Source organism: Hibiscus syriacus, unplaced genomic scaffold (genome assembly GCF_006381635.1).
Source record: "Hibiscus syriacus cultivar Baekdansim isolate YM2019G1 unplaced genomic scaffold, ASM638163v2 tig00110114_pilon, whole genome shotgun sequence".
In the NCBI taxonomy this organism is placed as follows: domain Eukaryota; kingdom Viridiplantae; phylum Streptophyta; class Magnoliopsida; order Malvales; family Malvaceae; genus Hibiscus; species Hibiscus syriacus.
The window spans coordinates 1,083,540-1,155,628 of record NW_024062594.1 but is presented as its reverse complement, the minus strand read 5'-3'; the positions used below and the strand labels follow the sequence as shown (position 1 = coordinate 1,155,628).

The following is a 72,089-nucleotide window of genomic DNA, read 5'->3' as shown; positions in this document are numbered from 1 at the left end:
CGTATGATCAACTCATCATCAACTTGACAAACAGTAATGTCACCAGTTTAGTCTTTGATGACGTTGCAGCTGCTGTTCTACAAGAAGAAAATCGGCGCAAAAACAAGGAAGACAAACAAGTAAATCTGTAACAAGCAGAAACGTCGACAACGATGAGAGGGAGATCAACAGAACGTGGCCAAAGTAGCAGTCACAAACATGGTAGATCGAAGTCGAGAAACAAAAAGAATTAAAAGTGCTACAACTGTGGAAAGAATGATCACTTGAAGAAGGATTGTTGGAGTCTAAATAAAAACTCCAATCCACAAGTAATACCGCAAACACTTCAGATGATGGAGATGCTCTATGTTGTGAAGTGTCAACCACCGTGGAAGGCAGAAAATGATTTACAAATATATGGCTTATTGATTTGGGAGTGACATATCACATGACCTCAAGAAGAGAATGGTTTCATCATTATGAACCTGTCTCGGGATGATCTATGTATAGTTGCAATGATCATGCCTTAGAGATAATTGGTATGGGAACCATCAAATTGAAGATGTATGATGGAACAATTAAAGTTGTTCGAGATGTGCGGTACGTGAAAGGCCTGAAGAAAAATTTATTATCCTACGGATTGTTGGATAATAATGCAAGCAAGATTGAAACACGGAAAAGAATCATGAAGGTGTTCCGTGGAGCACTAGTGGTGATGAAAGGCGAAAAGATAGCAGCAAACTTGTACATGCTGAATGGAGAGACTTTGCTAGAAGCGGAAGCCTCTGTTGCCTCATGTAGTTCAGATTCTGCAATGCTATGGCATCAGAAACTTGGACAAATTCAGTACAAGGAATAAAAGTCCTTGTGGAGCAAAAGCTACTTCTAGGCTTAACAAAGGTATCACTTACTTTATGTGAGTATTGCATAACAAGTAAACAGAACCGGTTGAAATTCAACACATCAAATTCTAGAGGCAAAAGTGTTCTAGAATTGATTCACTCTGACGTATGGCAAGCACCAGTTACATCCCTAGGCGGAGCAAAATATTTTCTCTCATTTATTGATGACTACTCCAATAGATGTTTGGTGTACCCTATTAAGAAGAAGTCAGATGTGTTTTCAACTTTCAAAAACTTCAAAGCGCGGGTGGAACTTGATTCTAGAAATAAGATCAAGTGTTTCAGAACAGATAATGGAGGAAAATACACAAGTGAATAATTTGATGATTTTTACAAGAAAGAATGCATCAAAAGACAGTTCACAGTGGCGAACATTCCTCAACAAAATGGAGTGGCAGAGCGGATGAACAGAACCTTGTTAGAAAGAACAAGAGCAATGTTGAGGGATACAGGCCTAGAAAAATCATTCTGGGCAGAAGCAGTTAATATCGCCTGTTATTTGGTGAATCGAGCTCCATCAACTGTAATAGAGCTGAAGACACTAATGGAGATGTGGACTGGTAAACCAGCTGATTATTCAAACCTCCATGTATTTGGAAGTATTTTGTACGTGATGTACAACTCCCAAGAAATTTCAAAGTTGGATCCAAAATCTAAGAAATGCAAATTCTTGGGGTATGTTGATGGTGTAAAGGGGTATCGCTTGTGGGATCTCACTGTTCGCAAAGTGGTCATCAGCAGGGATGTTATCTTTATAGAAGATAAACTACAAAGAAAAGAAGACAATGATAGCGCTGAAAAATTAGAGACTACACAGATACATGTGGAAAAGGAGGTTGAACAAGGAGATTCTTCACAAGGAGATTCTTCTGAAGCAGAACCAGCACATGATGAACAAGAACCAGAGAGTTCTGAAGCTCCAATAATTCATCAATCAGATCATGTGAGAAGATGTCCCAATTGACACTCAGATTATGTTATAGAAAGAAATATTGCATACTGCCTTTTAACAGAGGACGGTGAGCCATCAACATACCAAGAGGCAATAAACAGCTCAGATGCTTCACTGTGGATGATGGCGATGCAATAAGAAATTGAAGCTCTTCTTAAAAATAATACATGGGACCTTGTGTCACTACCACAAAGAAGGAAGCCAATTGGTAACAAATGGGTCTTCAAAATCAAGTGAAATGGTGACGATCAAGTTGAGAGGTATCGTGCAAGACTGGTGGTCAAAGGATATGCTCAAAAAGAAGGTATTGATTTCAGTGAAATCTTTTCTCATGTGGTTCGACTAACAACAGTTCGAGTAGTCTTGGCAATGTGTGCTACATTGAATTTGCATCTAGAACAACTAGATGTTAAAACAGCTTTTCTTCATGGAAATCTTTAACAAGAAATTTATATACTCCAGCCTGAAGGTTTTGAAGAAGGCGAAAAGAAAAACTTGGTTTACAGTTTGAACAAATTTGTGTACGGTCTAAAGCAGGCGCCGAGGTGTTGGTATAAGAGATTTGATTCCTTCATTGTGTGCCTTGGATACAACAGACTTAATGCAGACCCTTGTGCTTATTTCAAGAGGTTTGGTGATAACGATTTTGTTATATTGTTGTTGTATGTGGGTGACATATTGGTTGCAGGACCCAACAAAGATCATATTGAAGAATTGAAGGCACAACTGGCTAGGGAATTTGAAAAGAAGGACTTGGGATCAGCAAACAAGATTCTAGGGATGCAAATTCACCGAGATAGAAGTAATAAGAAGATTTGGCTTTCACAAAAGAATTACTTGAAGAAAATCTTGTCATGATTCAACATGCAAGATTATAAGCCAATTTCTACTCCTCTTCCTATTAACTTCAAATTATCCTCCAGTATGAGTCCCAACAGTGAAGAAGAGAGGATGGAGATGTCTCGAGTACCGTATGCATCGGCAGTGAGAAGTTTAATGTTCGCTATGATATGCACAAGACCAGACATTGCACAAGCAGTGGGAGTGGTTAGTCGGTACATGGCGAATTCAGGCAAAGAGCATTGGAATACAATAAAGAGGATCCTAAGATACATCAAAGGGACCTCAAATGTTGCATTATATTACGGAGGATCAAACTTACTTATCAATGGGTATGTCGATTCTGACTATGCAAGAGATTTGGATAAAAGTAAATCTACTACAGGATATGTGTTCAAAGTTGCTGGTGGAGCTGTAAGCTGGGTTTAAAAATTGCAGTCAGTTGTGGCTACATCCACAACAGAGGCAGAATATGTAGCAGCTACACAAGCAGTAAAGAAGCAATTTGGTTGAAAATGCTATTGGAGGAGCTTGGGCACAATCAAGAGTATGTCTCTTTGTTTTGTAACAGTCAAAGCGCCTTGCATCTAGCAAGGAATCCAACATTTCATTCAAGAACAAAGCACATACGAGTTCAATACCATTTCATTCATGAAAAGGTGGAAGAAGTGACGGTAGATATGCAGAAGATTCATACCAAAGACAACATAGCATATTTCATGACGAAGGCAATCAATGCTGATAAATTTACTTGGTATCGATTCTCTTGTGGCCTGTCAGAGACGTAAGCAACATGATGATACAAGGTAGAAAGAATGGTGTGAAGATATTGTTCCAATCAAATCTTCAAGTGAGAGATTGTTGAAAAGAAGAAAAAAAACAAAACAACTTTTAGTGGGTGGGCTGGCAAAACTTTCGGTGCAGCATTTGTGGAAATTTGGAAAATGGTAAAATAACAATTTAGTCATTGTACGTTAGGGTATTTATAAGATTAGTCCTTAAGCTTCAACTATAAATACCCTAGCTCATTTAGCTTCAAATACATCCCAAATCATTCTAGCTTTCTCCTAATACTAGAGAATTTAGAGAGTTTCTTGAAAGTTGTTTTCTCCTTTTTATCAAGAGAAAATTATCATTGTTTTCTCCTTGGTAGATCGAGAGAAGTTGTAATTCATATTTTCTCATAGTGAAATTCTTCTACCTTTGCCCGTGGTTTTTACCCTATATTATTTAGGGGTTTTTCACGTAAAATTTGTGTCTTCTTTATCTTTATTTTTATTTTCTCAAATTATTAGTTACAATTTTGCTCTATCCGATAGCCGTCTTCCTCAACAATAAACGTTTCGTTAAACTCTTCTATTAGATTCATTTTGATCTAACAATTATTATTTAAAAATAATAATCTAAACTAATCAAAATAATAATAATCTAACAATCATTTCTCACGTATATATTTTACTCGTTCAAGTTTCTATTATTTACTGATTCAACTGTTTTGAAAGAGTAAACACTTTTTTATTTTTAATAATCTTTTATCGGCTGCATTATTTCTTAATATAAATATGTTTGAAGTGTATATATATATATATATATATTTAATAAATTTGGGATAAGTACATGTAGTATATGTTTAAAGATTTTTAACTGCTTGATAATAAAGGTTCATACCTCTGGCATATGCGATTCTGGAACCTAAGACCTCAAAAAATAACAACAAATTCCTTAACCACCAAAATCATTTGATTTGTGTGATTCGAATTACATTAAATATCCGAAAAACTATATTTATATTGTCGACACACTTTTGAAGTAGTGGCTAAATTTCTTCTTAAATTTATAATAATAATAAATAGACATGAGGATAGTAAAAATATATTTTATATGTATTAATAGTTTAAATTTCAAATAAAAAACACTAACAAAATAACCCTATTTTCTCAATTAATAATTCTCTAAATCTTTTAATTTAAAAATGTACATAATCCCATTTTGATTTCTTTCTTATCGTTTATTCTTTGAAACATTTATTTTTTATTATTTTATGACATTATTATTCATATGCATTTATGACACGATTTACTCTATCATTATGATAGTTTAACGTTTATTGTTTCATTCATCAACTTTTATGGCAAAGAACAAAAAATTAACTTAATTTCCAGCTTTAATGAACTTTCTTTTTAAGAAAGTAGTGTGCAATATTTTGTTTTCTTTTTAGGTAATCAAATAAAACATTAAATTAGCAAATCAATTCAACTTAAATTATATAAAATATTATCAAAAGATATTATCGTTTAATAACAACTAGGTTAATTGCATCATATATCTCTTAATTATGACCCTTATTTTAAATTGGTTTTTAAAGTTTTGAATATTTCAATTTCATCCTTAAACTAGGACTCTCATTCTAAATTAGTCCTTAAACTTTTGAATATTTCAGTAGACTCATTTTAAATTGGTCCCCAAACTTTTAAGTCTTCCAATTTCATCCACAAATTCATCCAAATATATAATTAGTGTCATTCATAATTTAACCTAAATTCTTTTTTAAAAGATATAATAATATAACATGGCTCAATGATTTTATTAACAATGAATGTGATTAGTACAAATGCATAGTTTGGGATGAAATCTAAATGTTCAAAAAGTTAGGGGACTAATTTAAAATGAAATTATAGTTTGAGGAGGAATTAAATATTTAAAATTTAAAGACTAATTTAAATATAATCATAATTTAAGGATAAATTAATTTTTAAATTTAAAATTAAAATCATAATTTGAGGGTGTAAACAAGGGTCGAGTCGAACTCGAGTAACACTAAACTCGATTCAAACTCAAAAACTTTATATATAAGTTCAACTCAACTTAAAAACTCACAAACCTAAAATTTTCAAACTCAACTCAAACTCGAAAGATAATATCAAAACTCGAACTCGAAAAGACTCAAACTCAAAAAATAATTCAATAGCTTAACTAAAGCCCAATTCAACTCGATTCAAACTTGATTCAAACTCGATTCAATCTCAAGTGCTCATCACGTGCTCCATAAATTAACCATTGAACTTGAGCTTTAATTTAGGATCACTTGTGGAGCATGCTTCTATCTTAAAGATGGGATATATGTTATGTGGGATATACTGCTAGAACTTCACCCTCTTCCCCGTGCTCTCACCCTCTTCAACACCCTGTTCATCGGAGACTGCTAACAAGCTTCATTGAAGCCTCCAACACAGCAACATCAACAATTCAACATCATCATCATCAAGATCAAGGGATACCACCATCAAGATCATCTGGAAAGACATACAGCACCTGTACTTGGCAAACATATTTCTTCTGAAACATATTTCACATGAACTTTTGCTTTTATCTGTTTTATTAGCAAACATTCAGTAATTCTTTATTTCTTGAGAAATTTCTGATCTAATGCAAGATATTTCCATCTGTTTTGAACTGTTAATATATCGTTTGTCATACTGTTTAACTTATCTTTAGGTCTTACTCGGCATTGGGGAGATAATTTCTTCCAGGTCCTGTCCTAAGGTATCAACCTATTGAACCATCAAAACATTTTTGATATAAAAACTGATTTGGCTCCTTCCACTATTAGGTACTTCTGTTGAATGGTTCTCATGATAGAGAGACAAGTGGCTTCTCTGCGTCTTCTTTTGTACGGCTATTACAGATGCTCTGAATCGTACATATGGAGATTCTCATAATTGTTTAAGAAACCTTGTGAGTGAATGAATTTAGTTACAGTTGATAATTATATCGAAAACATTTCCTTAATTAATGACCAAGTACAGGCATGGAGAAGACTCGAGTACGAGTACTCCCTTCAACCATAAAAGGAAAACAGAAGAAGGGTAATCTCATTACCGCAGTTCATTCTTTGTGCAGCCAAGTCAGTACATCAATACACTTTGGTGCCCAAAGGTGAAATCCCCATAGACATCCAAAGCTTGTCTTCCGAAGGAATCTTTGACGTGGTATGTTTGCCTACAACCATATCCTATTTTATCAAACCAATTTCTTACCATTTCTAATGGGACTGACTCAATGGTCATGCACTGAGTTAGTTCTATTAGTCAGTTTCTTATGAGGAGAACCAGTCCTAGAACTAGAAAAAACCCCTTCTATTTCCTGATTTCCCTGTGGAAGCTAGTCCACTATCTTCTACCTTTCTCCAAACCCCAATGTGGTGTCTCGTATCATATGTATTTATATTTGAAACTTTAGTACTAATGACTAAGGTACTCCTAACCAAACACTCGAACAATTCTGTCTTGGCATTTATTTTATCCACTAATTCTATAGTTTAAGACCTATAGTTATGCGTATTTTGTATTTAAGTTATGGTTTAATTCTAATTTTGTAAGTTAATTTACATTACGTGATTTAATCATCATCTAAAGTTAGTATATTTAGCTTAAATTAGTCCTCATTTAGATTATTTTAATTATCCCTGTTTAGGATTGTTTTCTTTAATTAGTTGTGTATATTTATTTGCATGTTGATGTTTATGTAAAGTATGCGATTGGTTTATTTAGACTCTAACAATTTTGCATAATTGTATGTTACCTTCATGTGCATAACTTAACCCCTATCACATAATCGGTTTAGATTTTAGAGTTTAATGTTTATATTTATAGTTTAAGGTTAGAGTTAAATTTACTATAAAATATTAATTAATCGATTTGGTACCTATTTATGAAATAAGTACAATTTAAGTTTATGATTTATGGTTTATAATTTAAGGTTTAAGATTTAAGATTTAGGTATTGTAATACATTAATTAGAATTTAACGTAGTTGTATTATAAATTTTTAATATTTTTAAAATTTTATAATTATCAATAGTATTTTTAATATATTTAATAATGTAATGGCGGTCGCTTTTCCGACATTGATTCCTCTCAACCTCTGCTCTCTTTTCCTTCTCTCTCTTGCCTTTCTCTTCTTCCCAGCCTTCACCTCAAAATATTGAAGTCTTCCACCCAACGCAAACGCCACCACCCAACCCCGCAGAAAGACCACAGGATTCGCAGCCGCCGTCGTCTTCGTCAACACTCATCGTCTTCAGGAACGACGACAACCGTACTATGCAAAGGCAGTAGCTGCGACCGCAGGTAGCATTATTGTTATCGCCGCAGTATTCTTCTTTTTCATCAGAAGATATGCTCTTGCTCCGCGCAAGAGGGAGAGTGGGGATAGTTCCCAGTCGAGAATGCCCCTAGATGAGTTCGGTAGAGTTAATGGCAATATAAAGGATTAATCGTGGATGAAAATGGCTTGGATGTTCTTTATTGGAGGCAGCTTCAAAACGTAGGTGCCATAAATGGGTTCCGGCTAGAAGTTTGCATGTTCCAAAGGATAAGAAGGCAGCGGCGCGATGGCGGTGGAATGGTTCGGAAAGGAAATCGAAGCATAAAGATTGAGCCAGCCAATGAATTTCCTTTGCTTCGTGGAAATCTTCAGCTTCCCAGAGATAAGTCCGGTAGGGGTAAAGTAGGGGAGTCTTCTGGAGACGTTGACGATAACCAGGTGAGATTGAAGCCATTGCACTGGGATAAGGTGGACAAGAAGAATGCTGATCATTCCATGGTGTGGGACAAAATCAATGGCGGATCTTTTACGTAAGTTTTTCATTTTTCAATTTCACCATTTCTCGAACTATTAAGCCGACTCTGTTCTTTTTCTGATCAAAAAATGCAATTGATTATTCGGGTGATGATGATCTTATGGAAGCTTTATTCGGATATGTGGCAAATAAGAAATCCCCTACTAATGAAAACAACACAAAGAGCACTAGCCCACCAGCACAGATCATGGTTCTCGATGCCGGAAAATCCCAGAACATTGCCGTTGTGCTTAAATGTCTTGCTCTATCTCGTAATGAACTGCTTGATGCCCTCAATGAAGGCCAAGGTCTCGAGGTTGATACTCTTGAAAAGCTCACGAGAATTGCCCCCACAGAAGAAGAACAGTCCCAAATCCTCGATTTCGACGGTGACCCGAGGAGACTTTCCGATGCCTAATCCTTTCTGTTCCACATTTTAAAAGCTCTTCCATCGGCCTTCACACGCCTTAATGCCATGCAGTTTAGATCAAACTATGACTTGGAAATTCTCCACATGAAGGAATCTTTACAAACTCTAGAGTTAGGGTACAAAGGAGCTTCGTTCTCAAAGACTGTTTATGAAACTCCTCGAAGCAATACTCAAGGCCGGCAATTGAATGAATGCCGGTACTGCCAGAGGCGATGCTCAAGCTTTTAACCTTACGTCGCTACTTAAGCTCTGCGACGTTAAAAGCACCGATGGAAAACTACTTTACTCCATTTCGTGGTCGAAAAGTAGTCCGGTCACAGGGAAAGAAATGCTTTATTAGCCGAAGTCATAGCCCGAGTCGCAGCAGCAATAGCATCACCGGCAATTTGACATCGAAAGTGGAAAGACAGACGGAATACATAACGCTCGGATTACCAGTGGTAGAAGGCCTCAGTGCCGAGTTTCACCAACGTGAAGAAAGCACCTCTATAGATTTCAACACTTTTTCAGATACATGCTCAGCTCTTGCTGCTGGTGTAGCAGAAACCAAGCACTTGTATTGCAGTGTATGGGCGATGGAAAAAGGGGATTCGTGCAAGAAATGAAAGGGTTTATCGACGATGCCGAAGCTGAAGTGATGGTTAAGTGAGGAGCAAAAGAGAGTGATGGAAATTGTAAGTAGAACTACAGAGTATTATCAAGCAGGGTCTTCGAAGGATCCTTTCCAAGTATTTGTCATCGTTAAGGACTTCCTCGGCATGGCCGACCAGGCGTGCCTAGAAACCAACTAAGGAGGAAGTCACCAACTACAAATAATGGACCACAATCACCAATTTCACAGGAATCAGGAACCAACATGAGGTTCCCCATGTTGCCATCAAATTTCATGTCAGACAAGTCGTGGAGCAGTTCTAGCCAATCGGATGAAGATTCATGACCGCAACAGACCTCCATGGTAAACATCAAGAATAGACACAAAATTATATGTTACATAGTGAAGAATAGACGAAAACATACCATCAATAAAAAATATAAAGAAAATTTTAAAATTTTCAGGGAAGTGATTGCCTCCACCACTCTCCTTTGGTCCATCCTAATATATAGCATACGCAATGTACATAAACAGCATACTAAAGACATTGATTCAGAACAAGTTTAGGACATTGTTTTAAATTTCTTCCATTTGTTTTGTAGTGAGTTTTGATTAAAAGTGGTAAAGAGTATTGAAGTCAGATTTTTCTGATTCAAACTTGTTCCATTAAGCACTGCATGGTAATTATCATGCATAAGCGAAACCGGCATCAGATAAACATGCAGGCTGCAGAATCATTATAAGCGAAATTCTAGTTTCATAAAGGCCGCAGGTTCGAAACCTACAATAGCATTAAAATTTTTGTATAAAATGGGTGCCTTTTTTTTCCTTTCCTTTTAATATTGTTTCGCTCAATGAATTCTTTAATTTGACTAAAATGATTATTCCATGAAAAGATAGGGAAATGTATATTATCACTTTCCCTTGCAGTCTTATCAAACAGGAGACCTTAACAGTTATTAGCCCAAAGCTTCAAGCAATAAACCATATTCATTAAATCCAAACCAAAGTGCTCTAATATAATAACAAAATGAATCAGATGACCAAGTGAAGGTTCAGGCAAGAATTAGATCACTGAGCAAGAAAACCAGAAGTTAGAACTAACTATGACTTTACTATGAAATTTCTATGGAATTATTTAGTTGATCCCACTTCAATTTGTTCAAATAGATCATTTCATGCTTCATTTTTTTTTTTTTGGGCGGGGGTTGGTGGAGTTTGATGCGTGACTGAGTAGTATTATATGATCATCTCATCATGACCGAGCTCTATATCTCATGTCTGTATTTCAGTGGAAGGATACCAAAGAAATACTTGCTCTGTGTCACTTATCAGCTCATTGATATTTGATGGTGACTTGTCACCTTGTTTATCTCTAGTCTCTTCTAGTTCGTGAGAAAAGGGTTGTTGAGTGTCAAAACTATGGTATCGTCATGATAGCAAGGTAACATAATATATATATGGTTGATGGGAATAAATTATTTTATATATTATTGAAGGTAACATAATATATATATGGTTGATGGGAATAAATTAATAAATAAATTTTATTGATTATTTACGATTTATTTTTTTATATGGGTGGAGGTGATTAATTGTGATTGATCGATGTTTAGATCATTTGTTTTCATAAGGAGATAAGGGGAAGATGAGTGAGAAATGGTTTCAGATCTTTTTTCTTGATGTTGATCGAGAGGTTTTATAAAAGTTTTTAGTGTCGGTATCAAACGTCGAGTCATAATGATTATTCGTAGGTTGATAGACATAATCAACTGCAATATATAGTTTTGGTATGTCATGTGTATTTATAATAGGTCGGGCCTTCCTAAAAGTTGTCAAACGTTTGAGATCCTACTTTTGAAGATGCATTTCCAAAGCTTGTAAAGTGTAGAAGTTCTGCTGAGGTATTATTATGCGGAGGAAATTCGGAAGAGCGTATATAAAAGAGAATTGGATTCTTGCCACTGGCATGAAGCTAGACATTAAATAGTTGCAACTTTCTTTAACAGAACTTGCAGGAATCTCAACAGTTGAACGAAAGTGTCCCATCTGTCATGCCTGAAACACAAACAGATTATATGTTTTTGTCTTTGACTCTGTCTTAAATGGACTTCTGCTCATAAAGAGAAGAATCCGTGACTTCAACTTCAGATTGTTTCAACATACTGTTTGGATGGTTGCATGTTGAGGTCCAAGGCAAAAATCTTATTCCTGGGTCGTTTATGGAAGTCAGAACCTGAAACAAGCTCGAGTTAATCTCAGCTGTTAACCGAGATTGTAAGTTTTACAGGCTGCACATTTCATAGTACTGGATCATATCACAAATGGGTTGTCACAGAAACTTGAAATTGATTCAATCTCAAATGTCAAGTAGGATTTGATACATCAATACACTCGGTGGTGTTCTTGTTGTCCACATTTAGATACACTACAATATACTTTTCTAGTACTATATGTACCAACTTGATGACAAGATGGACTCATTCAAAATAAACGGCATGTGACTCATCAACGACGATTTCTAATGTGACTCATAAACGGCATGGATCCTCAATTAAAACATGCTTTCAGATATACCCTTCCTTGCCTGGAAACGTAGTTAGCCTCCGAAGCTGATGTATCTCATGTTTCCGTCCTTTTCTCTTTTATATATAGAACATTCCTGATATTCCCTCCCTAGTTTCATGATGCCTGGTTTTTTGACCCGAGGAAGCTAGGTTACCGGTGGATGTCACTCTTGGAACCAATCTGTGAAATTACAGACAAGAAACATGTTAAGTTTCAGTACTTACTTATAGACCTGACTAAGCCAGGTTACCAGATACATGTCGCAGTCTGCACCACCGGACTGTCACCAATCCTAAAACAGTGGAGCAATAAAACGACAAGCATCACTCTCTACCAGAATTGACTATGATTTGTCCCTACTAGTTCCTCAACTTGAAAGTCAAGCATTATTGCAATCACAGCTTTGTTATTCTGATCAGGCCTGGCTGGTTTGCACCATATAGCTGCTGATTATCTTAAACGGACTTATGTAATAATTGGGGTTTGAACGACTCCATATTAGCTTAAAGTTACTGTCTAACTGTTTGATGGCAGTACACTTGTAGCAGTTCAACAGCTTTTCATCAGACAACAAAACCACTAAATCCGGGAAAAAAATAATTAAATAGCAAAATCATGAAAATTTCTGTTGGATCACAGCAATCAAACTACATGCAGTCGGAAGCAAGGAAACGGCAGAAGGAAATACCTTATCGAGAGGGCTTTTTGATGTTCTCTGTCCATGATAAAAACCTGGCAGGGGTGTAGCTTTAAAATTAAGGTTCTGCCTTAATTTTTTGATCTCTGCATCTCTGTTATCCTGTGTCAATTATATAGTGTTTAGCAATGGACATTGTCTAAATTAAGAAATCATTTTTCATTAAGTTTATCAAAGAATGATGACATTTTCTTTATCTTCGAAACCGACAACCAAACGGCCTGTCAGATTAATATCTCTATCTTATGTTTGATTCATTACAATTTACAAGACATCCTCAACAAAGAAAGTTAATGGTACCTTTGATTTTGACTGGAGATATCTTCTTGCTGCTTCCCTATCATTGGATTTTGTTTCCGGTTTCTTGGAGAACTGAAATAAAGGCTATGAAATGGTGAGATTCTAATTAAAGACGAATAATGTGCATGTTTTACGAAAGGAAAAGAAGGGAATCTTCATTGCTTACAGCCTTTTTTCTCGGCTCTTCATCACTTTTCAAGCCGGAATAAGATGGAGCAGCCTTAGCATTCTTTTTCTCCATGCTACTAACTACAAGAACTGTCACAAACCAGTTAATGCTGCTTATAACTATTAAAAGTAATATTTTAAGAATTATTCGCAGTTCCTCTGGAAGAATTCGAGAAACAGATGGTATGAATTTTAAATCCAGGCAAGTTCAGCGGACCTGCCAATTTAAGGCCATGAAGAACCTAAGTGTGCTTGAAGTATATATATTGAGTTTTCACATGCTCAATGATAGCTTTTTCATATTTTGACACTGTCATCAGTCATTACCCTAATACTATTAGTTTTAACAGAAGAACAAGATGTATGCAAAATCACCAATGCAAGCACGTATGCATTTATCGTTCTGAAATCTTTCAACTTAGAAGCTTACCCGCCATTCTCCTTTTGCGGAGTCGTAAAAGTGGGAACCCTTGATTCTCTACCCTTCACAGGCACCTGCAAGAAAAGTTGAAACAAAAGATCCATGAATGTGAGTTTAGCGTAAAAGAAATGTCAGGTAGATCTTAAGGATTAAAACTTTAAAAAGATAGCATTATACTGTTTTTGCTGCTGCAGATTGTTCCTGAGTGGAAGGTTTCAATTGATTATAATTACTCTGAAATGTCTTAAATGCTCGTTTGACAATGTCCTTATTGTTGGATATATGAACTGCAAAACTACACCGTTAGCACTGACTGAAATATAAAGTAATTAAGAAGAACAGATTCGTAAACCGTGTCGTGGTAAGAACCACTGCCTTAGAAACGAATTCGCCTCGATGTGTGTAATCGCTGCAGTAGGCGGACCGTCCCCCGAGGTTAACACGGTCGCTCCGAATTCCGTACACCCGAAACCGGAGTGGACTGCTGGTGGTATTGCACTTTTGATCGGAAAGCACTCAGAGAGAACTCACAGAGAGAACTTTAGAAAACACTTTGGTAAGTGAATTGTGAATGTTTTGGAGTGAGTTGAAGCTGAATATAGCTCTCTATTTATAGGCTAGAAATAGGGTTAAAGTCGTCCATAAAATTTCAGGATTAACCTCTTATTGTAACAGCTGAAATGACTAGATGAACCTGACTCAGAAATAGTCCAGGTTCATTGTATCATTATTCAGCTGTTATAACTCCCGAAATTATATCATGTAACCCCTGGAATTAAATCAAATAACTCCTGATATTAACAGCTTGTCTCCTCTGTACATCTTAACGATATCGGTGTACGGTAATCGCTGCAGTAGGCGGACTCTCGTCCTCGAATCATTCCTCTCCTTATTCACTGCTCTGATCTACACAATCAAACACAACAAATTCACTCGAGTCAAGTTTTCCCAATATATAAATCAATTTAAAAAAAAAACATCGTGATGATGATGATGAACTCACCTTATGAGATTTTGCAGATTGATCCAATTTAAAGTTTTTATCTTTGATCTCGGGAGTTCTTTCGACGACATTTTCCGATCTCTGCGATAACTCCATAACATCTGGAGACTCCTTTGAAGGAGTTTCCATTTCTTTTTTCACTAAAAAGGCTTCTTCAAGAGCAGTTTCTTCTGCTTTGTTAAACTCAGGATTTTCCACTGTTTTCTCTTCATTCTCTACCATGCTATTTATTCTCTGTTTCAATTCCTCAAACCATGAATCTTGACACTTTGTCGCAGTTTCAGGCTCCTGATCCAGCTCATCTCCTTCATTAACCTCACTTAACAAGTTAATTTCTTGCTTATCTCTTTCATGGCCGTTAGATTTACGAACAGGACCTCCTTCATCGTGCTTCTCTTGAGTCAGTAGCTCAGCTTTCCTAGCAGCAATCTTCTTGTAATGCTCTTCAAAGTAAGCCTTTTTCTGGGCAACTGATCCGGGAGTAGCACATTTCTCAACCTCTTCCAAGTACTTGTTTGGGGAGAAAGTCGACCATTTCTCCCAAGAAAGCGAATCATTCTCAAATCTACCAAACGACACCGACACTTCAAGAGCAGGATTTGAAGAACCCATTGCATTTATCTAATCACATCACACTTTAAAAACACAAAATTGAGAACATTTTCTGAAGAAAGAAACAGAATGAAAAAGGAATTTTAAGCAATTATGAAGCAAAATTAAATTCAAAAACAATAATGGAAGAAGGTGAATTAAAAAACAAAGGGGCCAACAACCAATTTCTTTTTTTTTTCCCAGATCAAAAGGACAAAGTGAAGTACCTTAAAATTCTTTACTTGAAACGATTAAATTCCCTACACCGCCATGAAAACTTCAAGCATACAAAGGCCAAAGCGAACACATCGAGCTTGGATCACTAAAAATACCCAAAGAGAATCTTTGAAGAAATTGAAAAACCAAAAATGACACTTAAAAGAAACGATTAATGGAAGGCATGTGGTCGCGTCTGTGTATAATTTAAGCTCCCACACACACTTTCTACTATTATCACATTTACCTTTTCATATTAAAAAAGTAGAAAACTTTGTTTCTAGTACTTGAGGGAAGTCCCAAAGCAAAAAGAAAACAAAAAGAACCCAAAGATGGTTGGCGTTTTTATCGAAATATCCCCTCAGAACCAATAATTATCTGTCGGGTATCCTATTTCAAAATATATTCGATTTAGTATCCTTTCAATACGGTGGTAATAAAGCGCGGATTGTTATCCGCGTCTTCGCGAGGTTCTGATACATCATGATCCGCATCTTCCATTATGCACGTTAAATTATTGGTACTCCATTATTACTCGAGCCTAAAAACTTAGCTTTTAAACGCTCCTCTCCCCTATAAATAACAAACTCTCTGAATGCAAACATCTTCGGACCAAAATTACTTGTTTATTCTTACTTCTATTAAATCATTCTATCAAGCTAAGTAGATTTTATTATTATTTTTAGAAGATAATTTTTTTTTATTATATTATATTTATTTTATATTTAATTATTTGAGCAATATGAAATTGGAAAGCGAAATCATACCTCGAGACATTTTACCAATACAGTAATAATATGAAATTGTGTTATTTAAATTATTGTGAATTTTTTTTAATTTTTTTAGATTAATTTATACTTTAATTCATATACTATTTATTTAATTCGGCGTATTTCAGCTATTATTTTTGCAGATAAAAGACTCTCAATCTTTCAAACTCTCAAAATGACGCGTATTTCACCTATTGTTTACTATCATAGAGAATTTCGGGAAGATAAAAACGACGGCGTCTTCGCATCAAATCATTTTGTCAGAATATCCTTCAAGAGAAACGTCACTCTTGAGGAGCTGATCACTAAAATTTCAAGGAAGGTTTATGTTGGAAGTGCTAGAAGACTGTCCTCACTTCAGTACAAATTTCCATCCGCAGTATTTCTATTAAATTATACAACATTCGAACTCTTTCGAACTCTCCAACGATGACGATGTTGCTATGATGGTTGATTCTCAAAATCAATATTCATACGCCGATACACAGATGTATGCGACATTTGTTGAAGTACATGCGGTTCGTGGTATGTCATTATGCTCCCACTATGAGCTGGCTCAACAAGTTGGTCAAGTTGATAGCCCAACTCAAGTAATGTGTAATGAATTTAACTCGTTAATTAAAAATTCACATTATGGTGTCATCCCATCAAGTTCAATGGGGAGACATTCATCAGCAACTTGTTACAATCTGTACCCATGTGGCTCCACAAACATCATATGGTAACATCGCTTCTAGTTTAAGGGGAATGCATTCATCTGCCAATTTATTGACCTGAATTTATAGATGCCCTCGACACAGCAATCTGTGCAGTACCCATTTGACACGATGCCTTCAAGTTCTAGGGGAGGCATTCAAATGCGAGCTTCTTCGACCTTAATGTTGAGATGTATTCAAGTTCAAAGAGAATGCATTCAACTAACAGCTTGTTCAACCTAAATGTCAGCATCATGGAGGAATTCTCATCTTCACCAGAAGAACCTCTTCGTGAGCCAGGTGCAGATGGTACTGAGATTGGACTATTCGTTCAGCCAGAATCATCGCAGTTCAACATGGACTCTGATGATGATGATGTAGATGAAGTTCCCACAAATACGATACACACAGAACCTCCAACACATGTATGAATCTGACTATAGTGCAATGTACAGTCTCTCTCCAGCCTCGGCTAAATACAACCAGGCACAAGTAGGTATCTCTAACTTAACGTTACGAACGAATGGATCCAATATACGTATTTCTCTTAATTTAATAAATAATATACAAATTAAAATATAAACTAATACTAAAAAATTAAATAAATAAAAATTCACAATAATTAAAAGAGGTCGGAAATAGTACTATATCGATAATATTTAGGGAGAGGGTGTATGACAGGTAATTATTGGGTCTAAGGGTGATATTTTGATAAAAACGCTTGATAATAGGAAGATTAAGAGAATTTGATATTTGAGTGTGGTTTGATGATTGTGTTGAGTGTGGTATTTATAGAAAGCGTGGATGGGGGAGACGAGTGATAATCAATGTGAGAGACGGAGAATGATATGTACATTCCATACGTGTTAGAATCCCGCGAAGGTGCATATGGCGATCCACGCCTTCCCCTTATATGACGTCAGCTCGGAAAGAACCCCACGAAGACGCGGATAACGATCTGCGCTTTATTGCTACTGTGTCAAAAATGTGCTAGATCGATAATATTTAAAGAGATAATACCTGACAGGTAATTATTGGGTCTAAGGGTGATATTTTGGTAAAAATGTCAAGATGGTTTAGCTTTGGAGCTTGTAAATAGCATATTATCATGAATAATCACTCATCGGTGGAGATATGAGTCATATGACAGTTTGGCAAAATAATGGGGGAAATTCAGCCAAAATCTAGGATAAAAGAGTGTGATGATGAGATGAATATGGGTAAAGAAAAGGGTCCACCACAGAAAGTAGTGAAGTAAAGACTAACGAAGAGAATAGACCAACCACTTGCTTTGCTGAATTAAATATCACAAAAGCCCAAAGTCTGCCTTCAAGGAGAGTTGTGGTTGTGGTGGTGGTGGTGGAATGTGGACCCTTGATATTTCAGTTTTGTTTAACTCAGATGATTTATGTCATCGTCCTGGATCTGCTACATTATCGATAAAATTGTTAAAAGATGGAACATGATCACGAGACTTCATTTTCATATTTGTTTTATAAGTTGTATCTTTGCAATATATTTTTAGAAAATATGTAATACCATGTTTATTATGGGATTTTATTTAGGGTAAACTACATAAATAGTCATCAAACTTTTAGGATGCTTACATTTTGGTCACCCAACTATTAAAACTTGCAATACAGTCGTTAAACTTTTAGTTCGTTTACAGCACCTATTCGTTTTTCAGTAAGGTCTTCTTCTTCTTCTTGACGAGAAAACTAAAGAGGGAGCGCCATGAGTTCGAAGGGAAAGTCGGCGACATTAACGTCTCCACCAAGATAGTGGCGAAAACGGAGTGAGATGGTTCCAAAAGTATAGGAAGAGGAAAACAGGTTCAAGAGAGCCTAATTATGCCACGGGGAAAGTTCAAGTGAGTGTTGTGGCTGGACAAGAGAGAGGTGCATCAATGGAGTCCAAGGCTACTAAACATGGGAAGAGTGCAGGGCATGGACAAGAGAGAGGAGCTTCAATGGAGTCTATTGGTAAACACGAGAGCGATAAAGAGAGAAGTCGTAGCACGGAAACTGCTGGCGAATGAAGGAATATCGGTAAGGAATGTGATAAAGAATCGGCCACCGCAGTGGTCAACACGGCGGCAGATTACACCAAAGAGAAGGGTCAACAAGCAAGGGAAACTGCTCGTCAAAGCGCTCAGTATGCGACGGAGAAGGGTGGACAAGTGACAGACACTGTTCGTCGAGCTTCGCAGTACTGCGGAGAAAGGTGGACAAGCGAAGGATATGATCGTCGAAGGTTCGAAAAAGACCAAAGACACCACGGTCGAAACCCTATAGAGTGTAAGTAGGACTACGATAGACTACACAACACCGAAAACGGAACAGGCGAAAGAGTACGCAATGCAAACGGCAGTTAAAGCGAAAGATTTTGTTGTTGATGTTACTAAAAACGTCAAGTTATATCGGAGAAAAAACGGTTGTTGTAAAGGATGTGACCGTAGAGAAAGGTAAGGAGGCGGCTGAATTGGCAGAAAGAGGTTGTGGATGCGAAGGAGCTCCCGTAGCTGGCTGGAGCGCGACGAATTATACCACCGATAAAGTGGTGGAAGGACAAAGGCAACGACGAGGGGTGGGGGAGCGGCGAAGTATGCCAGTCAGAAATAGAAGGAGCTTGCTGCCACATCGTTAAGGGCAGCCAAGGACGCTGCTTCAGCTGCTGGTGAGATTGTGAAATAGTATACTACTAGGAAAAAATAGGAAGCGGCGAAGGAATTAGAAGCCAAGAGATCGTGGTGCTCCCTTCGAGCTCATGTTGCTCCCTGTTTAACAACAAGAGGAAGAATAAGAAGAAGAAGGTTTAATGGGAGCTAATGTCTCACGTCAAATAAAATTAACGGGAGTTAACGTCGAGGACCTTATTGAAAATGAATTAAGTTTAGTAATTATATTGCAATTTTTAGAAATTAGGTTACCAAAATACAAGCACCCTAAGAGTACAGTGACTATTTTTATAGTTTACCCTTTTATTTACCAAAGTATTATGCTCTTAAGGTTGATGTGAATATGAACTCATTGATTGTTTTTTGTAGTTAAAAGAAATGTTGTTATTTTTTAATATTTTAAATTTGAATAGTTAAATCTCCAGGATTTATCTGCATTATTAATAATATATCGTTTAAAATTCAATAGTATCATGTATATAATTTACCTACATTATGTACTATATGCCAATAACATGATATGAATATTAAATTACATAAACACAATATAAGTAGTATAATTAAAAATGTGACGTTTGTAATGTAGTTTATTAATTTTTGAAAAGTTTTATAAATTCAGTGAAATTTAGACATGATTTTGACATTAAAATAACACACGAATTGTCGCTGTTGTGCTGGCCGTAGGGGCTTTAGTGCAAGTCGTCTCTAACTTGCCTTGTTTCTTCTATAATGCCTCTTAAGCTATTCAATTCCACTTCCACATGGAATTACAACATCACTGGCCGAAAATCCACTATATCTATACATTTCCATCTGCTTGTTCAGATTTACACCTCAGAATCCAAAAATCCAACTTTTAACATAACAAAGTTTAAGTAGCCTTAAGGTCACCATGAAATTCTCTTTTTTGTTTCTTCAAATATTCCTCGGCCTAACTCTCTTAATGAGACTTGTTAAACCTGACCCTGATCCGATTCAAGACTACTGCATTGCGGACACAAAGTCTCCTTTGTACCTCAATGGTGCACCCTGTCTCTACCCGACTCTAGCCCTTTCCTCCCACTTCACAACATCGGCTCTAGCCAAACCCGGTGACACTAAGGCGAGCAAATTCGGCTTAAGTGTCACACTCACTACCCTCGCAAATTTGCCCGGGATTAACACCATGGGCATAACCATGGCCCGTGTCGACATAGCTGGTAACGGGCTCGTTCCCACCCACGAGCCTCTGAAGTCACCATTTGTCTCCAGGGTGTAATCCTCGTTGGCTTTGTGGATACCTCTAACCGTCTCTTCACTCAGCGGCTCGAGCCCGGCGACACGTTTGTTTTTCCGAGGGGATTGATCCATTTTCTTTACAACACGGAATCGAGAAAGCCCGCACTGGCTGTGTCTGGGCTGAGTAGTCAAAACCCAGGCGCACAAATAGCTTCGAGAGCGGCTTTCGTGTCGAGTCCGCCCATTCCTGATGTGATTTTGGAAAAGTCTTTTCAAATCAGCTACCAGGATGTCGCCAATTTACGTAGAAACCTTGGCGGCTAATTTATGTTTTTTTTTCATTTTTATTTTATTTTTTTTCGAAATTGGGCCGTTGCATATTATTATTTAATTATTGCCTTTGATGAGATGATGTAGGAAAACTGGGTAGTTCGAAGGCTTCATTTGCATAAAATAGACCTACCAACGGTCGTATAATTGTATATTAAAAGTGTTTGTGTTCTTTCTTTCTTCCTTTTTTTGAAATAATTGTTTGTGATAGAGAGAGTTGACAAACAAATTTATGAGAATATAAACAAATTCATGTGTCCTTGTTCATCTGTATTCTAAAATATTCTGGAAGACTATAATTTCGAGTTTTGCATGTGGGAATTGAGTTTCCAACAGTTAAGCAACATGTGATGATTTGGCATTTGGCAATTAGAAAACTACTAGGCTTTTCTTTCACCATGATTCTTTTATTTTAATAAGGTTATACCGAATTATAATCAGATCAATTTGATTAAATTACTATATATATTATATTTGAGTTATACAAAAGTTTATCTTATACATATTACGATAATAAGATCGGTTGTTAACGTACCATCATTCATGTATTTATTTTTATGTTTGTATCTTTATTTATCTGAATTATTCGATTAATTTTTTAAATTATGTCTCTCTATAATCTTATTTTTCTATTATCTGGTGATTAATTTATATTTGTTTATTGCTTTTTATTAAATATTCTCGTATTCGTGAATTCAAAAAACCACGAGAGTATAAAATATAACTTATTAATTATAGGTTAAAAAAGTTTGCAATCAATTTTAACCGAAAAAACTTAACAAATGTGTAAGTTTTAGAGTAAATTGAGTAATATTTTTAAAAAATATTATATTATTTATAATAAACCCTATAAATTACATAATTATTCTAATTGCAATCTAAAAAGTTATTATCAATAAACTCATAAAACATTATCGATTATAACAAAAATTATTATTAATTCTATAACCTTTTAGAATAGAGAGTGTAAATTTTTAAGTTAAAATCAGTAACAATATAACATTATTGATTGTAACTAAAATTATTATTAATTGTATAATTTTTTTTAAAAAAATAACATTTTATATTAAAACCCGTATATTAACAAAAATATGTTTTTGCAGTGTTGTGGCATCTTCTCAGCCTTTTCTCTAATTCATTTTCAATTTTAGCTTGCCTTGTAATATAATCATAAGACATTCAATTACTATTATCATTCTTTAAAAGATCAACCACCAAACATCATCAAACCAGAAAAATTGGAATCAAAGAAACAATGAGCAACTAAACATTATTCCTCTCCCAATAGTGTTCTTTTTCCAATTACATACCCAACCAAAATTGTTCCACTAATCATGGAACCCTTATCTGATGATGAATGAAAGGTCAAATGCAGAGAACAAACTCATAAACCAGAAAAGAATTCAGTTTGTATACAGCTGAGCTTTCTATCAAAAGAATCAGTCAAACGTTTCTGTGACAATTAAAAAAAACAAAGAAATGAAGAGAATCATAACAAATAACTAGAAAATCCCAAGAATATCGTAGGGCTTCCAAAGATGATCTTTGATTAAACTACACTTGTAGAGATCGTAGGGCTTCCAAAGATGATCGAGCGGACATGGGTTTCCGGCATCGAGTCGAACCCAGGGCTTCCCCTTTCCACTCCAATGCAACAGACTCACAGGACCGGTATGCAACGACCGACAAGAGCCTCTTACATTGTCGCCACCGAGCCCATGTTGGTTCCATCTATGATCGATGTCTTCCACATTCCCCGCAAATACGAGCAGAAACGGAGGCAACGAACCCAACTCGTAAATCCTTCGTTTCCTCTGTATTTCCATCCAATTCTCTATTCTTTTCCTGTAATTCCCTTCTCTCCACCGGACCAAATCCATTACCATAACACCCGTGTTGAAATAACACGGCTTCCTCGAATGGAATACCCGGGAAATAACCGGGTCGGACCAGAACGCGTCGGTGAAATACTTTGTGAAGTTGGCATGGCAATACTCGGGTGCGCCGATCACGCGTGAGTTTGTCAGGGTCGTATTCCAGAGTTTGTGAATGTCGTCGACGACGACCAAGTCTGAGTCGAGATAAATGACTCGGTCAACGCAGAGATCTAGGATGTCTCCGAGGTAGTTTCGGGCGTAGTTGAGTGGGTTTTCAAGGGCTTGACGGATTGAAGAAGAGATTAAGTTGAGTACCGTGTCTTCCCTGAAGATGTAGATTTTGAAGTTGAGTGAAGGGAACGTGGACCGGACGACTTTGCTCAAGACCCTTGGACTCGCCGGGTCGAACTCGGCGGCAATGAAGTGAAAGAAGACGTTTTCCGGGCACGAAGAGTGGCGGAGGATGGAGTGGACGGCAGCGACCGAGCCACGCAAGTATTCCGAGTCTAATGCCATCGCCACGTGGACCAAATCCGGGTCGCAAGACGAAACCACTTCCTTGTTGACAGAAACCGGACATTCCACTCCGTTGCGGTATTCCGGTGCCTCCGAGAACCCTGACTCATCTCCCCCGCCGATGATCCGAATCCCGACAGAAAACGTCGCCGTTAGCAAGAAATGAAGAAGTAAAACGGCGGCGACATTGAAAACGGAACGCATTGTCGTTTAAAATAAAAAATAAAATATGAAAAAGACAAGACAGATGTGTTCTGTTTCAGTAGTAGCTTTCGCTTTTGAGTTCCTCTGACAAAGCAATTTCAGATGATTGGCATTGCGGTGAAAGGGAAACGAGAAAGAAAGTGATGCTCGTAAAGATTAAGCGACAGAGCTTTCAAGTTTCAAGACTTAAAGTTAATCAACGCGGTTTTCGCTGGTCATTAATTTGGGTTTCATTCAAAGCCAAACGCGGTTTATTGATGAAAGGAAAGGAAAGAAAAGGAAGGAAAATAAAGGAAAGAGCCCAAAAGAGGGGAGTGTGTTTGGGGGCTGAGAAAATTTGCTGGTTCTTTCCTGTTTTTTCCTTATGGGAATAACAGATGAACAGGGGACAGAGGGAAAGGGGAGCTTTGGGTTGTCGTTTTAAATGACAACAATAACTGTTGATTTAAGGAAGGAGTTAATAGGATCCGATCATCATATGAGATTTGTTTTTTATTTTTTGTTTGGGTTGAATCCGATTATACAGGTCTGAATTACAAGTTACATTATCTACTCTAACAGGTATTTATTTCAAATAATATTTGATAAACGAATGAAATACATGAAGCTTTTTTTTTAATTTTAATTGTGAAGTTAAATAAGTATCAGATAATAACTACAAAAGTATACGTGAAAGTAAGATGAAAAGGTTTAGGTTAAATTATCTAGTGAGTTCTTGTAACATATGTTAGACTACGTTAATCTTTTTATAAAAGTAATAATAATAATTTAAATTTATTAAACGAGTTCAATAGTAGGAGAAAGTATTATTATCTTTAGATGATTTTTTTATTAAGTTAAAGGTAATTACAAAGTAATATATATTCTAAATATTCTTAATAATTTGACAATGAACGTTTAATCACCTTTGTAGTTACTAGTGCTCGAACTCATGACTCCTAAAAACAATAACAATTTTTTATCCACTAAGGTAAATTAGTTATAATTTTATAGGTTATAAATTCATATACATTTAATTTTGATGTAAAGTGATAAAATTTATACTAAGTAATTGTTTTATTAATATAAAAATAATACAATATTAAGTTTCCTTACAAATTCAAAAATATTGATTAAATTTTAATAACCCTAATTAAAATAATATACATATAAATATTTTATTATCATTTTGATATATGAAGATTTTTTTTCTAATTTAACTCCTATTTTTTTAATCGTTTACTTTATCTCATTTTTCTATTATAGGAAAATTTATGTGATATTCTAAAAATATGTCAATAACATATTATGAGATACTCTACGAATATATTATATTACATGTTATGTGATATTTTAAAAATATGTCATGTGACACATAATATATATTAAAATAAAATAATTAATTTCTTTTATTAAGTTAAAAAATGATTATAAAATAGTATTTATTCTTAGTACTCTCAATCATTTGACAATGAACATTTAATTACTCTTGCAATCGCTGATACTCAAACCCGTGACTTCTAAAAACAATAATGATTTCTTTAACTATTGAGATAAGTAGTTCATGCATAAAATTATTAACTTTTCATTTAGTGTGATACACTATTAATATATAAAATAAAATTAATTGTATATCATTATCATATTAATATTTACAACTTAAAAAATAAAGTATAATAATTACAACTCTCACGTTTTATCAGAGGCAGATGCAAGAAGTCATTAGAAGACTAAATGCATCTCTATAAATTTGAATAAATTATCAAATTTAATGAATTTGTTAAAGGTAAGAAAAAAATAAAAAAATTACATAATCATTTTATTAAAAATAAATTTTAAATTTTAAACTCTTATTTTTTTTATATTCGTGGATTCGTCATTTCATCCTATTACCATCTTAATTATGATATAATTAAGGCCATGTTCGTAAGGTAATCCACTTGTTCAGTCTTCCAATATACATGTATACTGATACCTGGATTTTGTTTTGAGAATCGATTTAATATTTATTTTTTTATTTAAATATATAATTAAAACTAATTTATTGATTCAAATTGATAGAATATTTTTTATATTTTAATCTAAATCGATACTTATAGTAAATAATTTGTTTGAATCATTAAGTTAAATTATAAGTACTCACTTGAATAGAAAAGTTAAGTTCATATACCTGATTAGATAAAAAAAAAAGAGTTAAATATGGATTTACCCTATATATAAGTCATTGTTTGGCTTGGGCGGCACAGCAGAGCCTGGGGCTCCCCACTAATAGCGTGACAGCTACGCGTACAAAGCATCCAGCTGGTTTATGCCTAATTTCATCGTGTCGTGGCTGGCATTCCCCATGCCCATGTGATCGCACGTGCTCCCTCTCCTATTTTTTCTTCATTTGCCTATTATTATTTCTGAATCCTTCAATTTTTTTATTTATCATAAACAATGCCTTCTTTCTTGTCTTCTCATTGGACTACAACCAATTTCCAAAAATCAAACAAAAATTGATGTAATTATCAATACATGTGCCACAAAATTTTATCTAAATTAGATCATTATGTATATGTATTAGTATTTACCCTACTAATCATTTAATATGAATATGTAGAATTCTATTATAAAGAGAATCATATAAATTCAATTTGTTTCGTTTCATAATATTAAATTTTCTTTTGACAAAACATAACATTATAATTTAAACCATTAAACTTATATAATTAGATATATCTATCGTATTAATTCATAATTTTATCTTTATTAATTTTAATGACTAAATTTTTAGGTCTATGTATTTAATCACTAGGCCATCACTTTAATTTCGTTTTGATTACTCAAATATTAACAAAACTGTTGACATAATACTTATTTTCATAAGTGAAATTAGTCAACAAAATTTATCTATTAATAATTTGGAATAGTTAATAGAAGGGTAAAGAGAAATGTTATTAAAATTGTAATGATTAGTGTGCTATATAAAATGGAAATGTGAAGGTATCCAGAGATTCCCAAGGCAACTTGTAAATAAAATAAAGGTGGGGTTTATTTCATCGAAGACCTCGTGAACCAAGAAAATTAACTACAAGTTGCAATTTCCAACCACAATTTTAATTCCCTACTTGCTTAATACAAACACAAAATCACAGCAATTTCTATGAGAAGTTACCGAATAAACAAGGGGGATTTTGCACTGCCAGTGGGGGAGAGAGAACACGTAAATGTAGGCTCAAATCTTATGCCCTGACATGTTTATGTTAACACAGAACAATGGAGACAAACTTAAAGTCATTTTTAAAAGTTAATCCAAGTTAGGGAGATGGTGTTTATTTAATTGCACGTGTGGGTCAGGTCAGGTTAAAAAAAGAAAACAAGGGTTTGGTTGCAGATCAATATAAAGAATGTTAAAAGAATTAAGGGATTAATAAAGAAATTTATAGGAAGATGGGGGAGTTGGTGTACTTTTATATATATATATATTAGTACTTAAACTTTGTTTCAAGGTTTAATTTAATATTTGAATATGATTTTAAGGTTTAATTTGATATCTAAACTATTTTTTTATCCAATTAGATACATTAACTTAAATTTTAAGTTCAAATTGATGCCTGAATTTAATTTTATGATTCAAATAAATTTCTTATCATAAGTATTGATTCGAACCGAAATATAAAATTTCAATACTAATTTGAACCAGTAAATCAAATTCAAGTACTTAACTGAAAAAAAAAACCTTTAAATATCAAATTTACTACTAATATACAATGATCGAGCTACACTATAAGTAGGGATGGCAAACGGGCGGGTCGGATGCAGATGCCCCCTCCCCTATCCCCATACCTAACTAATATTTTCAAATCCACCACCCGCCCACACCCATGACGGGTAAAAATTTTTAAATCCACACCCGCCCACGCGGGTACATTCTCAAATCCATCCCCACACCCACTACTCAACTGGAGATGTACCCGGCTAGACTCGCCTGACAGCAACCTTAAGTTATACATAAGCAACAAACATAAAACAAACACGTCCATTAAGAAGCATAATAAAATAAACCAATGATTATATGAGTTAAGTGTTAACATAGATCTTAAAGTACATAAAACACCATAATAAAAGACATAATTAAAGTCTAGAAACATAAATGACAAACAAATAATATTTTTGTTCTTTGGCACGACATTCTTAAATTTCAGGCAATACTCGTGACATGTTGGGAAATAAACTGATTACAAGTAATTTCCCTATAACCATATTAGTGAGAATGCGAAATAAAAGCGGAAAAATAATACCCGAAATTGATAACGAAGTTCAGCCAATTTGCTTACGTCTCCGGACTGCTGCAGATCTTTTACTAAGAGAGAAAATTTACAGGTGTTTACAAAACACTCACTACTCACAAGAAAACTCTCTATTATTGGGAGAAAGAAATTATTTTTTGGAATAGTTTTGAAGCTAAATGAGCTAGGGTATTTATAGTTGAAACTTAAGGACTTAACCATGTAAATACCCTAAAGTCTAGTGACTCATTATGATTATCCCATTACAATATTTCAACAAACATCTACCAAACTCTGAAAAACAATTTTTCAAAGAATCATTTACCAAACTTTGAAAACCATTTTCAAATAAACATTTACCAAACTTTGAACTTTTAATTTGGTGCATTGCTTGAATTTCAACAATCTCCCACTTGAAGACTGATTTTAATCTGTCTTCACACCTCGATCAATGCAGCAACATTTTTGGTCTTGTTACTCCAGCATGCCAACTGAAGTTGAACACAACTTCAGTTTGTCCGTAGTCACCGTCTTTGTCAACATGTCTGCCGGATTTTGAGCTCCACTAATCTTTTCAAGTTTCAAAATCCCATATTCCAGAAGAGACCGGATAAAATGATACAGTAATTGTATGTGCTTCGTCCTGGAATGAAAAGACGGATTCTTTGCTAGATGGATAGCACTTTGACTGTCGCAATACAAGACATTGTTTTCTTGTCTCTTGCCTAACTCTTCCAAGAAACTTTGGAGCCAAACCATCTCCTTACTGGCTTCCGTAACAGCGACATATTCTGCTTCAGTTGTGGAGAGAGCAACTATCTTCTGTAGTTGAGAAACCCAACTCACTGCAGTATCTCCTAGAGTATAGACATACCCTGTAGTGCTCCTTCTGATGTTAACATTTCCGGCTAAGTCAACATCTACATAGCCTATCAGTATCGTATCTCCACCTTTGAAACAAAGTGTTTTGTTTGTGGTACCCCGTAGATATATGAGGATCCATTTGACTGCTTCCCAGTGTACCTTGCCTAGATTATTCATGTACCTGCTAACAGCTCCCACTGCTTGAGCAATATTTGGTCTGGTACAAACCATGACATACATTAGACTTCCAATTGTTGAGGCATACGGCACCTTCACCATGTGTGCACGTTCTTCCTCCGTCTTTGGTGACTGTTCTTTGGAGAGTCTAAAATGAACACCTAAAGGTGTACTTACTGGTTTAACATCTTGCATGTTGAACCTGGAGAGTACTTTGTTGATGTACTCAGCCTGTGATAACATCAAAGTCCCCGACTTTGTGTCTCTCTTAATCTTCATCCCAAGAATCTACTTTGCAGCGCCCAGATCCTTCATAGCAAACTGCTTCGACAATTTTTGCTTCAAGTTTATAATCTCTTGCATGTATGAGCCTGCAACGAGCATGTCATCAACGTACAACAATAAAATAATGAAGCTATTGTCGAACCTCTTGATGTAGCAACAATGATCTATTTGGCATCTGGTAAAACCACTGCTACTCATGAAACTATCGAACTTCTTTTACCATTGTCTAGGAGCTTGTTTTAAACCATACAAGCTCTTCTTCAACCTGCATACCAGGTTTTTCTTGCCTGCCTCTATGAAGCCTTCTGGCTGCCTCATATAGATTTCTTCCTCCAAATCACCATGAAGGAAAGTTGTCTTTACATCTAACTGCTCAAGATGTAAATTCTCTGCAGCTACAATTTTCAACACCAGTCTTATTGTGGACAATTTTACGACTGGAGAGAAAATTTCATTGTAGTCAATACCTTCTTTTTGCTGAAAACCTTTGACAACCAATTTTGCTTTATAGCGTTTGCTCCCATCATGCTCTTCTTTGATCTTGTAAATCCACTTGTTGTGGAGCGTTTTCTTACCTGGTGGTAATTCAGCTAATTCCCACGTCTAATTTGACATAAGCGAGTCCATATCATCTTTCATGGAAGACTCCCACTTGACTGAATCCTCCACTTGCATTGCTTCATCATAGCACTCTGGTTCACCATTGTCAGTCAGCAACAAGTAGTGCAAAGAAGGAGAATACCGTTGGGTTGGTTTAGGAATTCTGGAGGAGCGTCTTAGTTCCGGTGTGCCTGGTTCTTCTTGAACTGCTTCAGGACTGATCTGAACATCATTTCCAGAAATCTCCTCGAACTCAGCAAATTTCTTTGTTTCAGCTTCGATGTTTGAGCTACTTGATTCTATGGTTGATCTATCTTTGTACATCACATTCTCATTGAAAATGACATCTCTGCTTCTGATAATCTTTCGATTTTCGTAGTCCCAAAATCGGTAATCGAACTCATCACCACCATAACCAACAAAGACACATTTGTTGGACTTGGCATCAAGTTTACTTCTTTCAGCAGAGTTTATGTGTACATAAGAAATACAACCAAACACTCTTAAGTGTGAAATGTTTATTTCTTTCTTGCTCCAAACTTCCTCTGGTATTCTGCCATCCAAAGGAACCGAGGGCCCAAGGTTGATCAAGTAAGCTGCAGTGTTGATAGCTTCACCCCATAGAAGTTTGGGCAATCCGGCATGTATCCTCATGCTTCTGGCACGTTCATTCAGAGTTATGTTCATGCGCTCTGCTACGTCATTCTGCTGCGGTGTCATGGGAACTGTTGTCTCCATCTTGATCCCATTGTTTGTGCAGAAATCTCTGAATCTACGATTTATGTACTCTCCTCCATTGTCAGACCTCAACCGCTTGACTTTCAGACAAATCTCATTTTCCACCATGGCCTTCCATTTTCTGAAGGTATCAAAGACTTCTGATTTATTCTTCATAAAATAAACCCACACATTCCTTGTAGAATCATCGATGAAGGTGACATAATATAGCGAGCCTGCAAGAGATGGAACTGGAGATGGTCCCCATACATCAGTATGAACCAACTCTAACTTTTTAGCCTTGGGTGTCTTACCAATCTTTGCAAAGCTGACTTTCTTTTGTTTTCCAAAGATGCAATCCTCGCATAGTCCGACATCTACATTCTTTAGATCCGGCAGCTTCCCTTTTGACAAAAGTGTCTTCATCACTTTCTCACTCATGTGACCAAGCCTTTGGTGTCATAGGTTTAATTTTCTATTAGCATCTGCGGCTGTAATGACATTCTCTAAATTTGAGGTTACATAGAGAGTACCAGTTTTCTTACCACGAGCAATGATGAGTGCTCCTTTGGTAATCTTCCATTCACAGCCTGAAAAGGTTGTGCTATATCCTTCTCCATCAAGCTGTCAAACAAAAATCAGATTTCTTTTGAGGCTAGGAATATGTCTCACTCCTTTCAGCGTCCAGGTGGTCCGGTTTGGCAACTTTAGTCGGATGTCTCCTTTTCCGACGATCTTCAAGGTTTCATCATCAGCTAGATGAACCTTCCCAAAATCACCACTGACATAATTTTCCATGATTTCTCGGCATGGGGTGGAGTGGAAAGATGCCCCTGAATCCAAGATCCATGATTTAATCGGACTGTTGACGCTTAGAATCATGGCATCACCTGTCTCCTCTGTCACGTTGGCAGATTCCTGTGCGCCGATATTTTTCTTCAGTGCTCGGCAATCTCTTTTAAAATGACCCTTCTTGCCGCAATTATAACAGGTAAAATCTTTCTTTCCCGTTCTTGATTTTCCCGTTCTGGATTTCGATCTGCCTCGGTTTGAATTTCTTTCTAAAGGTCTCCCTCTAGACTCCGTGTGCAAGGCTGAGGAGGTTGATGCTTCACCCGATTCTCTTCGTCGAATTTCTTCACCCGATTCTCTTCGTCGAATTTCTTCACTCAATACCAGATCCAGAACATCGTCGAATTTTAATTTACTATTTTCCAACGAGCTGCTGACTGCTGTAACAGTAGCATTCCAACTGTCTGGTAGAGATGATAAGAGAATTAAAGCTCGAACTTCATCATCAAATTCAATTTCCACGGAACTCAAATGAGTTGTGATTGTGTTGAGTTCATTTAGGTGTTGTGCCATTGATGCCCCTTCCGTCATCCACAAATTGAATAATCGCCTCATCAAGTGCACTTTGTTTGAGGCTGATGGCTTCTCATACATACTGGAGAGAGAGGCCATAAGACCCGCCGTGGTCTTTTTCTTTGCTATGTTGAAAGCAACATTGCGAGATAACGTCAGTCGGATAACTCCGAGGGCTTGTCTGTAGAGAAGAGCTCAGTCTTCATTCTTCATGCCCTCTGGTTGCTTTCCTAAGAGAGGTTGATATAGATTTTTCTGGTACAAAAAATCTTCAATCGGCATCTTCCAAAAGCCAAAGTCCGCACCATCGAACTTTTCAATTTTCACCTTCCCTTTGTCTGCAGCCATCGCTCCCACTCGAATCTGGTTTCGTTTGGATCGTTTCTGACAATTCTTGCGAACCACCGTGTATTAGAACACCTCCGTCGACAAGCTTGTATCGCCGACAAAATTTTTTACTATTCACGAAATTCTTTATTCACATGAATAGTAATGAATAGTAACCTCACAAAAAATTGACAAAATTCACAACCAAAAGCTCTGATGTCAGTTGTTGGGAAATAAACCGAGTACAAGTAATTTCCCTATAACCAGATTAATGAGAATGCGAAATAAAAGCGGAAAAATAATACCGAAATTGATAACGGAGTTCAGCCAATTTGCTTACGTCTCCGGACTGCTACAGATCTTTTACTAAAAGAGAAAATTTACAGGTGTTTACAAAACACTCACTACTCACAAGAAAGCTCTCTAGTATTGGGAGAAAGAAATGATTTTTTGGGATAGTTTTGAAGCTAAATGAGCTAGGGTATTTATAGTTGAAACTTAAGGACTTAATCATGTAAATACCCTAAAGTCTAGTGATTAATTATGATTATCCCATTACAATATTTCAACAAACATCTACCAAACTTTGAAAAACCATTTTTCAAAGAAACATTTACCAAACTTTGAACAATTTTCAAATAAACATTTACCAAACTTTGAAAACCATTTTTTCAAAGTTGGTTGTCAAACTTTGAACTTTTAATTTGGTGCATTGCTTGAATTTCAACATGACATCTGTTACTCCAGTATTACAATCATCATTCTCTATTTCCTCTAATTGAGAGTGCTCCAATTTAAATTCACTAATACATACATATATATTAGAAGGCAAAACTAATATAAGTTAGTAACTAAACTTTAATAAGATAATTAAGCACAATTTTAAGATTTATAAATTAGTCTCTAAAATTATACCTAAATTCATAATGGTCCAAAATTTAATGGGTATTTAGTGGATGTGGGGTGGGTAAGGTCTCAAACTCATCACCCGCCCATTACCCGCGACGAGTACCACTTTCTAAATCCACACCCGCCCACTACCCATTAAAGTTATACATATCCCCGCCCCAATTGGAGCGGATACGGTACGAAATTCACGGAATTGTACCCATTTACCATCTCTAACTATAATTGGGAGGGATTCTAGCTCCTTTATCCTTGATTTATATAACAAATTTATTAACTAATTATTAATTACCCTCAACTTTTTAAATAAATTATATTTTACCACTGACCTGGTATTTTAGCTACGTCACTGCTTATAGTGATAAAAAGTAGAAATTATAATATTGAATTGTGGGAGAGTGATGGAATATGAAAACCAGAGCGACTGGAACTGACTTCATTACTACCGACAGAGGTGGTAAGAAAATTAGAAAATGGTTGTTGTGATGGGCGTTGGTTGGCTACTCCAAATATTATTCTCCTTTTATGCTCCCACCACTCGGTCACTGGGGGATGGGGTATCTAACTCCAAACATTTTCATTCTACGACACTTTTATTAGGGAAAAAGAACAAATATGCCAAAAATATAAACAAGTGTTCCGATAATCATTCACATCATAATCTAAGTTGGCAAAAGCACAAACCAATGATCACCAGATGGATTATACTCTCCGTAGAATGGTCCAAATGTCACAGGCATGATATGGTATGGGATGTCATCACCATTCACCAAGGAAAAACATAGAATTTTATGAATTTATAAAATTTTAAAAGGCGAAAATAAATTATCATTATAAAATATAAATGCTAGCATTTAAGTTCTTCTGCATGTACTATGCAAATCAGCAACCAATTTAAATAATAGGAATGTTAGACCATGGGCTTGAAGCTAAACCCACAATTTCTACACAGCTAAAATGGAGCAAATTTGCCCCATAATCAAAGTATTCCATTCGGATACAACAAAATGAATCTGTAGCTGGGGTCAGCTTCCTTTGCTTCTTTATTCATCTTTCTTCCAAGATTTATTTTGATGGGAAAAAACTCAAAAAGAATGACGATGTTCCCCTCAAATTTATGCAAGTGTAGCTCTTACATCTTTCCTATCTGCTCCAAATGACTGCAGTTAAATAAGAACAAATAAAATTCTGTTAGAATAACCGACGAACAGGAAACAACGGTTGCCATGGTTATAACTTGGAATGGGCCAGCAACCAATTTGGATCAACAAGATAATTTCAAACTCCATACAACATTATATATAGAGGCAGAATACACATATACAATAGAATTGGGTCCCATTTGCCATCGAGTCCAGTGAAGTTTCCTCATCTATATCCAAGTGTAGCTTGGTTAAGAAATGAGAGTTTCCCTTAACCTTTTGAATTTGCTTAAAACCAGACTGCCAGCAAGAGTGAATCCCCTCATCCATTATAAAAGCTTCAAATATTGTTTGTGGATCACATTTAGCATGCTTGAGATGGTCATAAGATTCTAGAAAACTCAAGATGATTAATGGTTGCAAAGATTTGTGTAGGGATTGACACGCTTAAGATTTCAGTATCTGAACATTGTTTTCATATGATCGAAAATTTTAGACGACGACAACCACACCTATTCCACTATTCCTATGTATTAACCTCTCAATGTTTGAGCATGAGGCCAAAATAGAATTCCCTTTCAGGCACAACACAAAAGAATTTTAAGTCATGGTTCCTACCTATGGTCTTCAACTTTATTTTCAGCATCTAGGATCATCATGATGGATATTAAACAAAATCATGAAGACTGAAATTGAAAGGGATCAACATAACATTTTCCCCATGGACATAGAAGCCTACTAGCTTTCATTCGGTAATATCTTGCACATTTTTCATGGAAATCTTGGTACGAAATAAATGGGCTAACAATTAGACTAGTTTGGATTAACTAATTTTTCAAAGTAGATTCATGATGATATGTTTAAGCAAAGCTCTACATTTAAAGGATACCATTCTTATCTGATAGCAATGTTACTTCAAAAAGAAAAGGACAAAGGAGCTCATTCATTAATGAAAATCCACAACTTACCTAATAGGACGAAATAAGGAACATATGCAAATATAGGAAGTAAAAAAGAAAAGAACATGTATTATGTTTCATACCTCAACACCCAAACCTTTAGCGTACACATCAGTGAAGAGTTCAGAGGATTCAGGCACTGGATTTTCCTGGAATCAAAGAAAGGAGAAAGAACCAATGTTGGAAACATTCCTTCCACATACACTGACAATTTAAAATTTCTAAATAATATTATAATAAAAAATACATACATATAAACTTAAATACAATCATTTAAAATCAGAATCACAAAATCAAAATGAAGGCAACAAAAATTGTCTTACCTTAGCTTGCGCAACTGCATCGTCTACCTCTTTTCTTACTTCCTTCTCAATGTCCTGAAAAATTTCCCCATTGTTTTAATGTCTATCACCACAAAAGTCTTAACAAAATTTCATTACTGATAGTTTCATAGATGAACTTAAGTTAAAAATACCTTCAACTCTTTCTCAGTAGCTAGGTCATGCGACAATATTAGCTTCCTAATTCTTTCAATTGGATCACGCTCCTAGAAACATCGCATCTAGAATGTCAGTTTTGGATTCACTTGATTAAAATACATCAAATAATGAAATTTAACAAACAAATCCCTGGAAAAGTAATGTGGTTGAACATCAACCTGTCTAACACCAGAAATCTCATCACGGGTTCGATAGGTGCTTCCAGGATCAGACATGGAATGACCGTGATACCTATAAGTGTCCATTTCAAGAATCTGCATATAAGCAGCATGAATAAACGTAAGGATCAGACATTTTTTGTCAAATGTGGAAAAATTAATATATAAAAGGTGGAAAGCAAAAGAACACAGTGAAAAACTTAATAATTAAGAGGCGCATGAATAAACTTACAATTGGTCCATTCTTCAAGGCATGTTCTTTGGCAAATGTGCAAGCTTGCTTCACAGCAAGAGCATCCATTCCATCCACCTCAAGATATGACGCATATGAAAAATATAATTAAAGAAAGGAACAGACATTTTTTGTCAAAAATAATTGCTTCTTAAGCTGAACAAAAGGTTTTGGCTATAAAGATGAACTATAAAGTATTCTTTTTGCATTAGAACCTTACACCTTAGAAAAAAGCAAACGTAATTATTTAAGAACCAACGGTATAAGAAGTAAAAAGCCCTTGAGATTCTGCTTTTTTAAAACTTCAGCCAAACATTTAGGTTCTAATGTAAAAGGATAATCGAACAAATCAACAATATAAACCAGCACAAGAAGCTTCTCGCATAGCTCAAAATCACAACTATCACAGCTTTCCGCAATTGACTAATCACTATAATGACATATAAATTATAATGGTCGTAGTTACTTTAAAACCACATGCATCTAAATTCTCAATTACTTAATAATCAAAATAACATTACTAAATAACCAGAAAATCATATCTCAGCAAACCAACTCTCACCTTCAAACCAGGAGCATAATCTCCGCGTTTGTAGTAAGCAGGACTCTTCGCGGCTCGCCACTCTGCCGTCCCCATACCATCTGTTACATCAAATAAACAAATAAATAAAATTCACGAACTGCTGATACTTATAAAACAATAAAATTTCATTCCAATTCAAGCTGCTCACAATGATTATTCTCGCAGACCAAAATTGCAGGCAGATCCCAAAGTGCAGAGATATTCAAAGCCTCAAACAATTGCCCTTGATTAGCGGCCCCATCACCGTACAAAGCAAAGGTCACGGCTTCGTCTTTACAATACTTTTGAGCAAACGCCAAACCACATCCTAACGGAACCTGGGCTCCGACGATTCCGTGGCCGCCATAAAAATTTGAATCCTTCTTGTAAAAATGCATCGAACCTCCTTTGCCCCTAGAACACCCAGCCTGGCGTCCCATCAGTTCCGCGAAAACTTCCAGCAGGGTCCCACCGCGACCGACGAAGGTGCAATGGTCACGATAGGAGGTAATGATGCAATCCTTTTTAGTTAAGGCAGCCTCCATGCCGACGGCGACTGCTTCTTGGCCGTCGTACAAGTGGCAAAAACCGCGGATGAGTTTGGCCTTGTAGAGTGAATCAGCAGCGATCTCCATCCGACGCATCAGCGCCATGTCCCGGAAGAAGGTGAGAAGCTCATTTGCATTGGTCTGGACGGTGCGTGAGGGAGCTTCGCACTGGTGAGCGGTGAAAGGAACAGAGGTCTCCACGGTTATAGGAGTGGTGGCCGTCGAGATCGGACGTTGGAGGGGGATGGCCGACGAGAGGGTTTTCAGAAGATTGGCGGAGCGTGAAGAAGACAAATGGGCGAGCTGCGATAGAGCCATGTCGACCGTTGGATTGTGGGACGGAGGTCGGTCGGATCTGAATAGAGAGCGAAGGAGTTTGGCCGTTTGGATTGGTAGAACTATTTAAAGGGGAAGATTTTGTTTTTAAATGTATTTTCTATGTTGGTATTGGAGGAATTTTCAAGTCACGCTGGTGGGTGTGTGATTGGTGTATTTTGAATTTGTTTCTAAATGTGTAATTATGTTTGAGAAACTTTTCTCTTTTATAACAAGTCATTATCTATTTTAAGTACCAGAGTAACTTTATTCGGATTATAGTTGTAATATAATGAAAATTAGGGTATTTAGTACCTAAACTTTCATTTCTTTCAAAAGCATACCTAATATTTAGTTTATGTTTCATTTTAGTATCCACCATTAAAAACTTAACGGACGATGGACCACCGTATCCTCCAAGTTACTATGGACGGACGGAGGACCGATCTAAACGGTGGACCACGAGAGAATGACAAGTCGACCAACATAGTTCAATTCTAGACCCATCAGACGATGGACCATGAAGGTTGGAGGATGAAGAAATCGAAGAATCTATCGTCGATTCGGGGAGATTGAGACGTTTTCCAAAGAAACAGAAGCCGAAATCGCGTTTGGAGGTCGAAAAGGTACGAGTTGAAAAATTTGGGCTTCATCGACCGACCACTGTAGACGCGACGATCGACAAGCCCGTCCGTGAAGTTTTTAACGACGGTGGTAGTAAAATGAAACAAAAGCTAAACATTAGCTATAGTTTTAAAAAATGAAATTTTAAGTGTTAAAATTGATAATTTAGGTACTAAACGCATTGCTTGCCCTTGAAATTAATTAATTTTATATGTACACTTGTTTCAATTAAAAGATTACATATCATATAATTTAATAAAATCTAGTGGTTAAGAAATAGAATGAGAGTTATAATTTATAATGATTTAGATGATATGTAAAGTAGAGATTGATAACGATTTTGTGATTTATCTCTAAAGTAAAAATTCACTAATTGATTCATGTTTATTTTCTCAAATCCCCTCTTTCGATAGAAAAGAAAAAATATTTATATTTTAACACATGATATCGTGTGTGACATAATAATGTCAAAAAGGAACAGTCTTCTCTTAATATACCTTTGTATAGGTCACGATGGGTTAACTCTTTTAACATATTAGTTGTCTCTTAAAAATATAACTAACATTTTTAGGTCTGTTCCTATGATTATCCAAGTGTTGTAGTTGCTCAGTTATAACCCTTAGGCCAAGGAGAAATACAACACTCTTGTCCTCCTTTAGTCGATGTCGTATTTGTACAATAATGTGATCTACAATGTTTACCATTTAGTTAAGTTAAAAAGTTAATTCATTAAATGAACTTAATAATAAAATAGAGTATTATTTTCTCTTGAGGTTATGGATTCGAATAATTGTGTTTGCAGTGTGTATGTATTGTCAATGATTAAAAAAAATTATGAATAAATATTATCTTATAATCACCTAAAATTATTCAAAAAATAATTAAGTTAAAGTATGAAATGAATATTAAACTCAGGGATTGTTTGGGTTGATGACGAATAGGCTGATATAAATGGGATATATAGGGCACAAGGTTGTTGTGGTGTGCTTTCAAATCTTGTTGATCTGTTCTCTCTCAATTAGTTTGACAAAAATCATAAGAAAACTCCAGAGGTAACTTGGTTTTATTAAATTTATTAAATTAATACAAAATTTCTTTTTTAGCACTTATTTTCAGATCATTTACTGAGAAAAAAAAATGAAAATCACACATTATCACAACGAAAACGAATAGATCATTTTGCTGAATACAAAATGTACGAGGATAATTTTATTATTTTTCAGTAGAGGGATCAAAATATTATCAATTGTACGGTACATAGATCATTATCGTACTTCTACTAGGGAGTAAAAACGCCATTAAAAGTATGCAAATATTATAAATATTTGGGTAAGTTATACGTTTAGTACCTAAACTATCAATTTTATTTCGTTTTAGTACCTAAAACTTTATTTGTCTTAAAATCATACTTAACATTTACTTTTTATTTCATTTTAGTATCCCGCGATTAAAAACTTAACAGGACTACTACACATTAAAGTGTCATGTTATATCAGTCCTGCAAAGTTTTTAATAACAATGTACCAAAACGAAACAAAACAAAAAGTATATATTATGTATGATTTTGAAAAATTAAAAATTTAGATACTAAAACAAAACAAAATTAATAGTTTAATTATTAAATATGTAATTTATCATAAATATTTTATATAAACCAGACTCAATAAACTTGTACTCTGAATTCGACCAAACATAACCAAACCAAAAAAGTAGATATAGATATCTTATCTGGCCTTGCAGACTTTATAACAAAGTCCCTGAACTATATATATATGATTTCCATAATAGACATGTACAAATAGTACAAGGATCTAAATATTTTTTCAAAATATCCTTTAGGGTCCTTTTACAAAAAATATAATTTTTAAAAAATCCAAGTCAATCATCACTATCTCATATCTCCTTTTATACGTACAAATTTATAATTTTACAAATTATAAAATAAACCCATTATAAAATAAAATTTAGTTTACTTTTCAAGAATTTCCGTATTCACAAAACCAAAAACAAAAAAACCAAAATCAAAGATAAGTTTGAACGGTTCAAAGTATTTGTCAAAAGCAGACGGGGGCAGCTTCAACTAAAGGATAGAGCAGGATTTTACTCTAGGGATTAATGGGTGAATATCTGAATAAACATGTTTAATAAAATTATAGAAAATCATTTTTTTAATCCTACTCATTACTTATTTCTACATAATTTTCACAGAAAAAAAACATATGAAAATACCACAAGTGAAGAATTCGAGGATTCAGATATTCGATCATATGCGAATAAATAAAGCTAAATATTATTATCCAAAAGCAGAACCTAATTAAGAGAGAAATAATATGGATGAATGGATAATAAACATGTGTGTCATGTAATACGCCCGAAAGAAATATATCATATTACCTCTTATGTACAGTAGACGACCGTGGCTCAAATACCACCACCAACTTACACAGATTTAACTTACAGTTCTTAGAGCTCCCTCAAAATCTATTTCTTTATTTGGCTGCTCATATAATGATACTACATTGAACCATGATTTCATTCAGAGAAAACAAAAGTTTCCACTTGCTCGTCACTGTCAACTCTTGTACCCGGTCCCTAACGCCTGTGTTTGTATGTGATTAATGCATGACCCGACAGACAAACACAGAAATCTTATGAAAATGTCCGAGGATGTTTCATTTTTGTTTTTGAAAAAAAAAATTATTTAAATTGGAATCTAAGAAACTGAATTTAACTCATACGGGCAATTGCTTTGTGTTTCATTATTGTCCTTTAATTCTGAGCAAACAGAACAGCAAACGGATTCAGACGTACCATATCTACTTATGCTAGCGAAGTATATGCCAGGAGCAATCTTTGATATCGTTGCTGCCTTCGTAGTCTAATTGAATTACCGTTTGAAACCGTTGCTCGGTTATGGCACTGGTTGTTCTGATTGGAGGCTGGTTGTCGTCTAACTCGGAACAAAATATCTTCCGTATCCAAAACATAAGAGACCTATCAGGTATCAATTCTAGTCATTTAACTTATCATATACATCAATTTACAAGAAAATACAACCTTGTGGGAAAAGAAAAGTAAATTCCACCAATATGAGAAGGAATATGTAATTAGATATACCTTGGAAGAATTGCAAGCAATCTTGCACTCCAAACCATTAACTATTTTAAGTCCTTCAGTCGCCCAACATGTTGAAGATAGATCATCACCACCCGCACATTTGCGTATATTCCTGCAAACATCATACTTATATATCATGATAACTTCACAAAGTAAATGCCGACAACCACGTCTATAGTCCTTAATCAATATACCTCTTCAAGAAAATCCCGGGTTTCTCTTTTTCCTCGGGAACAACTGAGAGAAAGTCATTGTGCAAATATGCTGCAAAATTAGGGTCCATGGAAACAGCCGTCACTTCAGGCTTATCATGTCCATAGTCCATAAGCTGGATGGAAAGACAAGTTGGCCTCGATGACTGCAAACAAAAAAAATGCAGTGCATGTGAGAGTCCTATATTATAGTTCAAATATACCATCCAGAAGAAAAAGAGAAAAGGTAAGTCTTACACATTCAATGCGATATATATTCTCATCATGAAGGAGAACACGAACATTTTCATGATAAACAACATCAAATCTTCTAGATTTTCTTAAATTCTCATATGCATACAGTTGAAGGAGTTTATTGTCCATTTCATCACTTGCAATGGCTTGAAGCTGAGACAAGCACCACGAAGATGGCAGAGATAGGGTCAGGAACACATAGGGAAAGAAAGGGGGAAGTTAGGGGGGAAAAACAGCATTACCTGTTTGACAATTTTAAATATCAGCTTATCCAGCGTGAATAGAACGTATGACTGAGTGCCGATGATAGCTCGACAATCATCTTCAAATTTTGTATTATCAGAAGAGCCATCGAGTAAATTGTAAAGTGCACTCATGAACCTGTATCATAAAAGAGTTTAAATGAAAACAAGTACTGACAACTTTTTTAACATTTGCCTGCACCAACATAAGTTGAACTATATTACCTGGCATAGAGATCTGTAGGACTTGGATCACTAGAAGCCCTCCATTTCCTATCAGCAGATGATGAATTAACCTTTGCTGATTGTATTCTCTCATACAATGTCTGTTAAAATTGTAAAAGGGTTACAGAGTTGATGAACAAACTATACAAGAAATATCCATTAGGATAAGCTAAAATAATAGCAATTCAACAAAATGCTACGTACTTGGTGGAGCCTAAAAAGCACATAAAATGAGTCATTTCCATAAAAAACTCGTGAATCCTTCTTGTTCTCGTGTAATGCTAAAGGGACATGCTTTGCAAGGGGCTTTACATTCAGTAGGAAACGTTCAGAAAATGGTAACAATGTTCCATCTCCTTCCACGTCATGGGCATCAGCCGTCCCTTCAGCTTCACCTTCACTCTCTACTTTATTATCATGTTCATCATGGTCTCCATCGTCCTCCTGCTCCTCCCTCGATTCACCTTCGCCAGAATCACTTCCAAAAACCTCACCATTCTCGGAAGCATTCTCACTATCCTCTGATGTCCTATGACCACTTTCATCGCCTTCGTCATCAACATCATTTTCTCCTCCGGCATCTCTACGGCACACTTCTTCCTCACCATGTCTCTGGTATTGTCTGTTTACTGCACCATCCTTATCCTTTATGGCAGTCTCCAAACCAGCTTCCACATAATCGGTGAAATTGTCTTCCTCAAAATCCCCATTCGGGGATAATTCACCTTCTTCCCTTTCAACTTTAAGTTGTCCAACAGATTCTTTGTTATACCTGTGACTTTTAGTCCCTTCTGTCATCATCCCATTTCCAGATAAGATTGGCCTAGAACAACCACCACCCTGCAGTATATGTAAATTTCAGCACAAAGCAAATTTCAAAACCTAAAAATTTCTTCTCACTTATGACTTAAGCCAAACTAGGCAGTCACAGAATATATGTAAGCTAATCCTTTACTTTTATACACATCTTCTGTAAACACTAATAAACAATTATAAAAAGATACGATCAAAAAGTCATTTGGCAGACACTTCATTAAAACCCAAAAACGAGTAGCAGAATCATTAGGCATACATCTAAAATGATAAACCATATAGATCGATCATCGAAAAAGATTATCAACCACTGGGGACATTGTAAAAAGCAACACTGAAGCAAAGGGATTAGTTCCTTATCTAAGGGACGAATAAACTGAACCAAATGAGTATTGCCCATACCTCTGATGAAGGTAAATTTTCATTACTTGACTTTAACTCAAGTCCACCCTCAACTGCAGCATTACCAAGTCTGGAAGGAGTAGCAATAAGACCTTGCAAAAAAAAATATCTCAGCATTCTAGTTAGCATTCTAGGGAAATTGAAAATTCAATTGCACAACTAGCTTGACATAAAAAATGAATAGCTTTAGAGGCAAAGGAAAACCTGAAGTATTCTCTAGGATTGTTCTTCCATTGCTTTGATCCACTCTCGCAATAACAGATATATTTGAAGCAACCAACCGCTCACTGGAACTAGCTTGTTTACTGACCCCTGCTACTTCACCGCCGTTAGAGGGACTAATCTGCATTCTATCTTGTTGAGGAGCATCATACGAAGAAACATTTTTATGACCAGCACTGTCTATATCAGCAGAACCTTCATGCTTGATGTTGTTATCCCCATTCGGCAACCAAGACCTACAAGAACTGGATTGCTCTGGTGGAATACTTTCATCATCATGTCTATAAGGATTTAAATGTTTGGAATTCATGGCAACACCACCACCACCACCACCAGGGCTCCCTTCACTCTCACCAACACTAGCACTACCACTTTTGACAATGTTGTTCTTAGCCTTCACAACATCTTCAGTTTCCTCTGCTCCCTGAGGTCGGGAAGGAACACCAAGTATGGGTTCCAAGAAGGTAGTCCATATTTTAATTACTTTATCCAATTGCTCAGTTGAACACATTTCTCCACAGGAATATTTGATGAGCTGATAAAGATCTTCATGAATTTCAGGATCAGGGTACTCAAACTTCAAATTGGCAATAATAGGCCGTCGGTTTCCAGCAGCAATAGAAAGAATCACATCATCCTCTTTGCGCTTCTTCTCACTGATTTCTTTGATCTCAGCCAACAGAGCTGTACCGAATGTGAAAAGGGACAATGAAAACAGATAATATTCAAGATAAATGTTATACAATTATTCACTTAAAAGAATAAGTCCTACAATAATTCAAGGAGTAAAAAATATAAACCAATTTTCAATTAGTAAATTTCCAGTATAATAGTATTTTAGAATTGCGAACTTTGTCCTAAATAAGTGAAACACTTTGAAAAAAGAAAATTCAGAAAGAGATGATGTCCATCAGTTCCAAAATAAAAGCAATCAAACATGAAAGTTACTCCACAAAGCATTAAGAACAATAGGAAACATGAAATCACTAACAAAGAAAGTTTTCAAGACCAGCTTCCATTCATATGCTGGTCCAAGGTTCTCAGTATTACTTCATGGTAAATTAAAAGATAAAAACTATGCATAAAAATATATGATATATATAGCATAACATGATCCTCCCAAAGACCAATATATTTAACTATCAAGCTCTGTATCCTTTTTTCTCTAATTAAAAGGCAAAAGCTGAAGATACCTTTGGTGCTCAAGTTCTTCGAGTCCTGCTGTTTAAAATAGAAGCTACGGTGGTCCAGCGATTTATGATAATTTTTTGCATAAATTTCAGCCCAAACTTTATTAAAATCAGAACGACATCTAGCCCACTCTTCTTGTTTCTGCTTCAAGCGAGTTAAGATAACAGGCAAAGCAAGATGGGCATTCTTCCTTAAAACATCCATCACATCAAGTCCATGGTCACCATATAAACGTTCAATGCACCTAAGATTCAAAGCTGCAGTGACAGTCATAAGAGAATAGCCATCAGGAAAAATAGGAAAGGGTGTGCTATACAATGCATGTGTAGATATTTTATTCATAGTCTATAACCTGATAAGTGCTCCTCGATGCGAATTGGACTATCTATTTTGATGTTATTACTGTTAATCTTTTCTAATAGTTCTTCTACTCGCTTGATTGCTGCATTCACGGACTCTAACAACATATCCAGTTCAAACCTGACAACATAATGTAAAGGTATTAGAAATTCACAAATTAACTTCAAGGGAATATATTAAGATTATGTTTCAAGAGATTAATAGCGCCAAAATGGAATACAAAGAAAGGCTCACAGTCGCACACAAGTTAGTTTCAAACACTTAACAAAGGTTGTGAAGTTGTGTGCATACACCATGGACTACATGAAGGGCAAATTTACAACAAAAGCTTAGGTGATGCCGAGGAACAAATGCAAAAGCCCAAATATAGCTAAAGTGAAATAAAAACACCCATGTGGGCAAAACAAGGGGAAAATGCAAACAACAGCTGAGGAAGGTCCAACCTGTCATCTTCACAGCGAAATAGGCTTTCTTCATACTGGTTTTTGCGCATGTGTTTGAAAGAGTAGTCCTCACTCCCAGATGTGACAGAAACCCAGTGATCATTGAGAACTCCAGAACCTACCTCTGTTCTCTGGCTTGCAGAAGGTATTGGGTACTGCAAGGCATTAGACAATTGAAGTAATAATAGACCCAACGTTTCGTCCCGATCAAAATAACAAAATTGAGTATGAAGCAGAAACTGCATACATTCTTTGGAAGAAGCCGATAGCTAGGAGTGCACCGTTCACAATTAGAGAGATCAAGTTCATTAATGGGCTTTCCAAAGTATTTATCCTTGCTGGAAAATAAAGAGACCCTGTGACCAGCTTCTTTATTGCAGAAGGAACTTTTGTCAAGTCTATCCCTTTCTCTGGTTTCACGGTCTCTTATTTTGACCACATTATCCTTATCCCTATCACGATCTCTATCCCTTTCTTCTGTCTTAACTGATCTAGGTACCTGCCCTTCGTTCCGCAAGTACTCTGCAAGCATAACAACTTGCTAAGAATATTTTGGAACTCAACCAAAAGAAGAGGCCAGTTCAGTTCAACTATATGCTCCACTAGTTTTGCTTAACATGAATACAACCAATGTTAAGAGTTAAGACTGTAACAGTCTTTGCTCTGCTTCAAATAAACTATGAGGAACTCTTAACTAAAGTTGACAAGTGGGTAACAGATAGTTGTACTTACTTTCACTAACAAAATCCGCAAGCAAGCCCTCTGCATAATGGGATTTGATTAGTCAACAATGACATTGCAGAATTTAAATAAAACCTACTTATAACTTTTCTGCAGATATTTACCATTCTTCTCACATTGTGCCAAAAACTCATTGAAACCATCCATCACATCTTGGTATCTTCCAAGCAAATCATTCACCTAACAAGAAAAAATTCCAAAAGTTACTAGTTTTATCCCTGTCATGTCCCTAATCAAGCAGTCTAATATGTGTGTGTATCTACAATTATATCAAACAGTGACGAAAAATTATGATTTTCCAGGGCACTAAATATATGATGTTGAAAATCTGCAAATTGCTTAGGTCAATTCAAAAATGCAGGAATGAATTGAGATTTTCAGTTGAAAAACATGATAAAGCTTGAACTGCTCAACTAAAAAATGTAAGATACTACACAAATCCCTCCAACAAACTAAAACAAGAAAGATAAACTACATGAATCCCTCATGTGAGCTGAACAAGGAATCAGTAAATTACAAACTAATGATGTTTGTTAACCATACCAAAGATTGCAATTCTGTGCGTGAGATTACTTCATTGCTATAGAGGTGAAGGCACCTCAAAAATTCCTGATAATGCTCAGGATTTCTTAACTTCTCCTTCACTTTATAGCAAAAGGCAAACTCCTGATTATAAACACCTGATATGGAATGATGTAAGTCAAAGAAGCAACATGAGCAAATCAAAAGGCAATTATAAAAATTTGAAAATTTTACAATACCAAGTTTCTTACAAGAAATCATACAGATGAGAGTTGCCAATTGCCATCAAGTGATAACATCCATTCACGAAAATCATTGCTATTAACACAAATATTATATCCCTCCTAAAACTTTTGGGGAGAAGTAAGCAGAAACAAAGGGATTTAAATGAAGAATAAATTTGTCAATGAGCAAGGTAGCAGACCCAGAAGAGATATTAGGTTATTATGAGGTTAAAAACTTAAAATTATATTGTATAGGATAGAAAGATAAGCACCTATTAATGTTTAATCATTTTCAGCCATAGATTTTCTTACAATGTTTAACTGGGAAGCAGAAAACTCACTTTTCATTTCATTTTTATCATCATATGCAGGACCGTCCCCAACATGCTGAAGTTGCTCAACAGCTGATTCATCACTCCTACGAGTGGGTTTTCCACTCCGTTTATGTGGAAACTGCATGTTGAAGTCCCTGTTTCCATCAATTTTAAAGTCTCGGTCATCCGGTTCTCGGTCTCTCCTATCTCTGTCTTCCATCTTGTCCCTTTCTTTTTCACCGCGCCTTCTTTGCTCTTTTTCAGTTTTCATCATAACTCTATCATGATCTGGATCAGTGCTTTCCATCCTAAGGTCACAGTCAGCCAGCAGAGCTGCACGCCTATCTTTCTGCCAGATATTCTCATAAATCAAATGTTAGCTTGATTGGCGGCAAGTAATTATAAGTTACTTAAGGATTAGACTAAAAGAAACCTTGTCAGCAGGCACTGCACACATTCCAGGCATAGCAGAGCTCCTGTCTAGGGGTATAGACTTTCTACCAGAGGAAGCATAATTATTAGAGGCTGAGGCTGAGTTATCAGGCAGAAAATGAGTGAACTCCGAAAGTATATCTGGATGGTCTTGGAAAAGGCCAGCAACCTAAAAGGAAATATAGTTTCTTATCACCAAAATCCAACAACCTAGGCAGCATACAAATCCCATGCGAGAAGACTGAAAAAATAAGGAAACTATAACGTAACATACCTCCTGGTAGACCTCATTGATAGACTTATTTTCTTTTCTGTACATGTTCAAAATGTCTAAAAATGATTTATAGACATGGTCATCACCCTGAAATCTTGTCTGCAAAAATCAAATAATGAGATCAGAAATGTTGCAAACCGATCTCATAAATTCATCAATGGCACAAATTCTACCTTAATCTTGTTCACAAAACTAATAGCTTCTTCAAACTCCACAGGTTTTTTGGGAGGCTGTTCATCATCCAATGGGAGGGTGATCTCATATCCTTTGGGCAAAAAGGTATTGAAACCCAAAATCAGGTCTTGGTACCCTTTAAATAACTCCTTCACCCTTTCTATGACACCCGTAGTATCAATCCTACATTCAGCATAACATTACCACAAGTCACAAATTGGTTCATTCAAACACTACCAGGGTATAAGGAGCAAAACTCACAAAAGTAAGGTAACTTCTAAAAAATAAATAAATAAATAAATAATGATCAAACCTTTGAGCCTTGAAGTCTTTCATTACTTCAAGAAATTCATCATATTTCTCCTTCTTTTCTTGAAATATATCTTTAACTGCCTTGAGATATGTCAATGCATCATCTGTGGTCAGTTTCTGGGTAGCTCCTGTCCCTCCCGCCATCTGGTGCTGCCCAGAGCTTCATCATCGGAAAACATGATACATCGTAAGATTAAAGAACATTTCCAGTAAACTGTCACATATATTTCCAAAATAAATTTAAATATTATACATGTATATACATATCATTTTCGCCTTAAAAGGTAGATCAACATCTAGGGTTATTTAGCCTTTTTCTGCAGACAAGTAACACCCCATCTTAATACTACACGGGCTCTTCACAGAAGAAGAACTAGAAACATGCCCATCAAGAAAAGAAAGACTATTACTATTGTTGCTATCTCCAAACATCTTTAGAGAAAATGAATATATCCAACCAGAAATTTTGGAAAATGAAAAATATATATCTTTCTTGCATGGATGAGCCACCTGTACCGATCTAGTTTTTCACTCTATCTCCGTAGTAGATCTATAAATACTTTTTAGAGTATATCTACTTTGGACAACTTTACATCCACCACTTATCACAGTTCTTAATCGACCAACTAGGCTAATTTCCAAGACTCACCGAATGGCTTTATAATTAAGGAATGACAATCAAGTGAAGGGGAAACATTAAATATATGTACGGGCAACGCATGTGGGCAAGTAGCCAGATGGTCCAATCTTTGTGACCGAGTACTGTTGTTTGACCAAGAGGCAAAACTCATCCTTGGATTTGTACCTTTCACATGGAGAGTTCAAAATTATGACCAAAACCATCCAACTTTTTCTTCAATTCTTAAGTTATTGCATTTCTTCCATGTGTATTTTCCTTATGTAGGAGATAATGTACCTCCATTGATGTGGAACATGAAAGCCAGCAAAAGATATTGGTATAATTTCATTGTGGTGAGAGCCGTATAGGTTATCATATCATAGTATATAAGGCATCGCACAAAAACATTCTCTAATTGGCCAACCACCACGCCAAGTAAGCCAGCTGCCTGTTTACATTACAGAACTATATTGAGATTGCAAGCTGTGTCTTTTAAATTATTAGTTCAAAACTTGAAAGTCAATAAATACATTCATTATTGTTGTATGATCTCTGTGTCTCCTCCGTAAGATTGATTTGTTCATATCAAGACTTCTGGAGAATTTCTCTATAATTAAAGTTTTGGCAAAACATTTTTGCACATAGGATCTCATGAGTCTTATTTCTATCAAGAAGTCGTGACTTTTTAACACAATTTCTGACAAGATCACGTAATTTGTTAAAGTTAAAATCAATTGTCAGCTAGTTGTATTTATTGGACCGGTCCAATAAGACATCATGATCCTACGTCTAACACTAACACTAAGAGATTAAAAAACCTCTCAACTAAGATCAAAAGAAGTATTTAGAACCACTTACCACTTCTTTATCATCTCCCTCTTATGAAGAATAAAGATATCCATTCTGACCAACTGTCATCTAACATTTGACTACAACTCTATCCAAATAACAAGTATTAATTGTCTACAACCATCGTAACTTAAATGTAATCATCAATAATCATATAAATTTAATATAATGGTAACGTGTATTGCATTCGAATTAGAACTTAAATAATAAAGACAAAGTTATTAGAATAAAAAGCCAAATTTTCTGAACATAAACAGTGGGTGTGAAGCATATTCTAGAGCCAGACGAGTAAGTCCGTGAGTATTAAGGTAAGGGCGGCTCAATCACGATGCAAGACGGTGTGTGCAGCCTTGTTTCATTGCTAGTAGTTCATTTTGTACCTATCATGAAAACCCTAAAAATATATCCAACCAGAATTTTTGGAAAACGAAAAATATATATCTTTTCATCAAAGGTAAAATATAATTCACAATTATGAATGGAACCGAACTTACACAAACCAATACTATACAAGAAAAAGAAAAAGACTAATCAAATCTGCTAAAATAAACAAGCGAAAGAAAAACGGCAACGTAATGGACCTGTGAGAATTTCAAACTTAATCTCATTGTAGCTTTCATAACGCAAACACGGAATTAGACCAAAAATAATACTATAAAAAGAAGATAAAGCTCTATTTACCCTTCTCCTCGAGAAGAAACCACAGGTCTTTTAAGTTGAGAGCCGCCGATGTAAACCTCATCCCTCGACCGCTTCATCTCTTTTCCTTTTTTTTCCAATCAAAACAGAAGCTTTTTTTCTCTCTTCTTAATTGTTTCTTAATTTTCACCAACAAATAATGCTTCAAACTTCGATTTATCTCCAAAAGGAAATTCCTGCAATCAACAAAAAAGCACAGTTATTTTAAACCAAACAATTAAACACGATGCAGATCTCAAAACCAAACAGAAAATCACCAAACGAAATATTTTTTTTCTTTTTCATCTCCTCGCCTCCTCAACAGATCATCACCAAAATGAATTTCACAAGTAAATTCACATTACTTGCAGATAAAGGCACGCTAAATGAAAAACAATTTCCGAAACATAAAAACGAAGAATAAACGACTAAATTGTAAAAAATAAAGGAGAAAATGAAAATCAGTGTTCTCGAGCAAACTCTAGAAGAAAATACAAAACAAAAGAGAAGCGAATAACTATTTCTCAGATCGAAGGATTCTCGAGATTGCATCAAAGACGTTGAAGAGAGGAGATTTCACGATATTTAAAATTTTATTTACCTATTTATTTATTTATATTTTTGCTTTGGAGAAACAGTGTTTTTTTTTCTTTTTCCCTTCTTTTTTGTTGATATGTTGATTTTTGAAGAACTTAAGAATTGTGATTTATATATGGGGGAGTGCGCGATGGATATAAATTGCTTATTGCTACTAACAAAAGGAGGCACGGGGAGTGTAGCAAATTAGACGGCCGCTAGCCGGTTGCTTTCGACGGGGTTTACCGGGTATCGGCGGTTATTATTGGAAAAGGTATACTTTAGTTAATATAATAAAACAAAACAAAAATTAGGGCTACCATTAGGGATTTTGTAAGAGGCGATATGTTAATTAGTAGTAACAAATACGCATATTTTTTATTTAATATTTCTAAAACACTTATAGTAACATAATTAAACTGCATATTTCTATTTAATGTTTTAATAGCTTATATATTATTTCTATTTTACAATTATAAATAAACGCTCTTGGGTTAATCAAATCTTTAGGCTTCAGCATGGAAGGAGCAGTATTGCGGCAGCTTCGATTCGATAATAGGTTAAAGATTGATGGGCGGAGATGAGGTTAAAATGGTAAATTGAATGGAAATCGAATTTAGGGTTAGGGGAAAGGATTGTGTACAGTTTTAGGGATTTTGCTTTTATTTATTAAAACAAATATTTTATATTATTATAGCTTTACAAGTTTGATGAATATATATTAATGATATTTATTAAGTGGTCTCAATAATTTGAAAAAATATTATTTTTTAAGTTCGAATAGTTATATCTGTAAAGTGTATTTATATTTTTTAAAATATGTATTACCTTAGAATTATTCTAATTTATTCAAAAACAAATATCAATATATTTTAGATCTCGAGGTTAGAGTTTACATTTTTATTATCATGATAATAATTAGACTTGCAAAATATAAAGGATAAGAGTTAAATTGGTCAATATATATATATATATATATATATATATATATACCGGCGGTTATACTAAAAGGGAAACATAACTAAAAGTATATATTTGAGTTATTTTCATATTTTCGGTAACTAACGAAAACTAACTACTCATTCTATACTTACAAGCTGCTTATTCTGCTCTTAGAGCTTCTCTGATGTCTGCTGGTGACGTTGACGCTATGTGGCATCGATCGTCTCCAGTTCGGGCCATTTTGTTCATACCATCCGCTAGTCTGTTTCCTTCGCAGTGTACGTGCACCGCCTGGACTTCCCATTCCTTGTGCATTAACCTTTTGATGGGTGGCCCAACGTTATTTCCAGGCTCATGTGGTTCCTCCTGCTAATAACTCTCCAAACCTTGTTGTCTACTTCCACTAACAGTCTTCTTGCTCCGAGCTCCCATGCTCCTTTTAAACCTTCGAAAACACCCCATAGTTCGGCCTCTATAGTCGAGCACACTCCGATTGCCTTGTGGAATCCCCATTTCCTACGACCGGTCTCATCCCTTATCACCCCTCCGCAGGCTGCGAATCCGGTTAAGTTATTCCTTGCTCCATCTGTATTTAATTACAATTGGTATAAACAAAAGTAACCATTACAAATAATAGGATTCGAATCACACAATGTGAGATACTATGAATATCTTTGGTCACTTGGTCAATTAATGGATTTCATTATAAATATTAATTAATCGATTAATGATTGATTAATTATTCTATATACATAACAAAATAAGAACATAACATGATTAAAAAAAATCATTTTTCTGACTAGATACAAAATTTATATGTTCATTTTTTCTGATTTGTTGAGGGTCTCATGTTGTCTTTATTTTGTTCTTCTTTTTAATATAATAAAAATCAAAATGATTATATTTTATTATTATAATAATTAACAAAATAACATCGTAAATCACTAAATGATATCTTATTAATTATTCTGATAGGAAGACATTCCCCAAAACTTCTTATCGTCATTTTTAGAAAAATAAAACAATGTTAGTTTGTAGCAACAACTAATAATAAAATCTTTTAACTTACTATATGTTGCCTTGTTGATCATTCGTGATATAATAATTTATTCACAATATATTTTTATATTTTAAAATCTAATTCACACTGTAATTTTTTTTAAAAAAAACCCCGAGACATATGATTTAAATATATATATATATATATATACTAATTGTTTTTTGATGTTGTGTGATGTTTAACCTTCTTATACGTAATTTATTTATGGATGTAATTTTGACTATATTTTCAAATAAAAAAAGTATAAAATTGTCATTTTAAAGCATATTTTGAAAATTCTCTTATAAAAATGATTTTATAAATATTTGAGCATATTTAATCTAAAACAATAAATAATGACTATATTTTAAAAATATAAATAATATTATATATATAACCCTAAAAACGATTTCAACCATTCAATTTTTTTAGCATTACAGTTTTCCCTTAGTTTTAACTGAAAACGTGGGCGTTGTTGGATTTGAAATATTGATGCGCCAGTGGGGACCGGAAGTAGTGGGTCTGAATCGTCTGATCGAAGCCCGGTTCAGTGGATAAATTTGGGACCAATACATAACGTGAGGGCTGATCAATAAATTATTTTGATCCGTTAAAAATATATAGTTAAAAATGCTGAACCGGGTTTTGAAAACTTTTTTTATTATTATTTATTGATTAAAAACAGTTATTATTATTAATTTTATATTTAATTAATTATTATTAAGTTAATCGATTTAAGAATCGAGGATTAATCGTGTCAACCACATGATAGAGTTGTAAGCTAAATGATTTATATAATTATTGCTAATAATATCACTTTTTTTTTTACTTTATTCTCTAGTGATTTTTTTTATCCAGATCAAGACTTAAAGTATGATTTGTTAAATAATTTAATATTTTCATGTTTAGAAAACTAACACAATCCTCCGATCGATTAAAACAAGCACATGACTTCTTTATATTCTTGGCTTAATTTTTTATATGGTCCCTAAAGTATATTATTTTTCTCACTTTAGTCTCTAAAGTATAGATATATTCATAGATAGATCTGGATTTATGTACGAGATTAAAGCACTTCATGCGTACCTAAACCTAACTCAAATTATAAGTTTTAAATTTTATATGAATCCACTCTTATTAGTGAATGATTAATCTATACTCATTTTGGCCCACCCATATTATTATTTACTATATTATATTAAAAATATAAAATTTAGTATTAATTAATTTTATATAGATTTTATTTATTAAATTTATTTTTACTTTTTATACAAACATATTTTTAATGTTTATAATATTATATTATATAGTAAATTTAGTTATTATTTGATATAAAATATTAAATGTGTAGAAATTATATTTATAATATATTATGAATCCATTGGATACCCTCAGTTATAATTGGAAGTTGTTCTTTCTAGAAGTTTTGAATTCGTATAGTTACATCTTCAATGAGTATGTGCATTGTCAAGAGGCTATATATATATACTTACAAAATAATGGGTTTAGCCAGGTTTTGAACATTGAAGGTTGGAGTTTGAGATCAACAATTATTTTAAAAAGGCTTAAATTTTTACCTATACTCATTTTTCGGAAAAACTATTTTTATTCAAGGTATAATATAAAATGTTTGTAACAGTTGACTAACTAGTCATTTTTACAATTATTTTTTTAAGCATCTTAATCTCAATCTTTCATTTTTAGGACAAAAAGTATCATATATGGACGTTAGTTAACAAAAGATTAACCCTCCAAAATATAAGTCTTTTTATCTTAAAACGAAATGTTGAAGGCCCAGATACTATAAAAAAGAGTAAGAGTCAAAGTGAGTATTCAATCAAATATTATGATTTTTTTAAACTTAAAATGAAACATTTAAAACCCAAAGACTACAAAAGATATAGATAAAATGACCATTAAGTAATCATTGAGGCCAATTTTAACATTATGCCTTTATTTAAACCTTTTTAAAGTTTTGGATGGGCCCTTGGGCCTAAATGGATAGCCGGCCCTTGAATAAGTATACCCAAGCATGTCAAAAACACTTTAATATATAATGCCATGCAATAGGTACCAAAATACAACATTCTAAAATCTAAACAATAAAACTTAATAACAAATTTGACTAAAAGAAAAAAAGTAATATACTTTAAGGATCAAATCATGAATTAAGTTATGTTATATTTGCATCCAACGAGGTTAGATATCTTTTGTCCTCATTAAATATATAAACCATGTACTTTTTAATTTGGCTTCAGATGATTGCGTTACCTATATTCCAGTCTGTCTTGTAGATCAAAAGTGAAGCAATGAGTTGTAGGCAAGGCAATTGTTTAAGGTATAAAAACCACTGTGTCGTTGAACTATTCGGTCTATTGGTATAATTCTTGCTTCCACAGTGGAACTGCGACCACCTCGCTTGAAATTATTTCACACTTTATTATTATTATAGGAAATGACTGAAATTAGGCAGGGCAGTCGAGTGTCGGTCCTCCCCAATTAATCAAAACCCTGAATTAGAGTGATAAAGGGTCTCAATCATCAAATCTTCATTAGTTGGCGAGTTCTCTTTCCATACCTAATTAAATCACCCTTTCAAATATAAAATAATATTACCCTTTATTTTATTTTGTCTAAAAAAATATCGAAAAATAAGTTTTCAAGATTCAAACTTTAACCCGATAATAATTAAAATTAAAAGTTGATTTTACTATTTTATAATATAATACTATAGCATTAAGACACTATATCATGTAAGCACACTTTTAAGCTTTAGTAGCTTATAATATCATTGGTAGTGAAGTACATGTATGTATATATTATTTGTATAGATAAATAAGTAAATGACAGAGAGATAAAGCTAAGTTCTTAAATATTTTCTTGTTTGTCTTTGAATTACATAATCTTCCCCACTCATTGGACTCTCCATGTGGAAGGTACAAATCCAAGGATGAGTTTTGCCTATTGGTCAAACAACAGTACTCGGTCACAAAGATTGGACCATCTGGCTACTTGCCCCCATGCGTTGCCCGTACATATATTTAACGTTTCCCCCTCACTAGATTGTCATTCCTTAATTATAAAGCCATTCGGTGAGTTTTGGAAATTAGCCTAGTCGGTCGATTAAGAACTGTGATAAGTGGCGGACGTAAAGTTGTCCAAAGTAGATATACTCTAAAAAGTATTTATAGATCTACTACGGAGATAGAGATCGGTACAGGTGGCCAATCCATGCAAAAAAAAAAGAAGGTAAATTACTTAGTCATCCACTTATTACTTAGTTTCTGTTTTAATAACATAAATTATTATTTATTTTAAATTATTTAATGTTATATTTTGATTCTATTTTGGCCACTCGTCTTCAGAAAATTAGTGGTGATGTTCATGTATCATCATAAGATAATACCACGTCAGTATTGAAAAATAATTAAACAATGTCATGTTAACATCATTGTTAGTTTTTTTAAAGGTAAGTGATTAAAACAAAACCAAAACGTAAGATTATGTATGATTCTGAAAAAGATAATAGTTGAGTAACCAAAACATAAATTAAGTAATAGGTGGAATATCAATAGTTAATTTACCCTAAATAAAAAGTATGTATGAATTATATTAAGAAAATTATATTGGTCCTATTGATATATTTTTATATTTAATCCAAATATATATATATAATTGTTATTATATTTTCAAATTAGACATATATATAAAAATTATTTTAGATCAAATATTTATTATGTTTATATTACCTAGCCTCTAGAATTTTTTGGATTCATTATTGGATCTGTTCATGGTCGGTTCATAATTTTTGACGATTATTAGATTTTCTTTGCATCTTGCCGAAGTTGTTAAATTAATCTTTGATCCTCAAGTAGACTTCAATTCTCTCCCTCTGCTGAAAGCTAATTCCTTTATTTGTAATTCTTCTTGAATTACTGAGATCATCTGGATTTCGAGTGAATGTAACATGGTGATTGATCTTCTATCGAAGATGTCAATATTTGACCACTTTCGAATTTCTCTTTTTGATTATGCGTCTCCTGACGGGATTGTCTCAGGAAATGCGGGTTAGTATACGGTTAATATACGACAGTACCGGATACATTAAAATGTATTTAATAAATTCGGTTTAGCGGTACCTATTATGTTGACAACTAATAATGTTTTAGGTATAACATATGAAAAACTATTAAAAAATTTGGTAACCGGTAAACTTTGGTTATCGGTAAGTATATATCATTTTTATAAAAGTGTCCATACTTTTAACATATCAAGTAAATTTTACCGGTTTTGTCATAATGAATCTGGTTTTGTCATATTTTTACCTGTTATATTGTAAAGTATCTATCCTTTTTATAAAAGTGTCCATACTTATTTCACTGTGAAAATATATTTATTATTATCTTTGGTTAATATTGTTAAATTTAAATTTAAATTCTAAATAATATTTTATAAAATATCAAAACAATCAAATAATTTTTTGTGTAAATGAAATTATTAAATTAATATTGTAGGTGGAAAACATGAAACACTATTAAAAAAATTGAAACATAAATTACATAACTTTAAAAAAAGTATATATCATTTTTATAAAAGTGTCCATACTTATAAAAGTAGGTCTAAGTCATGAAGAAATATTAAAAAATTGTGTTACCGGTTTGTGTCGATCCAAATTAAAAATGTGTCGATCCAAAACGATATAACAGGTAAAACTATGACAAAACCGGTATAGAAATGATAAAACCGGTAAAGCGCTACCGGATACATTTAAAGTGTCGGTACTTTAATATAAGAATCGACACTTCGTGAATTTAAAAGAGAAGCAATTTTAAATCCTATAAAGTGTCGATACTTTTAAAAAATGTATCGATCCAAAACGATATACCAGGTAAAAATATGATAAAATCGGTATCAAAACGATAAAACCGGTAAAAGGTTACCGGATATATTAAAAGTGTCGATACTTTATATAAGGATCGACATTTTGTGAATTTAAAAGAGAAACAGTTTTAGCGCCTATAATGTGTCGATACTTTAAAAAAAAATATCGATCAACAACGATATAACAGGTAAAAATATGATAAAACCGGTATCAAAATGATAAAACCGGTAAAATGATACCGGATATATTGAAAGTGTCGATACTTTCGTAAGTACGTGTAATAATTATCGACACTTTCAAAGAAATGGGTAATTATCCTTTCGAAAGTATCGACACCTGACATAAAAGTATCGACACTTTTGTATTTGTATCGATTAAATATAAATAACATATCCGATGAAAATATAAGCTAAATATCCTCTGAAAATAGATAGAACGGATGAGTTTTTGAAATCGAAGCGTAATTGTTGCTGCATTTCAGAAGGCGTTTCTAAAGCGAAGTTTGTTTGTTTGTTGCTGCAGTCGAATCGAAAAGTATGTTGTCGAAACCCTAATTTTTTATTATTACAGTAATCGCGATAGGGTTTTTATGTGTTGTTTGGGGTTTTGGAGTAAAGAAGCATTTGAGACCGGTTGCAGGTAGAAAGTGATATTCAAGGAAAAATATAAATGTCGATACTTTTATTAAATATTATAGGTAGAAAATGATATTATATGTTGTATAAATGTACCGACACATTTTGGTGTGGCCATTCAAATTCTTTTGAAGAAAACCGTTTTACCACAAGAGTAGTTATCTATATTTGTATATTGAATAAAGTGTATGTAATAAAATAATTTGATTTGCGTAAACTGATATATGAAGGAAAAATGAAGTCAATGGGTTGGAAAATTGTTGGTGGAGCAGATGACTTTGAAATTGAGGCCGAGACTCGAAAGCGACCAAAGGGTGGATATATGTACTTCTAGTAAGTATCAATGTCTTTTTGTTATTATTGTTGAAATGGTAATTGGATTAAAGTATCGATAAACTTTAAATTGATTAAAAATTTTAAATGTTGATAGTATGGCCGAATGCAAAAGGATGAAGGAAGATGGCACACAGAGCGGTTCGGTATGTAAAATGAAATTGACATTGAGTAGTATTTAGTGTTAATGTATTGATTAAGAAACATTTATGTTTTATATTAGGTGACAAAAGATGTGAGGTCCAAATGGAATTCAATGAGTGATGCTGAAAAGGAACCTTACATCACACAGTCAAGGAATGATAGTAAAGAATACAAAGAACGGAGGAAAGCACATGAAAATAAGGTATTCATTAAACTTGTAAATACGTTGATACAAAATATATAAGAACTATAACATTATATATTGTTAAAAAATGTAGGAAGTGTCGACAAGATGCAGCATTCAAATGGTGAATTTATTAATTAAACACCTTAAGGAGAAGGGTCAGTTGAATGTGCTGGGAGAAATAGGTTTTGGATCGTTGGTAGGAGTAAGGGATCGACCTATTCGGAGGGAATTGTGTCGATCCTTGATGGCGCAATTTGATGTCAGACAATGTATTGCTAAATATGGTGATTTTTCATTTCCTCTCGGGATCTCATGTGCTATAGCCGTATTGGGGGTAGAAAATGAAGGCAAAAGTGTTGTAGAAGTCTGTAAGAGTAAGGACTGGAAAGCAATTGCCTCCAAATATGGTTTGAAGCATAAGGTGACATATGCTGAAATTGAAGAGGAAATAAAAAGTGGATCTTACGTTGGGGATGAGCTGAAAGCCAGAGTTCTATTATACCTTGTCGGTATCTTTCTTTGTCCAACGGGTAATACGTTAACGAACAAAGAACATATGAAGCTCATTTGTGATGAAGGCTTGAAGGGTGAATTCAATTGGGCTGAATATATCCATTCGAGATTGATTGAATCAATAATCACCTTTAAAAAGGGCAGCCAGAGATACCTCAAAGGGTGCATAGCAATCTTAGAGGTAAATGAGTTGAAGAACTTTTTTGTGTTTTTATATAAAAATATAAATTTTATTATAAATGCAGGTTGCACTGTTCGATTTTTGGTCGGGCTGTGAGGCAGTGCCGGCTTATGAAAGAACCGGAGTGGCACGTATCCGTGCATGGGGGAAGGAAGAGGTGGTTAGAGTGATGGTGAAGTTGAAGTTGGATAGAGCGAAGAAGCAAGAAAGGGTAATAAATGTAATTAAATAATATTAAGAATATAATCAATGTCTTAATATTGTAATTTAATTTTGAAGGTTATTGGCAAGGATGTAGAGGAGGCAGTGGAGGCAGAGGAGAAGAAAGGAGGGATGGTTGTATTGGGGGATGACGGTGAGTGGGACGACGGTGAGGGAAAACAGAGTAACTTCGACATTTTGATGTCTGAATTGGCTGATATCAAAAAAATCCAATTTGAAATCATGCAAAGACAATCAAGAGTCGAAGAGAAACTTGAGAGAGTCGAAGATACACTTGAGAGGCATAAGGGGGTAGTGGAAGGAAAAATAGATGGAGTGGTGAAAGAAGTAGAGGTGTTGAGGGGTAAAGTGGTGAAAGAAGTTGGGGTGTTAAGGGGTGATATTAAGATGGTGACGGGTGAAAAATTTGAGGGAGTGGTGAAGAAGGTTGTGGAATTGAGGAGTGAACTTACGGGGGTGAAGGGGGTGGTTGATAAATACTTGGATGAAGGAGATCAATTGAAGGGTGAAATAAAAGAGATGAAGAGCTATGTAGAAAAAAATACGATGAACTGAAAAAATATGAAGAAGAAAAGAGGGAAGAGGAAGAAGAAGAGATGGAAGAAATGAGGAGGAAGGAAGTCGATGTCATTTATACACCGGAGAGTGTTATAGCAGCAAATTTGGATTCGGAATGTCCTGCACCCCAGAAGAAGAAGCAGAAGGTAAGTTGAATAAAAGAAAACTTAATTTGATTTTTATTATGTTGTTGTGACAAAAATTTGTATGCAAAATTGTAGGTTGAAAAAGCGGATATTCCAAGCGGAATTGATGACATCGAAGCTGCAATTTGTGATTATTTATGGAATAGCGAGTTAGAATCGGAGTAAGTGAAATATATTGCTTTGTGAGTTATATTTAAATATTTCATGACAACATATTAATCCTAATGATTCATACAGATATTCTGTAATATCAATGGGAAATCAATTCGCTAGTGTATACGACGTTGCAACGTTGAAGCCTACGGAATGGGTTGGTGGTGTGGTAAGTAGAAAGTAGAAAATGTTAAAACTTATTGAATATGTTCTGATCGTGTAATTAATTTTGTTAGGTTATTGATTTGCTCGCCTGGACAGTATGCTACGATTCTCAGAAGTCACTCCGGAGGATTGGCTACCTTCCATACCACTTAGCGGTGAGTTAAATTAATAAATGGAGATAAGTAGTGTTATAGACGGTAAATTAATAATGTTTGTTGCATAATTGCAGCAGCAGGCGTTGGATGCCAATAGCAAAGAAAGTGTTGAGGGTATTGCTAGCTTCTGGGGTCCCATACTGAATAACTATGTGAAATTCACCGACTGTGAGAATGTAAGACACCATACCAATTGCAAATGATGTTTTCGGATATAGAATGTTGAATTTTGTCAAATTGGGTGTGAAATTTGTTGCAGATCATGATCACAATAAACTACCATAATTCACATTGGTATCTGTTGGTGTTGGATATGGTAGATCGTGTTGCAACAATATATGATAGTATGTTTACAACTGAAGCAGCTAAACAGAGAGTGAAAGATGCTAAGAGATTGGTATGTATGTATGTATGTATGAAAGGACATTATGTAAATTATAATGCATAATTTTTTTGGTGCATAACTTCTTCTATTTTAATGCAGATTAAAATATTAGATTCTTATAATAAGAAATGCATTTGGGTTGAATCCTGTGGATCTCTAGGAAAGTATCCCTTGAAAAATTTCAAATTTGTGGAGCATAAGAAGAATAAGCAATTGAATGGGTATGAGATGTTATCACAAATAGAAAGCTTAATTTATGCAGTATTCATCATAATTGACATGTGTGGTTTTCAAATTTTATAACAGACATGATTACGGCATGTATGTGATGATGTGGATGGAATCGATCGGTTCTACAAGGGCAACTGGTGATTTTGTAAGTAGATAGAAAAATTCGTTTGTGGTAAAATTGTTAAAAGTCGTAGATTGAATGTTGTAGTTGACAATACTTAACATTCTGACAATTTGAATATAGGTTGTTGGAGACTGGGATAGATCGCGAATATTAAACGATCTCGTAAGCCACAATCAAAATGAACGAAGACAGGAGATAACAAAAGCTGCCATATTACATAAGAATAACAAAAGGATGCAATGATGTAAATGTAGGGTTAATTTTGTATAAGATTTATAATTTTGTATACGATTTATATTTTTGTATGTGAATATAATTATGAATGAGATGAGAAAAGTTAGCAGTATGTTGTTGTACATGTTTCTTATACACATTAAGGGTCATGTTGAAACTTTGAAGTAAAAGGCAAATTTACAATATGGCCAACAGGGTGCAACCATAAAGTGTCGAACCATATATAAAAAGTGTCGATCCCAAAAACATCGAAACCCAAAAGTATAATGTAATATGTAATTTTTCAATCTAACCGGTACAAGTATACCGGTTTTATGAGAGAATATGTCTAAATAATGCGTCGACACTTGTTTAGTTTGTGTCGATATTTTTGGTCCAGAATGAATGGAAAACAGGGTGCAACCATAAAGTGTCGATCCATATGTAAAAAGTGTCGATCCCAAAAACATCGAACCCAAAAGTATAATGTAATATGTAATTTTTCAATCTAACCGGTACAAGTATACCGATTTTATGAGAGAATATGTCTAAATAATGTGTCGACACTATTTAAAAAAGTGTCGATAATTTTGGTCCAGAATGAATGGAAAACAGGGTGCAACCATAAAGTGTCGATCCATATATAAAAAGTGTCGATCCTAAAAACATCGAACCCAAAAGTATAATGTAATATGTAATTTTTCAATCTAACCGGTACAAGTATACTGGTTTTATGAGAGAATATGTCTAAATAATGTGTCGACACCATTTAAAACAGTGTCGATATTTTTGGTCCAGAATGAATGGAAAACAGTGTGCAACCATAAGGTGTCGATCCATATATAAAAAGTGTCGATCCCAAAAACATCGAACCCAAAAGTATAATGTAATATGTAATTTTTCAATCTAACCGGTACAAGTATACCGGTTTTATGAGAGAATATGTCTAAATAATGTGTCGACACTTTTTAGTTTGTGTCGATACTAATTTAAATATCAAGTGTTTTTCCACCGTTCACTATATATAGTACTCTTAATCGAGAAACCCTAAACATAAAGGCAAGCAGACAGAAAATAACTCTTCATCTTTCTTCTAGCATTATCATAAGTGACGATCAGATATTCAGGTAAATTTATCGATATTTTATGGGTTTGATTGATTTCTATATTGGAGTTTTTTTCCTGAATGTGTTTGTGTTCCATTGTAATAGCATCCAACCAAAATGGCTCCAAAACGTCAGCGTCAGAAGCGAGGTCTTTCTCAAAGCTCTTCTCAACCCAGTTCTTCTCAACCACAACCTCCTTCTGTAACAAACAATTCTTCTGAGGAAATCAGGTCATTCGAAACTCTGAACTTTAGATCCGATATGGAGAAACAAAGATGGCAGACGAGTTTTAAAGTAAGGAAGATTCGTCCCGAACGTGTCATTGACCTGGGTTTCTTGTTTGATGATAAATATGCATTTAGTTTTAAATCCACATTTACATCTTGGGGTTGGCTTGAATTCCTTGGTGTAAAACCAAGATATTATCCCAACTTAGTTAGAGTCTTCTACAACAATGCTTCCTTACAGCACGAGCCTAATAAGACTAATATAATAGGAATTAATACACATGTCATGGGGAAGGATATATATATATCTCCAGAAACTATTGCGGAGGGTTTAGGTGTAGCGAATATAGGGGATTCAGATGAAAATGGTGTAGATTGGTCTACAATTAAACGGGTTGCTAGAAATAGCCCAATTCACCTTGATGTAGAGTCGAGAGTGTTTCACAAAATGCTCACATGGTATATCCGGCCTAGTGGGGGAAACATTCAACACTTCGAGACATCGATTATTGGTGGATAGCAAAGTATAAATCCAAAACGGCTCCAAACATTGCAAAACTCATATTTAATACAATTGTATATATGGTCCCAAAGGGAGCAACAATTTCAACTACACTACCATATGGATGTGTCATCACCCATCTGTTGAAGAAGAAGGAAGTTGATTTTTCGCATGACGCCCCTGTTCGATTAACCCGCAAGATTGACATGGTATTTATTAAAAAAGCGGGATATGATTTTGTTGAAAAACTCGGTTGGAAGCATGTCAAGGAGGTCGGATTAGATCAAGAGAGGGAGGAAATAGACCCCGTTGGCCATGAAGAAGAGCAACCAAGTGGAGACGCAATGATAGAAGAAGCTCCAGTTGCAGAGGATGTCACAATTAAGACCGTGATGGAATACATGGTCAATTTTCGGGAGCATATTGATTCCCTTGTGAGTGGAATGCGATCCGATATTTCATCATTGCAACATGAAGTCTTCATGTTGCGTAACGAATTACGTCAACAACATCAAACGAGTTAGGTAATTCATTATCTATGTTTCTTAACATTTACACGTTCTGAACTTTATTTTATTTTCTTTTAACAGATGTGGACAACCAAGCGGTCAATGAAGATGAAGTTGACGATGAAGATGACGATGATGATGACGATGAAGCTGACGATGAAGATGATGACGATGATGATGATGATGATGATGATCCAAACAAGTATATCGTGTCTGCAACGCCGCCTTCAAGAAAACTTTTAATTTTTGATCTCAATGGTGTCCTTGCCTACATCCCAAGACTGCCTGCAGGTTTTAATTCTATTCTTTTGTATCCATTATTTTAACATATAAGCGTAGAACTTTAATCTCATTTTCTTCATGTTGTAGATGTTGTCCTCAGAAGAGGATTATTTGAATTTATGCAATTTTGTGTCGACAATTTTGTTGTTGCCCTTTGGTCTTCAAAGATGAGGTTAGAACATGTTTGAAGCAATTGAATTACTGTAGTCAAAATCGTTAATATACATTTGAATGTTAACATTCAAACTTGATTACAATCTCAAGCATAACGTCGACCGTGTACTTGAGAAACTACATGTATTTTTCGAGCATTTTCTATTCGTGTGGGTAAGATGAATGTCATTACAATTTGCTGACTTTTCGTTGTCTATGATTCCTACATATTTATGTTCGACTGTTTGTGAACATGATCAAAAAAAATGTAAAACATACGATTCTGTTACCTAATGTAAAGATCTCAATGATGTTTGAAACGCGTGTCCAAATTTTAACGAGCTAAATACACTTTTGGTCGATGATTCATCGGAAAAAATGATTTATAATCCGGTAAGTTGCATTTATGCAATATGTTTTTCCAGTTGAACAGGTGTTCAGACATTGATTATTTTAACAACTTATGTGTTTATATAGAAATACAATTACATATGTCCACATACCTTTGACGCTGCTTCCCATTCGAACGACAATGCTCTAGGTATGACACAAATGTATTCATGCTTATGCGAATTTAGTTTATTGTTAGTAAAATTGCACCTAATTAGTTTGATAATTGAAATTATTTATGTATGTCCTCAGAAAAAGGCGGAAACATACGAGAGTATTTGAAAAATTTGTTGAAGGCCTCTAATGTTCCGGACTTCGTTAGAAATAACCCTTTTTCATCGGATTAATTTTGTTTGTCGGTACATTATTTGAACATTCTTGTGTATTTATATTTTGGTGTGATTATATTGTGTGTATATTTTCATTAATTATTCCATATTTGCTTCTATGTGTACATATACATTTGAGGATTGTTGAAATATCAATACTAATGTATATTACATCTGCTTGCAAATGTATCGAAACACATGACTATAGCATTGTTTTCGATGATATCCACAACAAAGTGTCGATTTAAAAAAGTGTCGATTGAAAAATGTAATAGATAATTTTGTAATATAACCGGTATAAATATACTGGTTTACTTATAAAATAGGTAAATATAAGCGCTACCTATTACATAACTTACATATTATTAAATTAAAAACAATAAACATATATATTACATATTTATTATTATCTTTGGTTAATATTGTTAAATAAAAATTATAAATATTATTTTATAAAATATCAAAACAATCAAATAATTTTTTGTGCAAATGAAATTATTAAATTAATATTGTAGGTGGAAAACATGAAAAATACTTAAAAAAATTGAAACATAAATTACATAACTTTAAAAAAAGTATCGATCTTTTTTATAAAAAGTATGGACACTTTCAATATAATAGGTAAAAATATGATGTAATAGGTAGCGCTTATAATAGGTATCGTTTATATAATGTAATAGGTAGTGGTTATATTGTAAAGTATCTATCCTTTTTATAAAAGTGTCTATACTTTTTTCACTGTGGAAAACATTAATTTAAGGTTATCTTTTGAGTGAGTTTTAAGATATTAATTTAGTAATTATAGGCGTCTAATGATTTCTTTTTTACGTTACGATATATATTATTATTAAATTAAAAATTCTAAATATTATTTTATAAAATATCAAAACAATCAAATAATTTTTTGTGCAAATGAAATTATTAAATTAATATTGTAGGTGGAAAACATTATGTAATAGGTAGCGCTTATATAATGTAATAGGTATCGTTTATATAATGTAATAGGTAGTGGTTATATTGTAAAGTATCTATCCTTTTTATAAAAGTGTCTATACTTTTTTCACTGTGGAAAACATTAATTTAAGGTTACCTTTTGAGTGAGTTTTAAGATATTAATTTAGTAATTATAGGCGTCTAATGATTTCTTTTTTACGTTACGATATATATTATTATTAAATTAAAAATTCTAAATATTATTTTATAAAATATCAAAACAATCAAATAATTTTTTGTGCAAATGAAATTATTAAATTAATATTGTAGGTGGAAAACATGAAACACTATTAAAAAAAATTGAAACATAAATTACATAACTTTAAAAGAAGTATCGATCATTTTTATAAAAAGTATGGACACTTTCAATATAATAGGTAAAAATATGATGTAATAGGTAGCGCTTATATAATGTAATAGGTATCGTTTATATAATGTAATAGGTAGTAGTTATATTGTAAAGTATTTATCCTTTTTATAAAAGTGTCTATACTTTTTTCAATGTGGAAAATATTAATTTAAGGTTATCTTTTGAGTGAGTTTTAAGATATTAATTTAGTAATTATAGGCGTCTAATGATTTCTTTTTTACGTTACGATATATATTATTATTAAATTAAAAATTCTAAATATTATTTTATAAAATATCAAAACAATCAAATAATTTTTTGTGTAAATGAAATTATTAAATTAATATTGTAGGTGGAAAACATGAAAAACTATTAAAAAAAATTGAAACATAAATTACATAACTTTAAACAAAGTATCGATCATTTTTATAAAAAGTATGGACACTTTCAATATAATAGGTAAAAATATGATGTAATAGGTAGCGCTTATATAATGTAATAGGTATCGTTTATATAATGTAATAGGTAGTGGTTATATTGTAAAGTATCTATCTTTTTTATAAAAGTGTCTATACTTTTTTCACTGTGGAAAACATTAATTTAATGTTATCTTTTGAGTGAGTTTTAAGATATTAATTTAGTAATTATAGGCGTCTAATGATTTATTTTTACGTTACGATATATATTATTATTAAATTAAAAACAATAAACATATATATTACATATTTATTATTATCTTTGGTTAATATTGTTAAATTTAAATTCTAAATAATATTTTATAAAATATCAAAACAATCAAATAATTTTTTGTGCAAATGAAATTATTAAATTAATATTGTAGGTGGAAAACATGAAACACTATTAAAAAAAATTGAAACATATATTACATAACTTTAAAAAAGGTATCGATCTTTTTTATAAAAAGTATGGACACTTTCAACATATTATAATGTAATAGGTAAATTTGCAATGCTATCGGTATAAATATACCGGTTTATTTATAAAATAGGTAAATATAAGCGCTACCTATTACATTATATAAGCGCTACCTAGTATGTTATTGTACTTTATAATATTTCCGGTTAAATAATATAACATAACCGGTCTAAATTTTAACCGATCACTTATTTAACCGGTCACGCCGTATATTAACCGTTTTTTAGGGGCCGCGCCGCAGAACTACCCCTCCTGACGTCCTTTCACTTATTACAAGAGTATGAAACCGTAAATCATTTGTTAATTAAAAAATATTTAAACTCTGAATTAATTGAATGATAAATAATAAAATAAAATATTATTTTTCTTAAAATGGGTTTGAATATCATTTACAGCATATATGTACAATAACAACAATAAAACCCTATTCTCATATGTAATGGGGTAAGGGGAGATAGGATAGTAGGTTACCCCCAACGTCAGGATTGAGAGCAGCTTCCGTGGAAGACCTCCGTCAGTCAGAAAATTAAAAATATAGATAAAATGTAATGCATGTATAAATACATAAATAAATACATAGTTGAACAGTCTTCATATGCGCGTCTGTAATGGGAAGTAATCCCTGCGTAAAAATCTCTGCATATAGGCAGAAACGTAAGGCCCAACTAAATTTAAAAAGAAAAAACCTGGAGAGAATGATACACAGAAGTCAACGATAGCAAACTACGAGAATGAATAAAGTAAAATGGGTTAAAAACAAAAACTAAGGCAACAGTACTCTGATACCCTAGTTCTAAGCCTACATAAAATTCTAATGACAAAAACGTATATAAAGTAGAAGTCATGGAAATTATTACAAAGGCATTAAAAGGAAGACAGAGATGTTACACCCTATGTTTGTGACCCGCACTACTCGACTACCCTGGTCTTAAGTCTCCATATTTTCCTATCAGAGATCATGTCCTCGGTAAGGGCTAAATCCTTCAAATCAGATCTCAAGCAGTCTTCCCACTTCCGCCTTGGTCGTCCTCTCCTTTTGGCACCGTCGACTGTAATCGACTGTACCCTCCTGACCGCATCCGACGCTTGTCGCCTAAGGACATGCCCAAACCACCGTAGTCTTCCCTCCCTCAAATTTTCAGATACAGACACCACCCACAAGGACATCCTAATAGCAGAGTTTGGTGTTATGTCTCACAGAGTCCTACCACATGCCCATCGAAGCATTCTCATTTCTTCGGCCTCCATCCTCCTTATGTGATCCTTCTTGATTGCCCAATATTCTGATCCATACAGCAACGCTGGTCTTATTGCCAATCTATAAAATTTTCCCTTAAGTTTTAGAGGCACCTTCTTGTCACACAAAACTCCATTAGCAGCCCTCCACTTTTGTCATTCTGCCTTTATACGATGTGTAACGTCATCATCTACACGCCCATCTTTATGTATCATAGACCCTAGGTACTTGAAACATTCCTTTGAGGGGAGAACGTGTCCTTCTATGCACACTTCTGCATCCTCATCGTTTTGGTTCCCACTGAATTTTGAACATAAATACTCTGTCTTTTCAATATTAATCCTTATACCTTTTTCTTCCAAAGCAGTCTTCCAGGCAGACAGTCTACTATTCAGATCAGTTTTTGTTTCAGCAACTAGGATAATGTCGTCAGCGAAAAGCATACACCATGGAACACCGTCTGGTGTCACACAATAGATGTCGTCCATAATCAAGGCGAAGATGTAAGGGCTAAGTGCCGACCCCAGGTGGAATCCGATTTCCACCGAGAATGCCTCGATGTTGCCAACTTACAGTATATATATACGCTATCAATAACTAAGAAAAATTATAAATAAATAGTACTTTATAATCATATGTTAATATCATATTATTTTAAAAAATCCACTCTATTTCAATTTTTTAAAAACAATTAACCTGATAAAGGTAAAACTAAAGAATAAAACATGTAGATCTTGTATATCTAAACTCAAGGCAAATAAGAAATCCGATTTTTTTTTTTTAATTGGTTGAACATAGATATCGTTCAACAACCGTATCAAAATCAAATATTTTCAAATCCAAGAAATAAAGACAAATTCTCTTACACTTTCCTTAATTTTTGGGAATAAAATAATTTTTATTTTTCGGTACTAATTATATTAAAAGTTATTCTCACTTTGTCTTACGTTGGTCAAATCAATAGATTTAAATCCCAACTATTAATTGTCCTTCACCAACCAAAACAAAGGCATATTAGATGTCAACAAGATTCTTTATAATCTTTTCTCCATACTTTTTGGTTCTAAGATATCGCACAATGATTCAGCTGCTCAACTAAGCTCTTCTGATTTTGCAGAAATTCGCCACTGCCCACTGCCACAAGTTATATGGTGCACGTAGGGTTGTGTATAAGTCGGATCAAATTAAATTTTTATTTGATTTAAATTTAGTTTGAATATTATACAATTTTATCTATAAATTCTAATTTAATTTTATAAAATTAAATGAGATTAAAATAAGTCGAATTCAACGTTTAATCCCTAAATATTTACAATAACAACGATGCTAATTTGCATTAAAATAGAATTTTAAGTATAAATTTTGACCCATAAACTTCTGGCATTTGTTGGTTTACTCAAATAACTTAATTTATTTAGTTTTAACAATTTATTCAGTTGGTATTTATTCAATAATTTAAAATAAACAAATCATAATAATGTTATATTATATATTTAGGGGTTGTTTGTTTACTTCAGAATGATTAAGCGTTGAATGATTCAAATGCTGAATTATTCAAAGGTTCTGTATGAATTAGCTATGATTGTGACATGTTGTTTGATAATGGCTCTGAATCATTCAAAATGTACTTCTGTGCTAAATCATTCAGCATTGTTTTGTTGAATCAGTCATCACTGAATCATTCAGAGGTACGAAACAAACGCGCTGAATGTTGAACGGTTCAGCATGCAACGCTAAATGGTTCCATTAAGAAGCAAACAAACATCCCTTTAGTTAATTTGATCTAAATATAAAATTAAATATTTAGATATAAATAACTCAATTTAAATAGTTAATTTATTATACATGAATATTTAATCTAATAATGATACTATCTTATTTAATTTTTTCCATTATTTGACGATTTAATTAATTTATTCCATCGTCGATATGTAAAGATAAAACCGACTAAATATATATTTTATTAATTAACATGTTAAACACTAATATATATTAAATAATTTTAATATATAAAATTTATAGTATGTAACTATTTTTTCTGTCTTTCAAAAATTATGAAGCTTGGGAAGATAAATCCATAATTCTAGTGACAGTATAAGGCCAAGAAGTGCCAAACTGATATTCTTTTCATAAAAATTATAATGAAAATAATAAAACAAAAGGTCACATGGAGTGGATCTAACATGCAGTGTTTTTATCATTTCCCTTTCCATAATTCTAGCGATTACCCAAGTTGTCTCCTTTCTAATAATTCGATATAAATAATAATATTTTAGGTAATTTTTTACAGAAAATATTAAAAATTAATAATCTTTTCAATAACGTCTTTTTTTAATAGAGAATTAAATTAATATATTTAACTGTATTTATCTCATTCTCCTAAAATATAGGATATTCAGTTCATATCTAGTAATATTGACCTATTCTTATTATTCTTTAGTTATTAGTTTAGTATAAATATATTTCTGTTATAACAAACTGATTCTTGTGTAAGCTTATTTATATCTCCTAAAATCAATGAAAAGATTACGCCATTATTCATTCACTCTTACGTTTTTATATAGTATCACGCTAAAATCGGTCCTCAACCTTTCTC

General features: G+C 34.1%; 4 protein-coding genes and 2 pseudogenes across 6 annotated transcripts; 2 read left to right on the top strand and 4 right to left on the bottom strand.

Annotated features, from left to right (window-relative positions):
• The first annotated feature begins 7,557 nt into the window (after nt 1–7,557).
• LOC120215171 lies at nt 7,558–9,721 on the top strand (annotated as a pseudogene).
• A 1,922-nt stretch (nt 9,722–11,643) lies between these two features.
• On the bottom strand, nt 11,644–15,103 carry LOC120215114 (protein WVD2-like 7). Its single transcript, XM_039212880.1, has 7 exons — nt 14,472–15,103; nt 14,297–14,374; nt 13,478–13,542; nt 13,046–13,157; nt 12,880–12,951; nt 12,571–12,681; nt 11,644–12,062 (listed from the first exon to the last, which is right to left on the bottom strand). Exons 1-7 carry the CDS (start codon nt 15,081–15,083, stop codon nt 12,033–12,035), a joined length of 1,080 nt encoding a protein of 359 aa, XP_039068811.1. The 5' UTR covers nt 15,084–15,103; the 3' UTR covers nt 11,644–12,032.
• A 5,181-nt stretch (nt 15,104–20,284) lies between these two features.
• LOC120215248 lies at nt 20,285–20,978 on the top strand (annotated as a pseudogene).
• Nucleotides 20,979–22,342: 1,364 nt separating this feature from the next.
• On the bottom strand, nt 22,343–23,833 carry LOC120215247 (probable galacturonosyltransferase-like 9). Its single transcript, XM_039212976.1, has one exon. It carries the CDS (start codon nt 23,563–23,565, stop codon nt 22,471–22,473), a length of 1,095 nt encoding a protein of 364 aa, XP_039068907.1. The 5' UTR covers nt 23,566–23,833; the 3' UTR covers nt 22,343–22,470.
• A 10,023-nt stretch (nt 23,834–33,856) lies between these two features.
• Nucleotides 33,857–37,542, bottom strand: LOC120215246 (pyruvate dehydrogenase E1 component subunit alpha-2, mitochondrial-like). The gene is made up of 8 exons (XM_039212975.1): nt 36,779–37,542; nt 36,610–36,689; nt 36,048–36,125; nt 35,816–35,911; nt 35,633–35,704; nt 35,481–35,534; nt 35,241–35,306; nt 33,857–34,216 (listed from the first exon to the last, which is right to left on the bottom strand). The coding sequence occupies exons 1-8, from the start codon at nt 37,473–37,475 to the stop codon at nt 34,172–34,174; spliced, it is 1,188 nt and encodes a 395-aa protein (XP_039068906.1). The 5' UTR covers nt 37,476–37,542; the 3' UTR covers nt 33,857–34,171.
• Nucleotides 37,543–40,450: 2,908 nt separating this feature from the next.
• On the bottom strand, nt 40,451–51,359 carry LOC120215245 (paired amphipathic helix protein Sin3-like 4). Of its 3 annotated transcripts, none has more exons than XM_039212973.1 (23): nt 50,700–50,872; nt 48,552–48,710; nt 48,238–48,421; nt 48,065–48,163; nt 47,792–47,959; nt 47,386–47,707; nt 46,842–46,978; nt 46,403–46,478; nt 46,290–46,319; nt 45,805–46,079; nt 45,558–45,712; nt 45,107–45,234; nt 44,757–45,011; nt 43,546–44,247; nt 43,342–43,433; nt 42,331–42,966; nt 42,127–42,227; nt 41,902–42,040; nt 41,663–41,812; nt 41,408–41,571; nt 41,214–41,325; nt 40,908–41,090; nt 40,451–40,695 (listed from the first exon to the last, which is right to left on the bottom strand). In XM_039212973.1, exons 1-22 carry the CDS (start codon nt 50,774–50,776, stop codon nt 40,917–40,919), a joined length of 4,335 nt encoding a protein of 1,444 aa, XP_039068904.1. In that variant the 5' UTR covers nt 50,777–50,872; the 3' UTR covers nt 40,451–40,695; nt 40,908–40,916. The 3 variants fall into 3 exon arrangements, with proteins under 3 accessions (XP_039068904.1, XP_039068903.1, XP_039068905.1); XM_039212972.1 differs by lacking the exon at nt 40,451–40,695 and adding an exon at nt 51,298–51,359 and having other exon boundaries at nt 40,851–41,090; nt 50,700–50,893; XM_039212974.1 differs by lacking the exons at nt 40,451–40,695; nt 46,290–46,319 and having other exon boundaries at nt 40,851–41,090.
• Nucleotides 51,360–72,089: the final 20,730 nt, after the last annotated feature.

Coding starts and splice junctions, on each gene's coding strand:
- LOC120215114 (XM_039212880.1), bottom strand. CDS start 15,083: ATGGGTTCTTCAAATCCTGCTCTTGAAGTGTCGGTGTCGTTTGGTAGA. Junction 14,375..14,471: donor AATCTGCAAAATCTCATAAG/GTGAGTTCATCA, acceptor TTGATTGTGTAG/ATCAGAGCAGTGAATAAGGA. Junction 12,952..13,045: donor AAGAGCCGAGAAAAAAGGCT/GTAAGCAATGAA, acceptor CCTTTATTTCAG/TTCTCCAAGAAACCGGAAAC.
- LOC120215247 (XM_039212976.1), bottom strand. CDS start 23,565: ATGCGTTCCGTTTTCAATGTCGCCGCCGTTTTACTTCTTCATTTCTTG.
- LOC120215246 (XM_039212975.1), bottom strand. CDS start 37,475: ATGGCTCTATCGCAGCTCGCCCATTTGTCTTCTTCACGCTCCGCCAAT. Junction 36,690..36,778: donor GGTCTGCGAGAATAATCATT/GTGAGCAGCTTG, acceptor TTGATGTAACAG/ATGGTATGGGGACGGCAGAG. Junction 35,705..35,815: donor AGATTTCTGGTGTTAGACAG/GTTGATGTTCAA, acceptor CGATGTTTCTAG/GAGCGTGATCCAATTGAAAG.
- LOC120215245 (XM_039212972.1), bottom strand. CDS start 50,776: ATGAAGCGGTCGAGGGATGAGGTTTACATCGGCGGCTCTCAACTTAAA. Junction 48,164..48,237: donor GTTTTGTGAACAAGATTAAG/GTAGAATTTGTG, acceptor TGATTTTTGCAG/ACAAGATTTCAGGGTGATGA. Junction 41,326..41,407: donor CCCGGGATTTTCTTGAAGAG/GTATATTGATTA, acceptor TGATGTTTGCAG/GAATATACGCAAATGTGCGG.